Raw genomic sequence first — 72,089 nt, 5'->3', positions numbered from 1 at the left:
ACTATGACATCGAACTGTGTCAACCGGTTTGCTGAAAGACATTTTGAATCTATATTCAAGATGTACATCATGAGATCATACACCCGAAGGGAGAACGTCGTTTTTGGAAGGCGCTATTAAAGGACTATTCTCAACACCTTGTGTTTCTAAGCTAATGCCTAAAATATTCATATGTGTCTCACCTTATCAAAAAATACCTGAATTATAGAAAGTTTTAATGATCTTTCTGTAGTAGGCATGCCGATCTCCACATTGCACCGCCGAATATTTTGCCACATTTGAATGTGAGATGCCACTCTAAAATTAGAGCGGCTACTCTCTTCAAGAATCGTTTCGAACTAACGGTGATTGTCTGAGATGCTTCAACTAAGTATATCCAAAATATTGTCACAATGCGTACTATATCGCTGCTTCATCAGTTTCAATGTATTATTTATGTTAGTTTTACATGTGCGTATATATATGTGTATATATACATTTATACATATACAAATGGCCAAATATATTATAGTTACAGTAATTTCCTCTGTTCCAAAGTTCTATCGCCACCACCCAGTAGGTAGCACCAAGATCGACTGTCCACCAGTTGTCCGTGTACTGATATTCGGCTGTGCAGGCGCAGAATCGGAGGTTCCCATTCGTATTGCCATCGTTCGCCAGGCCCGCTACGTGTTTACGCTTCCACAGTGAGGAGATCCGTGATGGTTTCTTCAGGGCGAGGTTAGGCCAATTTCTGATACATGTATCTGCCAAATGAACAATCCAATAGATCCTTAGAGAACTAGGGAAATCAAACGCATTCTACCTTAATCACCTTTATCCAATTAACATTGTAAGGGCCTTCTTCGAATCCGTATCAAATTGCAGTCTATTGGTCGATCGCAACAACCACAATGAAATATTGAGCAATACAATGTGTGCTTCCCGGTTGCCTCATCGGTGCCATTCTCTTGCCAAAGAATGAATATTTTTAGCAGAGATTGTCTATTCTTTGCCTCATCCCGTGGCCAGACCTTGCCGGGTTGAGGAAACGAAACGCCAGGCATGCGCATAATTTCAATTTGGAATTTGCCATTATATTTGGAATTTGCCATTATAATCGCCAATGAAAGATAGCTGCATTGAACATCTCCGTGCATATTGCCTTTTTTTACTTTTACATTACCTTTGCTTTTCCTAAGTGTTGCTTTTCTTGATACATGTAGTGCCCGTTAATTGCCTCTCGTTGCCTTGTGATTACTTCCTGGCAGTAGGCGGCCTCGTGTTGTACTTACCTTTTAAAGATGTGGCCGTATCCAGTGTATACTTCGTTGATGTACCCTGGGGCAGGTACGATCCTAACAGAAGTCCTAAAAAGAGAACGCAGGAAACTCTCTCCAGGAAAACACTCATATCTGAAATGAATTGTTCAAACTTTACACGAGGTAACTCGTCACTCATCTGATCTGCGGTGCGTTGTTAGTCAACCATATATCTGGATCTAGAAAGAAAAAAAATGTCAGTCCTCGAGACTGGTGTAATCAATGTTTCTCTGCAGATGAGGCACTTAGCTACTTGTACTTGGTGGTACTATGATCACGTGTCTCGCAATGGAGCCATAAATAATGCAGATCTAACTCAATGATAGCATACCGTCTTGCCCACCAAAGCTCTCTTTCCTAAAAGATGACTGAATAACAAGCCTATAATCAGATTTAATTGAAGGCAAACATTGATTCCTCGCTCCTCATCCTCATCACATCTTTATCCCAGGGACCGAGATAAAACTTAGATTTGATGCGTGACAAATCAGCAGAACCTTGGCCGTGTTGAATGCGTTTATTCCGAACTGAATGTGATTAACTACGGGGTGACATATTTTCCCCCAAGGGAAGATCTCGCCTGACAGGGGAACATTGCAGAAGGATCTCGCCGCATGTTGGATCACTGAGGTACTATTTTACTTCCTTGGTTGGATATAAAACTACGGTATTTCCAATCTCGTTGGTTATTACAGACACACGTGATTTAAAGACCGGGGCAATTTACATATTCTACCCCAGGGGTAAATCTTACCCGACAGCTCACGGTTGTAGCGTTGTACCACGGGGCGACATACGCACGCTCATTACTAGGTCCTGGTAAATATAAATCCTGCACCTAGACAGGACTCTAAGTAAAAGAAGCTTCAAATGGTCCATTCATGAGATCGCCTTCTCAGTAAAATGCGCAAGAGAAATTGACATTTCAGGCATATTTAATTGTTGGCTTCAGCAGACAATAAAGATTGAAATATGAAAACAAATCTATATATTTCTATGGCTGCGGTATTTACATTCGATTGTCAATAGTTAAACAAGTAGAAGATATAGTAAATTGTACGCGTATACACAAAAGCATTTATTCCATTAACTACGTTTGTTACTTTATAGATAATCAACACTTTGCAATTGATCCTCTACAGGTACTCTGGTTCCACTCAAAACTTGGAGGTAAGATACCAGCCCGGGGGGTGGGGGGTCACTCCCCATGACATCTGTAGAGCATCCTTGTACCAAAAAAGCGTGATAGTGGGTGTTTTTTCGGAGGACATAGCGTGACCCACGCGTAGCGAATAGACCCCCTTATCTCGCTCAAACCCAAGCAAGAAGCCCCCGGGAATACCGCAAATGCAACACGCCATATGCTAAAGGCCTTCAAGTAGCGGACACGTGCCCGCACCACGCTCTAGGCGACTCTCGTCTCATCACACCACGCGATAGAGGCTCCTTCCCATCAATATTTCGAGTATCAAACTATTTCAATGAAATCGGGAAATGGGAGTGCGTGGCGCGAAGAACCTTTACTTAAGTTTCTCATATCAGACATCATATCCCAACTCCCCAACGTATATTGTACTGTATCACTGTACGTTTTTTCGACATGTTTTGATTCCGATGATTAAAACCACTTAAATAACATCTCTGCGATTCGATCTTCTCTTCAATCAGATCACGAGGCCGTTGACCAGGAGGTCAATACATATATCAGGTGTATTTTAGGCCCATTCAGAGGAACAATGGCGCCCGACCCTGCTACCGGTACATCTTTCTTCAAATTTTCAAAATGAATTTTTCTTCAAAATTCGATATACCATAAACTGACCTGTCAAGTAAGCATCCTCTGAGTTTTTTTTCACTTTTGTTTGATAATGCAGGATCGAGTTGTGTTATGGAATGTTAAGAGTATTGTTCCATGTACATATGTATCAGGTTGATTTGAATAAAATGTTAATAAATAGTCTTGGTAAAAGTATGAAGAATGTATGTTATCATTTGATGAGAGTAGAGAATCCCAATCTCCAAATGCCCTGATGGTCCTGCAATGGTGTTGTTAGACCACGATCTCGGCCCCGCGGGAAGGGGGGTGGAAATGATGACTTACCAGCTGGAGGGGGTGGAAATGAAAAGGTTGCCAGCAAAAGGGAGCTCAGTGGGGATTTCATATGGCGGTGACCAGCTGGAGGGGGTCTATTGAAAAGTCAGAGTACAAGGATACTCTACAGATGTAATGGAGAGTGACCCCCCTGGGGATACCAGTGGCATCTAGAGATTTTCTATCCCGGCGAAAATGATTCTAATCTATTCGTGATATCGCGACTTTGGACTAGTGGCTCGGACTCTGGAGGAGCGGACGAGTGGTCCCTGGTTCGATTCGCACAATCGGCGTCTGAGACCTTATGCAGGTTTTTTTTCAAACTTGCCTGAAACCACGTAATCGGTTGTAAATGATCGAGGACGGTCTGAAATCCTCAGTTTGGAGCGCTGACTGTGCAGCTCATCTGAAAACTACTGGTTCAGAAAGGTTCACCGGGGTTAAAGTCAAGTCGAATGACAACGTCTACTGTAATCAGACCTTTTCCCCAAACTAACACCAAACAGTCACAACAGTCACAGTACTTTTATGATGTCATATTCTATTGACCAATCGAAAGCCCCAAATAATGCTTCTGCACCAATCACAGCAGAGCAGTGCTCGAATATAATGATGGTGATATAAAAGAATATCAAATATTCACTGATAGACGGCCTAAGGTTTCGAATTCCAATGGTATTCCTCAAACTCTGACGCAGAACAAAAAACCTGCCCGTCCTTGGGCGCTTCAAATCGACAAAGTCCGGTCCCCTCGTTGTAATCGTACTCTATACATGGCGAAGCGATCTCCAAGCACCGAACTGAGCACCCGAGCAGGCTCCGGACATGAATTTCTATGGTGGACTTGCTGCCATTGACTGCAAAGGGAGATAATATTGCATGACATCATCAATGAAAAGCCGTCACCGATATGAAATGACTCTGGCATTCGCCACTTTCCCCAATTGTATGCCAATCATAGAACTTTATGATGTGTTGCATTCTTCAAAGCAGCGGAACCACGTGGATAAATAGTTCCGGTCATGCGCAAGAAGGTTGCGTGCAGGGAGGTTGGATGTGTCGTTGTGCACATTCTTAGTCTCTATTAAATCGTGGCACTACTTACCAGCTTGGCTTTGTTTTACAAGCCCGAACACTCGAACCTCACACAGCGTAAGATATTCCGTGGACGGGATCTTCTTGCTGATGGTGAGATGATTCCCAGCGATGGGTTTTCTGCATTTCCTGAAGAACCCAATATTCGCAGGGATTGTTGTGCTACCGTGGTGATAGCAGAGAGTGACATCATTAATGACCGCAGGGGGAGGCGCTACATCGGTCACTACGACATCGAACTGTGTCAACCGGTTTGCTGAAAGACATTTTGAATCTATTATGTACATTTTTAACACCCTGTGTTTCTAAACTAATGCCTAAAATATTCCTATGTGTCTCACCTTATAAATAAATACCTGAATTTTAGAAAGTTTTAATAATCTTTCTGTAGTAGGCATGCCTATTTCCACATTGCACTGCCGAACATTTTGCCCCATTTGAATGTGAGATGCACTCTAAAATTAGAGCGGCTACTCTCTTCAAGAATCGTTTCGAAGTTACGGTGAGTGTGTGAGATGCTTCAACTACTATATCCAAAATGTTGTCACAATGTGTACTATATCGCCGCTTAATCAGTTTCCAATGTATTATTTATATAAGTTTTACATGTAAATATACATGTATATACGTATATATATATATACTATATTAGATTTACTAATGGCCAATTATATAATAGTTAAGTTACTCACGACAGCAATCTGCTCTGTTCCAAAGTTCTATCGCCACCACCCAGTAGGTAGCACCAAGATCGACAGTCCACCAGCTGTCCGTGTACTGATCTTTGGCTGTGCAGGCGCAGAATTGGAGGCTCCCATTCGTATTGCCATCGTTCGCCAGGCCCGCTACGTGTTCACTCTTATACAGTGAGGAGATCCGTGAAGGTTTCTTCAGTGCGAGGTCAGGCCAGTTTTTTATACACGTGTCTGCCAAATGAACAATCAAATAGATGAAAAGATAACTGCATTAAACATCGCCGTGCATATTACCTTTTCTTTACTTTTACATTACCTTTGCTTTTCTTGATCCTAAGTGTTGCTTTTCTTGATACATGTAGTGCCCGTTAATTGCCTCTCGTTGCCTTGTGATTACTTCCTTACGCTAGGCTGCTTCGTGTTGTACTTACCTTTCAAAGATGTGGCCGTATCCAGTGTATACTTCGTTGATGTACCCTGGGGCAGGTATGATCCTAACAGAAGTCTTAAAAAGAGAACGCAGGAAACTCTCTCCAGGAAAACACTCATATCTGAAATGAATTGTTCAAACTTTACACGAGGTAACTCGTCACTCATCTGATCTGCGGTGCGTTGTTAGTCAACCATATATCTGGATCTACAAAGAAAAAAAATCTTCGAGTCTGCGAGACTGGTGTAATCAATGCTGCTCTGCAGATCACTTAGCTACTTGTACTTGGTGGTACTAGGATCACGTGACTCGCAATCGAGCCATAAATAATGCAGATCTAACTCAATGATAGCATAACGTCTTGCCCGCCAAAGCTCTCTTTCCTTAAGGGTAACTGAATAACAAGCCTATAATCAGATTTAATTGGAGGGCAAACATTGATTCCTCGCTCCTCATCCTCATCACATCTTTATCCCTGGGACCGAGATAAAACTTAGATTTGATGTGTGACAGATCAGCAGAACCTTGGCCGTGTTGAATGCGTTTATTCCGAACTGAAGGTGATTAACTACGGGGCGCCATATTTTACCACCAAGGGAAGATCTCACCTGACAGGGGAACACTGTAGAAGGATCTCCCCGCATGTTGGATCACTGAGGTACAATTTTACTTCCTTGGTTGGATATAGAACTACGATATTTCCAACGTCGTTGGTTAGTACAGACACACGTGATTTAAAGACCGGGGCAATTTACATATTCTACCGCAGGGGTAAATCTGACCCGACAGCTCACGGTTGTAGCGTTGTACCACGGGGCGACATACGCACGCTTATTACTAGGTCCTGGTAAATATAAATCCTGCACCAAGAAAGGACTGTAATTAAAGGAAGCTTCAAATGGTTCATTCATGAGATCGCCTTCTCAGTAAAATGTGCAAGAGAAATTGACATTTCAGGCATTGTTAATTACTGAGTTCAGCAGACAATAAAGATTGAAATATAAAAACAAATCTATATTGTTTCTGGCTGCGGTGATTACATTCGATTGTCATTAGTGAAACAAGTAGAAGATAATGGTAAAATGTACCGTATCGGTACACAAAAGCATTTATTCTTTATTGTTAACGACGTTTATTAATTTATAGATAATCAACACTTTGCAATTGATCCTCTACAGGTAGTCTGCGTACACTCAAAACTTGGAGGTAAGATACCAGCCCGGGTGGGTCACTCCCCATGACATCTGCAGAGCCTGCTTGTACCAAAAAAAGCGTGATAGGGGGCGTTTTTTCGGAGGACAGAGCGTGACCCCCGCGTAGCGGCGAATAGACCCCCCTATCTCGCTAAAATCCACGCAATAAGCCCCCGGGAATACCGCAAATGCAACACGCCATATGCTAAACGCATTCAAGTAGCGGACACGTGCCCGCACCACGCTCTATAGGCGCCTCTCGTCTCATCACACCACGCGATAGAGGCTCTTTCCCATCAATATTTCGAGTATCAAACTATTTCAATGAAAACGGGAAATGAGAGCGCTTGGCGCGAAGAACTTTTACTTAAGTTTCTCTCATGAGATATCATATCCCAACTCCCCAACGTATATGATGTGTATTTTAGGCCCATTCAGAGGAACAATGGCGCCCGACCCTGCTACCGGTACATCTTTTTTCAAATTTTCAAAATGAATTTTTCTTCAAAAATTTGATAAACCATAAACTGACCTGTCAGGCGAGCTTCCTCTGAGTTGGTTCTTACTTTTGTTTGATAATTCAGGATCAAGTTGTGTTATGGAATGTCAAGAGGATTGTTCCATGTACATATGTATCAGGTTGATTTGAATAAAATGTTAATAAATAGTCCTGGTAAAAAGTATGAAGAATGTATGTTATTGTTTGGTGAGAGTAGAGAATCCCAATCTCTAAATGCCCTGATGGTCCTGCAATTGAGTTGTTAGACAACGAACTCGGGCCCCGCTGGAAGGGGGTGGAAATGATGACTTACCAGTTGGAGGGGGTGGAAATGAAAAGGTTGCCAGCAAAAGGGAGCTCAGTGGGGATTTCATATGGCGGTGACCAGCTGGAGGGGGTCTATTGAAAAGTCAGAGTACAAGGATACTCTACAGATGTAATGGAGAGTGACCCCCCTGGGGATACCAGTGGCATCTAGAGATTTTCTATCCCGGCGAAAATGATTCTAATCTATTCGTGATATCGCGACTTTGGACTAGTGGCTCGGACTCTGGAGGAGCGGACGAGTGGTCCCTGGTTCGATTCACACAATCGGCGTCGGAGACCTTATGCAGGGTTTTTTTCAAACTTGCCTGAAACCACGTAATCGGTTGTAAATGATCGAGGACGGTCTGAAATCCTCAGTTTGGAGCGCTGACTGTGCAGCTCATCTGAAAACTACTGGTTCAGAAAGGTTCACCGGGGTTAAAGTCAAGTCGCATCTCAACGTCTACTGTAATCAGACCTTTTCCCCAAACTAACACCAAACAGTCACAACAGTCACAGTACTTTTATGATGTCATATTCTATTGACCAATCGAAAGCCCCAAATAATGCTTCTGCACCAATCACAGCAGAGCATTGCTCAAATATAATGATGGTGATATAAAAGAATATCAAATATTCACTGATAGACGGCCTAAGGTTTCGAATTCCAATGGTATTCCTCAAACTCTGACGCAGAACAAGAAACCTGCCCGTCCTTAGGCGCTTCAAATCGACAAAGTCCTGTCCCCTCGTTGTAATCGTACTCTATACATGGCGAAGCGATCTCCAAGCACCAAACTGAGCACCTGAGCAGGTTCCGGACATGGATTTCTATGGTCGACTTGCTGCCATTGACTGCAAAGGGAGATAATATTGCATGACATCATCAATGAAAAGCCGTCACCGATATGAAATGACTCTGGCATTCGCCACTTTCCCCAATTGTTAGCCAATCATAGAACTTGATGATGTGTTGCATTCTTCAAAGCAGCGGAACGACGTCGATAAATAGTTCCGGTCATGCGCAAGGAGGTTGCGTGCAGGGAGGTTGCACATTTTCAGTCTCTGTTAAATCGCGGCACTACTTACCAGCTTGGCTTTGTTTTACAAGCCCGGACACTCGAACCTCACACAGCGTAAGGTGTTGCGTCGACGGGACCTTCTTGCTGATGGTCACATGCCTCCCAGCGATGGGTCTTCTGCATTTCCCGAAGAACCCAATATTCCCAGGGATTGTTGTGCTACCGTGGTGATAGCAGAGAGTGACATCATTAATGACCGCAGGGGGAGGCGCTTCATTGGTCACTATGACATCGAACTGTGCCAACCGGTATGCTGAAAGACATTTTGAATCTATTATGTACATGTATATACATGATGTACATTATGAGATCATACACCCGAAGGGAGAACGTTATTTTTGGGAGGCGCTATTAAAGGGCTATTTTCAACACCTTGTGTTTCTAAGCTAATGCCTAAAATATTCATATGTGTCTCACCTTATCAAAAAATACCTGAATTATAGAAAGTTTTAATGATCTTTCTGTAGTAGGCATGCCGATCTCCACATTGCAGCGCCAAACATTTTGCCCCATTTGAATGTGAGATGCCACTCTAAAATTAAAGCGGCGGCTCTCTTCAAGAATCGTTTCGAACTGACGGTGATTGTGTGAGATGCTTCAACTAAGTATATCCAAATTGTTGTCACAATGCGTACTATATCGCTGCTTAATCAGTTTCCAATGTATTATTTATGTTAGTTTTACATGAATATGAATATATATATACTAGTATTCATATACAAATGGCCAAATATATTATAGTTACAGTAATTTCCTCTGTTCCAAAGTTCTATCGCCACCACCCAGTAGGTGGCGCCAAGATCGACAGTCCACCAGCTGTCCGTGTACTGATTATCGGCTGTGCAGGCGCAGAATTGGAGGTTCCCATTCGTATTGCCATCGTTCGCCAGGCCCGCTACGTGTTTACTCGTCCACAGTGAGGAGATCCGTGATGGTTTTGTAACAGAGGAAAAACATCAAGGTCCAACCGGGGATTGAACCCGGGACCTCTCGCTTATAAGGCCATCACTCTACCGACTGAGCTAAAGGGAATTTCCCCCTAGCCTGGGCTAGTAGGAATGATGCCACTACTACATACTCCCCCTGTTCGGGAAAGTTGTGTCCTCACAACCGGGTTCTTCCGTGATACAAAGGGTTAATTCATATTCCAAAGACACACCAGCATCTAAACAAATTATTAGTACCCTTTTACCCCGTTGGGCGCCAAATGTAACAGAGGAAAAACATCAAGGTCCAACCGGGGATTGAACCCGGGACCTATCGCTTATAAGGCCATCACTCTACCGACTGAGCTAAAGGGAATTTCCCTCTTGCCTGGGCTAGTAGGAATGATGCCACCACTACATACTCCCCCTGTTCGGGAAAGTTGTGTCCTCACAACCGGGTTCTTCCGTGATACAAAGGGTTAATTCATTATGTTTTGATGTTTTTCCTCTGTTACAGTTTCTTCAGGGCGAGGTTAGGCCAATTTCTTAAACATGTATCTGCCAAATGAAAGGGAAATCAAGCGCATTCTACCTTGATCATCTTTATCCAATTAACACTGTAAGGGCCTTCTTCGAATCCGTATCAAATTGCAGCCTATTGGTCGATCTCAACAACCATAATGAAATATTGAGCAATACAATGCGTGCTTCCAGGGTGCCTCATTGGTGCCATTCTCTTGCCAAAGTGTGAATATTTTTAGCAGAGAGTGTCTATTCTTTGCCTCATCCCGTGGCCAGACCTTGCGGGGTTGAGGAAACGAAACGCCAGGCATGCGCATAATTTCAATTTGGAATTTGCCATTACGTTTGGAATTTGCCATTATAATCGCCAATGAAAGATAGCTGCATTGAACATCTCCGTGCAAATTGCCTTTTTTTTAACTTTTACATTACCTTTGCTTTTCCTAAGTGTTGCTTTTCTTGATACATGTAGTGCCCGTTAATTGCCTCTCGTTGCCTTGTGATTACTTCCTGGCAGTAGGCGGCCTCGTGTTGTACTTACCTTTTAAAGATGTGGCCAAATCCAGTGTATGCTTCGTTGATGTACCCTGGGGCAGGTACGATCCTAACAAAAGTCCTAAAAAGAGAACGCAGGAAACTCTCTCCAGGAAAACACTCATATCTGAAATGAATTGTTCAAACTTTACACGAGGTAACTCGTCACTCATCTGATCTGCGGTGCGTTGTTAGTCAACCATATATCTAGTCAGTCCTCGAGACTGGTGTAATCAATGCTTCTCTGCAGATGAGGCACAAGCTGCTTGTACTTGGTGGTATAACATATTGATGAAAACGTTGAATGGCTATGAAATAAATCAGGTTCGTTCGGTCATTCCTATATCACCTGAAGAACTCCGAAAGCGTCTGGAGGACACGCAGGAATTTGGCGAACGCGGAGAGTTACTCGGGTTATTGGACCTCATCAACGACTTTCAAGTCGTAGCCTCATCTGCGCTTCGTTCTCCGCCAAATGACCGAATAACACCTCCTGTTTATCAAGTCAAACATAATGTATAACATACTCGCTTTATAAAAAGGTTTGCCTCCCGCGACGGCTCTTTCCCGGAGATTGGTTCACTTTGAGCATTGGCAGTCTTGACTAATCTTGCGGTGGTAATGACAAGACTGATATGTCCCCTCTGGGCGACGCAGATGACTGTGGCAGATGGTGCTGACAGTGAGGTGAAAAAAAAATCGCGAAGGCAAAATCAGTATTTTAAAATCAATAGCAGCCTTGTTTTCTCTCTTCATTGCCTTCTGTAACTCTTCCTGAGCCCTATTATGTCTTTTAATTTCAGCTGCGTAGCCGTTCTTGTCTAGTGCTTTGAAAAGGTAACCAGATCCTGTGAATGTTACTGCGTTTATCACTGCAGATCCAAGCATCCTAACGATACCTGCCATTTAATTTTAGTGAATTTAATGATAAATAATCACTTGGTACTGTACGTCAAAACAATTAAGATCGATAATGTCACCTTTTTCATCAGCTCAGCGGATATTCAGCTTATTGAATCTTGGATTACATGGTATTTCTATTGGTTTGTCAAAGGAATATGCTATTAAAGCTCCAAAATTAGCTTCCTTTATTGGTCTCGTGGCTAGCACATCTGATGTTTCACCGTTACTGAATACATTAGTAGAATTTGTTATGTCACAGTGAAACACAAAATAGTTCATGGGTCTAAAATAGATGGGACTCTCACTTACAACTTCATCCTGCTCTTCATTGCCTAAAGGAAAAGGCCATTCTGATTTTAAGCCAAATAAATCACTACTTTTACCCATGAACATAATCTGATAATACTGCTCATTTTTTCTCTTCAGGAAGTGTGAGATGGCCTTACTAGTAGGTACTTCTACATTCGATTTAACAGCACTTCTACTTAAATTATTTTCTTTAAAATTATCTGCAAACATTTTTGAAAAACTTTCTAAATCATAGAGACCATCGGGTATCATAATCTCTGTCAACCCCCCCCCCCCCCCCAATCTTTATTTCTTATTCTTCCTTGGTTCACTGATATTGTAGAATGTACAAGGTATTACTGCAAAAGTCAAGGTGATGCATCCTGAATTTCAGTGTTAAGATTGACTGTTAAATCACTAGAACTCTGTTCTGGGTAATCACTAGATTCTATGTTGATTACAGTTTTCATTTAGTTAAGTAGATATTTACTTCATTATGTTTCTGGGTAATATTCATTGACTGTAAAGGTACTCTAATGTGCCATTACTAACAGCTACAGTTCCACCCAATTTGAATATTTCCTCTAAGCTAGCATTACTTGGTGAACCTATGTTAATTCTCAAGAACCACTTGGTATCATAGAGTAACCAATTGTTGTTGTTGCCAATAGTGAACTTTGATACAGTGTGTTGAAAATATCTTTCTTTCCTGGTGTTTCCATGTAATTACAGTACAACCTCTCTATTGCGGACACCCATGGGACTGGGCCCAGGTGTCCGCAATAGAGAGGTGTCCGCAATAGAGAGGTTATGCCAAATCGTCCGATAGGTGGATTTGAAGTTCCCGCCTTGCAGGTCTTGGTTTTCTCTGTGTCGACATCTAGCGTAGAAACTTTAAACCTGTTGGCTGATCGGTATTTGCTTGTGATCGGTAGTTGCGTTGAATGATGTGAGCTACTTTGGAACTCAGAGCGGGAATAATCTCTCTAGTAAAAGGAGCCCCTTTTATTGCAAAATCTCGCCATAATTTCTGTCCATCAGCCACCTTTGATTAATAATTGATTTTTTCTGATTTCTCTACTAACGCATATTCGCCGCAACACTGACAAAACCGCGTGGATTTATGAGTGTCCGTTGACACAATAGGCTTATGTGATCAGTTGAAAAGATGAGTAAACAAATGCTGCGGCTTAATTAGGATACAAAAACACAATGCCATGGGGTAATTACGTTGATTAATTACGCAAATATCACACCTGTCGGGCCTAGGCCAACTTGACTCTCCAAGCGCACGCGGGAAACCATTGCTTTTGCCTACTGTCCCGCCGTAATTGGGAGGGAATTGGACCAAAAATTGGCTATCGCCCTGTCCGCAATTCGGAATAGAGAAGTGTCCGCCGTACAGAGGTTTTTGTTATTGGAAATGACTTAGAAAAAACAATGAACAAATAACCAATTGTTGTTGTTGCCAATAGTAAACTTTGATATAGTGTGTTGAAAATATCTTTCTTTCCTGGTGTTTCCATGTAATTACTTAGAAAATCACTAGTAAACTTCGAATCTAATACAACTTTGTTGCTAAGAGCGTATCTCTAATGCTGTAAAGATGCTATTTGTAGTTACTGATATTCACCTGAGCATCAGAAACCACGAATATGTGCATTTTGTATGGTCCCTTACCAGATTTCTTTGTAAGATACAACTGGATTCCATCCTTTGTGTTCTGAAGTCTCTCACCAGAACCATGTAGACGATTGTCTTCTGTGGTTCTCAGGTCCAACCACAACCCGTAGTGATTCGAGTCGCCGTAATACTTCTCCATTGTCATGTAACAGTCATTAGTTTTCTTCAAATCCTCAGACATGAAATGCTTCTTGATCTCCTCCCATTGATCCATCATTCTCATTCCTTCTGGAACACTTGATTAGAAACACCCTCTATTGTTATCTGTACTTTAGTGATATCGGAGTTTTCGAACATCTCAGAAATTCTAGATCCATCGACATAATCAGACACGAATAGAAGCAATATGCCTTTAATTGACATTCTTGGAAAATTTATGTTCTCGTTGATTAACGTTTCATTGAAAGTAACATTGACTGTCTTGAAATGGTCTACCCAATCGTAAAAGATTGAGAAGCCAGAGTTGTACCTGATACTCAGTTGACTGGCTATCATCTTGTGAGTTACTGTGTCGTATTCAAAACAGATGTTTTCAAGTTTGTAGTTCATGTTAGCTGTAGTCGTAGTGACAATGATCTCCTCCTTTGGTGCTAGTGTGATTTCAATGATAACGTCCTCTTGAATCGGAAACTTGTAAAATGGAGCATGGTTATGGAATAGCTCGAACTCTAGTGGTACCTTGTATTTGCTACCAAACACTTTCTTAAGTGTCTTTTCATCACTAGTTTCACCAGTGACATTAGCTTCAGCTACTCCTGATCTTAAATTCCTGAGGTTCTCTGACTGGATACCTTGAAACACCCTGTCGTCTCTTTCCTCCTCTGTTAACCACAAGTCCTTGAATGTAGAATAATGACTGTATTCGTCGAGGTCAAATATCTGTTCTGTTCCCCACTTAATTATCATTTTGGAGTTGAGGTTGAGGTTTCTACCGAGATTGTTGACCAAACTGTTTTTGGAATCACCCTGAAACACCCTGTCGTCTCTTTCCCCCTCTGTTAACCATAGGTCCTTGAATGTAGAATAATGACTATATTCGTCGAGGTCAAACTGTTCTGTTCCCCACTTAATCATCATTTTGGAGTCGAGGTTTCTACCGAGGTTGTTGACCACACTGTTTTTGGAATCACCGGAAATGGTGACATCAGCAGACAGATAAAGAGATTTCGGTACAAAGAATGTGTTCTCCCTCAATGCCGGTATCTTAATGCACAGTGTTTCTTTTGGATTAGCAGTTGAGGGATTATGAGTGATAATTTGATGCTGCCTGTCAGCCTTCAATCCAAGTGGAATCCTATGTGCTCTATCAGTGTTTAGTAAATATCCTGTTGCCATTCTATTTATTATTAATGTAAAATTCAATATTTATTGGTAAAATTCAATATTACTTCTTACTAGTACCATTTAAGTGACTAGGACTCGGACTTGGACTTGGACTTTGCCCTGAGAGCTTAGCTCGACTTTGTCCTGAGAGCATGGCTCGACTTTACTGCTTTAACTCCCCCCATTAAACCATAGATTATTGAGCTAACAATAATAATAAGTGCTGTGATCATGTATTCAGCCAGAAAACCAACAACAGCAGCCACTGATTTCAATAGGAATGAGACAATAGAGCCGATTATTCCAGGTAAAGCTGCTACTGATTTCTTGGCCAGGTCTTTCAACCATTCACCAAACTTCTTGAGTCCTTCTTTTACTTTATCTGGTATTGATGGTTCTGGTTTTGGCGGTGTTGGTGGTGTAGGTCCTGGTGGTGTAGGTTTAGTGACAGCTTTCAGAACACTACTAATACTAAGACCTAGAGTTGTGAAAAACATAATTACAGCTGTTACTATTGCACTAATAGTTAGACCATGCATCTTAAAAAGCAACCTTATTCTATCCTTTAGTGGAATCCTTGAGTCTGGTTTCTTCAAAGCATCAGTGATCAAGCGTTTCATCCTACGGGTTTGTGACTCCCTATCATTGTCTATCCTCCAGACCTTTGCCTTTTCCTTATACATTTTGTCTTCTAGTTCATCTATTTCCTTTCTCAACTCGTCCTTTCTCCAACATCTTCTTCGACCGAGTTTACATAGTCTCTTTGTAGATTTTCAAGCTTTTTCTCTAGTTCCTCAATCTGCCTGTCCTTTTGCATTTTTACTGTAGCAAGATCATCACCAGCCTTTCTTAACCCTCTAAGTTCCCTAAATGCACATTCTGTGAAACCTAGTGATTTGATTTCATCATCAGTTGCGTCTATCAACCTATCTATGGGTTTTGGTGAAATGTTTACCTCATCAATGAGTGTCTGTGTTTCACTTGCTACTAACTGAGGTTGGTTACACTTCTACTACCTTCCATAGGTGCTGATGTAGTGGGTGCCGCTGGATCAGGTTCAATTAGTCCTTTAATCGTTCTTATCGCTCTAATCGTTCTTTTGAATATCTTTAACATTTGATAGTCAGCATGAAACCTGTAAATTGACCTAATCAAATGATCACTGTGGTTCAAATGGTTGTCTATTGAACTCCCACAACCAGTGGTAGCAAACCATTGACCAATGGTTTCCTGGGGTTGAACTTTAGGCATGATTCAAGGCAAAACGCATTGTTTTCCCTGGATTCTGGCTTCTGCCATTCCTGGATTGCATCATTGTATTACTGTGATGCCCGCCAAATATATCGTATCTAAAGGGTTAATAGTGTGGATGGGTTCTGCGTGTAGAGTTTTTTGGACGTCTTTCAGTGGGCTCACATACGATATGGCCATCTTTGGTCAACATTGCGACAAGTTGTAACTCAATAACAAGCCTAATCAGATCTAACTCGAGGGCAAACATTGATTGCCCGCTGCTCATCTTCATCACGTTTTTATCACTGGGCCCGAGATGGTACGCAGATTTGATGCGTGACAGATCAGAAAGAAACATGAAATTCTCAGGTTTAAGCGCTGACTGTGCAGCTCATCTGAAAACTACTGGAAGGTTCACCGGGGTCAAAGTCAAGTTGAATGACAACGTCTACTGAAATCAGACCTTTTCCCCAAACTAACACCAAACAGTCACAACAGTCACAGTACTTTTATGATGTCATATTCTATTGACCAATCAAATGACACAAATAATGCTTCTGCACCAATCACAGCAGAGCAGTGCTCGAAGATAATGATGGTGAATTGCCAGAAAGAATCTTAGATATTCACTGATCGACTGCCTACGGTTTCGGATTCCAATGGTATTCCTCAGACTCTGACGCAGAACAAGAAACCTGCCCGTTCATTGGCGCTTCAAATCGACAAAGTCCTGTCCCCTCGTTGTAATCGTACTCTATACATGGCGAAGCGATCTCCAAGCAACGAACCGAGCACCCAAGCAGGCTCCGGACATGGATTTCTATGGTCAACTTGTTGTCATTGACTGCAAAGGGAGATAATATTGCATGATGTCATCAATGAATAGCCGTCACCGATATGAAATGACTCTGGCATTCGCCACTTTCCTAAATTGTTAGCCAATCATAGAACTTGAAGGGTGTTGGATTCTTCAAAGCAGCGGGACGACGTCGATAAATAGTTCCGGTCATGTGCAAGGAGGTTGCGTGCAGGGAGGTTGGATGTGTCGTTGTGCACATTCTTAGACTCTATTAAATCGCGGTACTACTCACCAGCTTTGCTTTGTGTTTCAAACCCGAACACTCGAACCTCACACAGCGCAAGGTGTTCCGTCGACGGGACCTTCTTGCTGATGGTCACATGCCTCCCAGCGATGAGTTTTCTGCATTTCCTGAAGAACCCAATATTCCCAGGGATTGTTGTGCTACCGTGGTGATAGCAGAGAGTGACATCACTAATGACCGCAGGGGGAGGCGCTACATCGGTCACTATGACATCGAACTGTGCCAACCGGTATGCTGAAAGACATTTTGAATCTATTATGTACATGTATATACATGATGTACATCATGAGATCATACACCCGAAGGGAGAACGTTATTTTTGGGAGGCGCTATTAAAGGGCTATTTTCAACACCTTGTGTTTCTAAGCTAATGCCTAAAATATTCATATGTGTCTCACCTTATCAAAAAATACCTGAATTATAGAAAGTTTTAATGATCTTTCTGTAGTAGGCATGCCGATCTCCACATTGCAGCGCCAAACATTTTGCCCCATTTGAATGTGAGATGCCACTCTAAAATTAGAGCGGCTACTCTCTTCAAGAATCGTTTCGAACTGACGGTGATTGTGTGAGATGCTTCAACTAAGTATATCCAAATTGTTGTCACAATGCGTACTATATCGCCGCTTAATCAGTTTCCAATGTATTATTTATGTTAGTTTTACATGAATATGAATATATATATACTAGTATTCATATACAAATGGCCAAATATATTATAGTTACAGTAATTTCCTCTGTTCCAAAGTTCTATCGCCACCACCCAGTAGGTGGCGCCAAGATCGACAGTCCACCAGCTGCCCGTGTACTGATTATCGGCTGTGCAGGCGCAGAATTGGAGGTTCCCATTCGTATTGCCATCGTTCGCCAGGCCCGCTACGTGTTCACTCGTCCACAGTGAGGAGATCCGTGATGGTTTCTTCAGTGCGAGGTCAGGCCAGTTTCTTATACACGTGTCTGCCAAATGAACAATCAAATAGATGAAAAGATAACTGCATTAAACATCGCCGTGCATATTGCCTTTTCTTTACTTTTACATTACCTTTGCTTTTCTTGATCCTAAGTGTTGCTTTTCTTGATACATGTAGTGCCCGTTGATTGCCTCTCGTTGCCTTGTGATTACTTCCCGGCGGTAGGCTGCTTCGTGTTGTACTTACCTTTCAAAGATGTGGCCGTATCCAGTGTATACTTCGTTGATGTACCCTGGCGCAGGTATGATCCTAACAGAAGTCCTAAAAAAATGTCAGTCTTCGAGACTGGTGTAATCAATGCTGCTCTGCAGATCACTTCTGGGTGCCATTCTCCTGCCAAGCAGTTAATATTTTTAGCACAGATTGTCTATTCTTTGCCTCATCCCGTGGCCAGACATTGCGGGGTTGAGGAAACGAAACGCCAGGCATGCGCATACATGTAATTTCAATTTGGAATTTTCCATTATATTTGGAATTTGCCATTATAATTGCAAATGAAAAGATAGCTGCATTAAACATATCCATGCATATTGCCTGTTCTTTACTTTTACATTACCTTTGCTTTTCCAAAATGTTGCTTTTCTTGATACATGTAGTGCCCGTTAGCTGCCTCTCGTTGCCTTGTGATTACTTCCTGGCGGTAGGCTGCTACGTGTTGTACTTACCTTTCAAAGATGTGGCCATATCCAGTGTATACTTCGTTGATGTACCCTGGGGCAGGTATGATCGTAACAGAAGTCCTAAAAAGAGAACGCAGGAAACTCTCTCCAGGAAAACACTCATATCTGAAATGAATTGTTCAAACTTTACACGAGGTAACTCGTCACTCATCTGATCTGCGGTGCGTTGTTAGTCAACCATATATCTGGATCTACAAAGAAAAAAAATGTCAGTCTTCGAGACTGGTGTAATCAATGCTTCTCTGCAGATCACTTAGCTACTTGTACTTGGTGGTACTAGGATCACGTGACTCGCAATCGAGCCGTAAATAATGCAGATCTAACTCAATGATAGCATAACGTCTTGCCCGCCAAAGCTCTCTTTCCTTAAGGGTAACTGAATAACAAGCCTATAATCAGATTTAATTGAAGGGCAAACATTGATTCCTCGCTCCTCATCCTCATCACATCTTTATCCCTGGGACCGAGATAAAACTTAGATTTGATGTGTGACAGATCAGCAGAACCTTGGCCGTGTTGAATGCGTTTATTCCGAACTGAAGGTGATTAACTACGGGGCGCCATATTGTACCCGCAAGGGAAGATCTCACCTGACAGGGGAACATTGCAGAAGGATCTCGCCGCATGTTGGATCACTGAGGTACTATTTTACTTCCTTGTTTGGATATAGAACTACGGCATTTCCAAGATCGTTGGTTATTACAGACACACGTGATTTAAAGACCGGGACAACTTACATATTCTACCCCAGGGGTAAATCTTACCTGACAGCTCACGGTTGTAGCGTTGTACCACGGGGCGACATACGCACGCTTATTACTAGGTCCTTGTAAATATAAATCCTGCACCAAGAAAGGACTGTAATTAAAGGAAGCTTCAAATGGTTCATTCAGGAGATCGCCCTTCACAGTAAAATGTGCAAGAGAAATTGACATTTCAGGCATTGTTAATTGTTGGCTTCAGCAGACAATAAAGATTGAAATATAAAAACAAATCTATATTGTCTGTGGCTGCGGTGATTACATTCGATTATCAATAGTGAAACAAGTAGAAGATAATAGTAAAATGTACGGTATCGGTACACAAAAGCATTTATTCCATTTACTACGTTTATTGATTTATAGATAATCAACACTTTGCAATTGATCCTCTACAGGTAGTCTGGCTACACTCAAAACTTGGAGGTAAGATACCAGCCCGGGTGGGTCACTCCCCATGACATCTGCAGAGCATCCTTGTCCCAAAAAAAGCGTGATAGGGGGCGTTTCTTCGGAGGTTAGAGCGTGACCTCCGCGTAGCGAATAGACCCCCTTATCTCGCCAAAATCCACGCAATAAGCCCCCGGGAATACCGCAAATGCAACACGCCATATGCTAAACGCATTCAAGTAGCGGACACGTGCCCGCACCACGCTCTAGGCGCCTCTCGTCTCATCACATCACGCGATAGAGGCTCTTTCCCATCAATATTTCGAGAATCAAAGCTCTCTTTCCTAAAAGGTGACTGAATAACAAGCCTATAATCAGATTTAATTGAAGGCAAACATTGATTCCTCGCTCCTCATCCTCATCACATCTTTATCCCTGGGACCGAGATAAAACTTAGATTTGATGGCCGTGTTGAATGCGTTTATTCCGAACTGAAGGTGATTAACTACGGGGCGACATATTTTCCCCCATGGGAAGATCTCACCTGACAGGGGAACATTGCAGAAGGATCTCGCCGCATGTTGGATCATTGAAGTACTATTTTACTTCCTTGGTTGGATATAGAACTACGGTATTTCCAATATCGTTCGTTGTTACAGACGCGCGTGATTTAAAGACCGGGGCAATTTATATATTCTACTCCAGGGGTAAATCTTACCCAACAGCTCACGGTTGTAGCGTTGTACCATTGGGGCGACATGCGCACGCTTATTACTAGGTCCTGGTAAATATAAATCCTGCACCAAGACAGGACTCTAAGTAAAAGAAGCTTCAAATGGTTCATTCATGAGATCGCCTTCTCAGTAAAATGTGCAAGAGAAATTGACATTTCAGGCATTGTTAATGTTGTCTTCAGCAGGCAATAAAGATTGAAATATAAAAACTAATATATATTGTCTTTGGCTACGGTAATTACATTCGATTGTCAGTAGTGAAACAATTAGAAGATATAGTAAAATGTACCGTATTGGTTCACAAAAGCATTTATTCTTTATTATCAACGACGTTTGTTAGTCTAAAGATAATCAACACTTTGCAATTGGTCCTCTTCAGGTAGTCTGGCTACACTCAAAACATGGAGGTAAGATACCAGTGGCATCTAGAGTTTTTCTATCCCGGCGAAAATGCTTCTAATCTATTCGTGATATCGCGGCTTTGGACTAGTGGCTCAGACTCTGGAGGAGCGGTCGAGTGGTCCCTGGTTCGATTCCCACAATCGGCGTCGGATACCTTATACAGGTTTTTTTTCCAACTTGCCATAAACCGCGTACTCGGTAGTAAATGATCGAGGACGGTCAGAAATCCTCAGTTTGGAGCGCTGACTGTGCAGCTCGTCTGAAAACTACTGGTTCAGAAAGGTTCTCCGGGGTTAAAGTCAAGTCGAATGACAACGTCTACTGTAATCAGACTCTTTCCCCAAACTTATACCAAACATTCACAACAGTCACAGTACTTTTATGACGTCATATTGTATTGACCAATCGAAAAATCCAAATAATGCTTCGGCACCAATCACAGCAGAGCATTGCTCGGAGATAATGATGGTGAAGTGCCGGAAAGAATCTTAGATATTCACTGATCGACTGCCTAAGGTTTCGAATTCCAATGGTATTCCTCAAACTCTGACGCAGAACAAGAAATCTGCCCGTCCTTGGGCGCTTCAAATCGGCAAAATCCTGTCGCCTCGTTGTAATCGTACTCTATACACGGCGAAGCGATCTCCAAGCACCGAACTGAGCACCCGAGCAGGCTCCGGACTTGGATTTCCTTTGTCAACTTGTGTCCATCGACTGGAAATTGTAAGGGAGATAATGTTGCATGTCATCATCAATGAATAGCCGTCACCGATATGAAATGACTCTTGCATTCGCCACTTTCCCTAATTGTTAGCCAATCATAGAACTTGATGATGTGTTCCATACTTCAAAGCACCTGAACCACGTCGATAAATAGTTCCGGTCATGTGCAAGGAGGTTTCCTGCAGGGACGTTGGCCGTTGTGCACATTTTTCAGTCTCTATTAAATCGCGGCACTACTTACCAGCTTGGCTTTGTTTTACAAGCCCGAACACACGAACCTCACACAGCGTAAGGTATTCCGTCGACGGGACCTTTTTGCTGATGGTGAGATGATTCCCAGCGATGGGTTTTCTGCATTTCCTGAAGAACCCAATATTCCCAGGGATTGGTGTGCTACCGTGGTGATAGCAGAAAGTGCAATCATTAATGACCGCAGGGGGAGGCGCTTCATCTGTCACTATGACATCGAACTGTGTCAACCGGTATGCTGAAAGACATTTTGAATCTATTATGTACATGTATATACATGATGTACATCATAAGACCACACACCCGAAGGGAGAATGTCATTTTTGGGGGCGCTTTAAAGGGCTGTTTTCAACACCTTGTGTTTCTTAGCAAATGCCTGAAATATTCATATGTGTCTCACCTTATAAAAAATTACCTGAAGTTTAGAAAGTTTAAATGATCTTTCTGTAGTAGACATGCCAATCTCCACACAGCACCGCCGAACATTTTGCCCCATTTGAATGTGAGATGCCACTCTAAAATTAGAGCGGCTACTCTTCAAGAATCGTTTCGAAGTTACGGTGAGTGTGTGAGATGCTTCAACTAAGTATATCCAAAATGTTGTCAATGCGTACTATATCGCTGCTTCATCAGTTTCAATGTATTATTTATGTTAGTTTTACATGTATATATATATGCATATATACATTTATACATATACAAATGGCCAAATATATTATAGGGGTTGAGGAAACGAAACGCCAGGCATGCGCATAATTTCAATTTGGAATTTGCCATTATATTTGGAATTTGCCATTATAATCGCCAATGAAAGATAGCTGCATTGAACATCTCCATGCATATTGCCTTTTTTTACTTTTACATTACCTTTGCTTTTCCTAAGTGTTGCTTTTCTTGATACATGTAGTGCCCGTTAATTGCCTCTCGTTGCCTTGTGATTACTTCCTGGCAGTAGGCGGCCTCGTGTTGTACTTACCTTTCAAAGATGTGGCCATATCCAGTGTATACTTCGTTGATGTACCCTGGGGCAGGTACGATCCTAACAGAAGTCCTAAAAAGAGAACGCAGGAAACTCTCTCCAGGAAAACACTCATATCTGAAATGAATTGTTCAAACTTTACACGAGGTAACTCGTCACTCATCTGATCTGAGGTGTCTTGTTAGTCAACCGTATATCTAGTCAGTCCTCGAGACTGGTGTAATCAATGCTTCTCTGCAGATGAGGCACAAGCTGCTTGTACTTGGTGGTATAACATATTGATGAACACGTTGAATGGCTATGAAATAAATCAGGTTCGTTCGGTCATTCCTATATCACCTGAAGAACTCCGAAAGCGTCTGGAGGACACGCAGGAATTTGGCGAACGCGGAGAGTTACTCGGGTTATTGGACCTCATCAACGACTTTCAAGTCGTAGCCTCATCTGCGCTTCGTTCTCCGCCAAATGACCGAATAACACCTCCTGTTTATCAAGTCAAACATAATGTATAACATACTCGCTTTATAAAAAGGTTTGCCTCCCGCGACGGCTCTTTCCTGGAGATTGGTTCACTTTGAGCATTGGTAGTCTTGACTAATCTTGCGGTGGTAATGACAAGACTGATATGTCCCCTCTGGGCGACGCAGATGACTGTGGCAGATGGTGCTGACAGTGAGGTGAAAAAAAAAATCGCGAAGGCAAAATCAGTATTTTTAAAATCAATAGCAGCCTTGTTTTCTCTCTTCATTGCCTTCTGTAACTCTTCCTGAGCCCTATGATGTCTTTTAATTTCAGCTGCGTAGCCGTTCTTATCTAGTGCTTTGAAAAGGTAACCAGATCCTGTGAATGTTACTGCGTTTATTACTGCAGATCCAAGCATCCTAACGATACCTGCAATTTAATTTTAGTGAATTTAATGATAAATAATCACTTGGTACTGTACGTCAAAACAATTAAGATCGATAATGTCACCTTTTTCATCAGCTCAGCGGATATTCAGCTTATTGAATCTTGGATTACATGGTATTTCTATTGGTTTGTCAAAGGAATATGCTATTAAAGCTCCAAAATTAGCTTCCTTTATTGGTCTCGTGGCTAGCACTTCTGATGTTTCACCGTTACTGAATACATTTGTAGAATTTGTTATGTCACAGTGAAACACAAAATAGTTCATGGGTCTAAAATAGATGGGACTCTCACTTTCAACTTCATCCTGCTCTTCATTGCCTAAAGGAAAAGGCCATTCTGATTTCAAGCCAAATAAATCACTACTTTTACCCATGAACATAATCTGATAATACTGCTCATTTTTTCTCTTCAGGAAGCGTGAGATGGCCTTACTAGTAGGTACTTCTACATTCGATTTAACAGCACTCCTACTTAAATTATTTTCTTTAAAATTATCTGCAAACATTTTTGAAAAACTTTCTAGATCATATAGACCATCGGGTATCGTAATCTCTGTCAACCCCCCCCCCCCCCTAATCTTTATTTCTTATTCTTCCTTGGTTCACTGATATTGTAGAATGTACAAGGTATTACTGCAAAAGTCAAGGTGATGCATCCTGAATTTCAGTGTTAAGATTGACTGTTAAATCACTAGAACTCTGTTCTGGGTAATCACTAGATTCTATGTTGATTACAGTTTTCATTTAGTTAAGTAGATATTTACTTCATTATGTTTCTGGGTAATATTCATTGACTGTAAAGGTACTCTAATGTGCCATTACTAACAGCTACAGTTCCACCCAATTTGAATATTTCCTCTAAGCTAGCATTACTTGGTGAACCTATGTTAATTCTCAAGAACCACTTGGTATCATAGAGTAACCAATTGTTGTTGTTGCCAATAGTGAACTTTGATACAGTGTGTTGAAAATATCTTTCTTTCCTGGTGTTTCCATGTAATTACAGTACAACCTCTCTATTGCGGACACCCATGGGACTGGGCCCAGGTGTCCGCAATAGAGAGGTGTCCGCAATAGAGAGGTTATGCCAAATCGTCCGATAGGTGGATTTGAAGTTCCCGCCTTGCAGGTCTTGGTTTTCTCTGTGTCGACATCTAGCGTAGAAACTTTAAACCTGTTGGCTGATCGGTATTTGCTTGTGATCGGTAGTTGCGTTGAATGATGTGAGCTACTTTGGAACTCAGAGCGGGAATAATCTCTCTAGTAAAAGGAGCCCCTTTTATTGCAAAATCTCGCCATAATTTCTGTCCATCAGCCACCTTTGATTAATAATTGATTTTTTCTGATTTCTCTACTAACGCATATTCGCCGCAACACTGACAAAACCGCGTGGATTTATGAGTGTCCGTTGACACAATAGGCCTATGTGATCAGTTGAAAAGATGAGTAAACAAATGCTGCGGCTTAATTAGGATACAAAAACACAATGCCATGGGGTAATTACGTTGATTAATTACGCAAATATCACACCTGTCGGGCCTAGGCCAACTTGACTCTCCAAGCGCACGCGGGAAACCATTGCTTTTGCCTACTGTCCCGCCGTAATTGGGAGGGAATTGGACCAAAAATTGGCTATCGCCCTGTCCGCAATTCGGAATAGAGAAGTGTCCGCCGTACAGAGGTTTTTGTTATTGGAAATGACTTAGAAAAAACAATGAACAAATAACCAATGTGTTGAAAATATCTTTCTTTCCTGGTGTTTCCATGTAATTACTTAGAAAATCACTAGTAAACTTCGAATCTAATACAACTTTGTTGCTAAGAGCGTATCTCTAATGCTGTAAAGATGCTATTTGTAGTTACTGATATTCACCTGAGCATCAGAAACCACGAATATGTGCATTTTGTATGGTCCCTTACCAGATTTCTTTGTAAGATACAACTGGATTCCATCCTTTGTGTTCTGAAGTCTCTCACCAGAACCATGTAGACGATTGTCTTCTGTGGTTCTCAGGTCCAACCACAACCCGTAGTGATTCGAGTCACCGTAATACTTCTCCATTGTCATGTAACAGTCATTAGTTTTCTTCAAATCCTCAGACATGAAATGCTTCTTGATCTCCTCCCATTGATCCATCATTCTCATTCCTTCTGGAACACTTGATTAGAAACACCCTCTATTGTTATCTGCACTTTAGTGATATTGGAGTTTTCGAACATCTCAGAAATTCTAGATCCATCGACATAATCAGACACGAATAGAAGCAATATGCCTTTAATTGACATTCTTGGAAAATTTATGTTCTCGTTGATTAACGTTTCATTGAAAGTAACATTGACTGTCTTGAAATGGTCTACCCAATCGTAAAAGATTGAGAAGCCAGAGTTGTACCTGATACTCAGTTGACTGGCTATCATCTTGTGAGTTACTGTGTCGTATTCAAAACAGATGTTTTCAAGTTTGTAGTTCATGTTAGCTGTAGTCGTAGTGACAATGATCTCCTCCTTTGGTGCTAGTGTGATTTCAATGATAACGTCCTCTTGAATCGGAAACTTGTAAAATGGAGCATGGTTATGGAATAGCTCGAACTCTAGTGGTACCTTGTATTTGCTACCAAACACTTTCTTAAGTGTCTTTTCATCACTAGTTTCACCAGTGACATTAGCTTCAGCTACTCCTGATCTTAAATTCCTGAGGTTCTCTGACTGGATACCTTGAAACACCCTGTCGTCTCTTTCCTCCTCTGTTAACCACAAGTCCTTGAATGTAGAATAATGACTGTATTCGTCGAGGTCAAATATCTGTTCTGTTCCCCACTTAATTATCATTTTGGAGTTGAGGTTGAGGTTTCTACCGAGATTGTTGACCACACTGTTTTTGGAATCACCCTGAAACACCCTGTCGTCTCTTTCCCCCTCTGTTAACCATAGGTCCTTGAATGTAGAATAATGACTATATTCGTCGAGGTCAAATATCTGTTCTGTTCCCCACTTAATCATCATTTTGGAGTCGAGGTTTCTACCGAGGTTGTTGACCACACTGTTTTTGGAATCACCGGAAATGGTGACATCAGCAGACAGATAAAGAGATTTCGGTACAAAGAATGTGTTCTCCCTCAATGCCGGTATCTTAATGCACAGTGTTTCTTTTGGATTAGCAGTTGAGGGATTATGAGTGATAATTTGATGCTGCCTGTCAGCCTTCAATCCAAGTGGAATCCTATGTGCTCTATCAGTGTTTAGTAAATATCCTGGTGCCATTCTATTTATTATTAATGTAAAATTCAATATTTATTGGTAAAATTCAATATTACTTCTTACTAGTACCATTTAAGTGACTAGGACTCGGACTTGGACTTGGACTTTGCCCTGAGAGCTAAGACCTAGAGTTGTGAAAAACATAATTACAGCTGTTACTATTGCACTAATAGTTAGACCATGCATCTTAAAAAGCAACCTTATTCTATCCTTTAGTGGAATCCTTGAGTCTGGTTTCTTCAAAGCATCAGTGATCAAGCGTTTCATCCTGCGGGTTTGTGACTCCCTATCATTGTCTATCCTCCAGACCTTTGCCTTTTCTTCATACATTTTGTCTTCTAGTTCATCTATTTCCTTTCTCAACTCGTCCTTTCTCCAACATCTTCTTCGACCGAGTTTACATAGTCTCTTTGTAGATTTTCAAGCTTTTTCTCTAGTTCCTCAATCTGCCTGTCCTTTTGCATTTTTACTGTAGCAAGATCATAACCAGCCTTTCTTAACCCTCTAAGTTCCCTAAATGCACATTCTGTGAAACCTAGTGATTTGATTTCATCATCAGTTGCGTCTATCAACCTATCTATGGGTTTTGTGAAATGTTTACCTCATCAATGAGTGTCTGTGTTTCACTTGCTACTAACTGAGGTTGTGTTACACTTCTACTACCTTCCATAGGTGCTGATGTAGTGGGTGTCGCTGGATCAGGTTCAATTAGTCCTTTAATCGTTCTTACCGCTCTAATCGTTCTTTTAAATATCTTTAACATTTGATAGTCAGCATGAAACCTGTAAATTGACCTAATCAAATGATCACTGTGGTTCAAATGGTTGTCTATTGAACTCCCACAACCAGTGGTAGCAAACCATTGACCAATGGTTTCCTGGGGTTTAACTTTAGGCATGATTCAAGGCAAAACGCATTGTTTTCCCTGGATTCTTGCTTCTGCCATTCCTGGATTGCATCATTGTATTACTGTGATGCCCGCCAAATATATCGTATCTAAAGGGTTAATAGTGTGGATGGGTTCTGCGTGTAGAGTTTTTTGGACGTCTTTCAGTGGGCTCACATACGATATGGCCATCTTTGGTAAACATTGCGACAAGTTGTAACTCAATAACAAGCCTAATCAGATCTAACTCGAGGGCAAACATTGATTGCCCGCTGCTCATCTTCATCACGTTTTTATCACTGGGCCCGAGATGGTACGCAGATTTGATGCGTGACAGATCAGAAAGAAACATGAAATTCTCAAGTTTAAGCCCTGACTGTGCAGCTCATCTGAAAACTACTGGAAGGTTCACCGGGGTCAAAGTCAAGTTGAATGGCAACGTCTACTGTAATCAGACCTTTTCCCCAAACTAACACCAAACAGTCACAACAGTCACAGTACTTTTATGATGTCATATTCTATTGACCAATCAAATGACACAAATAATGCTTCTCCACCAATCACAGCAGAGCAGTGCTCGAAGATAATGATGGTGAAGTGCCAGAAAGAATCTTAGATATTGACTGATCGACTGCCTACGGTTTCGGATTCCAATGGTATTCCTCAAACTCTGACGCAGAACTGCCCGTTCATTGGCGCTTCAAATCGACAAAGTCCTGTCCCCTCGTTGTAATCGTACTCTATACATGGCGAAGCGATCTCCAAGCAACGAACCGAGCACCCAAGCAGGCTCCGGACATGGATTTCTATGGTCAACTTGTTGTCATTGACTGCAAAGGGAAATAATATTGCATGACGTCATCAATGAATAGCCGTCACCGATATGAAATGACTCTGGCATTCGCCACTTTCCTAAATTGTTAGCCAATCATAGAACTTGAAGGGTGTTGCATTCTTCAAAGCAGCGGGACGACGTCGATAAATAGTTCCGCTCATGTGCAAGGAGGTTGCGTGCAGGGAGGTTGGATGTGTCGTTGTGCACATTCTTAGACTCTATTAAATCGCGGTACTACTCACCAGCTTTGCTTTGTGTTTCAAACCCGAACACTCGAACCTCACACAGCGCAAGGTGTTCCGTCGACGGGACCTTCTTGCTGATGGTCACATGCCTCCCAGCGATGGGTTTTCTGCATTTCCTGAAGAACCCAATATTCGCAGGGATTGGTGTGCTACCGTGGTGATAGCAGAAAGTGACATCATTAATGACCGCAAGGGGAGGCGCTTCATCGGTCACTATGACATCGAACTGTGCGAACCGGTATGCTGAAAGACATTTTGAATCTATTATGTACATGTATATACATGATGTACATCATGAGATCATACACCCGAAGGGAGAACGTTATTTTTGGGAGGCGCTATTAAAGGGCTATTTTCAACACCTTGTGTTTCTAAGCTAATGCCTAAAATGTTCATATGTGTCTCACCTTATCAAAAAATACCTGAATTATAGAAAGTTTTAATGATCTTTCTGTAGTAGGCATGCCGATGTCCACATTGCAGCGCCAAACATTTTGCCCCATTTGAATGTGAGATGCCACTCTAAAATAAGAGCGGCTACTCTCTTCAAGAATCGTTTCGAACTGACGGTGATTGTGTGAGATGCTTCAACTAAGTATATCCAAATTGTTGTCACAATGCGTACTATATCGCCGCTTAATCAGTTTCCAATGTATTATTTATTTATTTAGTTTTACATGAATATGAATATATATATACATACTAGTATTCATATACAAATGGCCAAATATATTATAGTTACAGTAATTTCCTCTGTTCCAAAGTTCTATCGCCACCGCCCAGTAGGTGGCGCCAAGATCGACAGTCCACCAGTTGTCCGTGTACTGATATTCGGCTGTGCAGGCGCAGAATTGGAGGTTCCCATTCGTATTGCCATCGTTCGCCAGGCCCGCTACGTGTTCACTCGTCCACAGTGAGGAGATCCGTGATGGTTTCTTCAGGGCGAGGTTAGGCCAATTTCTTATACACGTGTCTTCCAAATGAACAATCAAATAGATGAAAAGATAGCTGCATTAAACATCGCCGTGCATATTGCCTTTTCTTTACTTTTACATTACCTTTGCTTTTCTTGATCCTAAGTGTTGCTTTTATTGATACATGTTGTGCCCGTTAATTGCCTCTCGTTGCCTTGTGATTACTTCCTTACGCTAGGCTGCTTCGTGTTGTACTTACCTTTCAAAGATGTGGCCATATCGAGTGTATACTTCGTTGATGTAACCTGGGGCAGGTACGATCCTAACAGAAGTCCTAAAAAGAGAACGCAGGAAACTCTCTCCAGGAAAACACTCATATCTGAAATGAATTGTTCAAACTTTACACGAGGTAACTCGTCACTCATCTGATCTGCGGTGCGTTGTTAGTCAACCATATATCTGGATCTACAAAGAAAAAAAATGTCAGTCTTCGAGACTGGTGTAATCAATGCTGCTCTGCAGATCACTTAGCTACTTGTACTTGGTGGTACTAGGATCACGTGACTCGCAATCGAGCCGTAAATAATGCAGATCTAACTCAATGATAGCATAACGTCTTGCCCGCCAAAGCTCTCTTTCCTTAAGGGTAACTGAATAACAAGCCTATAATCAGATTTAATTGAAGGGCAAACATTGATTCCGCGCTCCTCATCCTCATCACATCTTTATCCCTGGGACCGAGATAAAACTTAGATTTGATGCGTGACAGATCAGCAGAACCTTGGCCGTGTTGAATGCGTTTATTCCGAACTGAAGGTGATTAACTACGGGGCGCCATATTTTACCACCAAGGGAAGATCTCACCTGACAGGGGAACACTGTAGAAGGATCTCCCCTCATGTTGGATCACTGAGGTACAATTTTACTTCCTTGGTTGGATATAGAACTACGGTATTTCCAACGTCGTTGGTTATTACAGACACACGTGATTTAAAGACCGGGGCAATTTACATATTCTACCCCAGGGGTAAATCTTACCCGACAGCTCACGGTTGTAGCGTTGTACCACGGGGCGACATACGCACGCTTATTACTAGGTCCTGGTAAATATAAATCCTGCACCAAGAAAGGACTGTAATTAAAGGAAGCTTCAAATGGTTCATTCATGAGATCGCCTTCTCAGTCAAATGTGCAAGTGAAATTGACATTTCAGGCATTGTTAATTGTTGGCTTCAGCAGACAATAAAGATTGAAATAGAAAAACAAATCTATATTGTTTCTGGCTGCGGTGATTACATTCGATTGTCAATAGTGAAACAAGTAGACGATATAGTAAAATGTACGGTATCGGTACACAAAAGCATTTATTCCATTTACTACGTTTATTGATTTATAGATAATCAACACTTTGCAATTGATCCTCTACAGGTAGTCTGCGTACACTCAAAACTTGGAGGTAAGATACCAGCCCGGGTCGGTCACTCCCCATGACATCTGCAGAGCCTCCTTGTACCAAAAAAAGTGTGATAGGGGGCGTTTCTTCGGAGGACAGAGCGTGACCCCCGCGTAGCGAATAGACCCCCTTATCTCGCCAAAATCCACGCAATAAGCCCCCGGGAATACCGCAAATGCAACACGCCGTATACTAAAGGCCTTCAAGTAGCGGACACGTGCCCGCACCACGCTCTATAGGCGCCTCTCGTCTCATCACACCACGCGATAGAGGCTCTTTCCCATCAATATTTCGCGTATCAAACTATTTCAATGAAATCGGGAAATGAGAGCGCTTGGCGCGAAGAACCTTTACTTAAGTTTCTCTTATCAGATGTCATATCCCAACTCCCCAACGTATATGAGGTGTATTTTAGGCCCATTCAGAGGAACAATGGCGCCCGACCCTGCTACCGGTACATCTTTTTTCAAATTTAAAAATGAATTAGATATACCATAAACTGACCTGTCAAGTGAGCTTCCTCTGAGTTGGTTCTAACTTTTATTTGATAATTCAGGATCAAGTTGTGTTATGGAATGTTAAGAGTATTGTTCCATGTACATATGTATCAGGTTGATTTGAATAAAATTTTAATAAATAGTCCTGGTAAAAAGTATGAAGAATGTATGTTATTATTTGGTGAGAGTAGAGAATCCCAATCTCTAAATGCCCTGATGGTCCTGCAATTGAGTTGTTAGACAACGAACTCGGGCCCCGCTGGAAGGGGGTGGAAATGATGACTTACCAGCTGGAGGGGGTGGAAATGAAAAGCTTGCCAGCAAAAGGGGGTGGGGATTGGAGCTGGAGGGGGTATATTGAAAAGTCAGAGTACAAGGATACTCTACAGATGTAATGGAGAGTGACCCCCCTGGGGATACCAGTGGCATCTAGAGATTTTCTATCCCGGCGAAAATGATTCTAATCTATTCGTGATATCGCGACTTTGGACTAGTGGCTCGGACTCTGGAGGAGCGGACGAGTGGTCCCTGGTTCGATTCACACAATCGGCGTCGGAGACCTTATGCAGGTTTTTTTTCAAACTTGCCTGAAACCACATAATCGGTTGTAAATGATCGAGGACGGTCTGAAATCCTCAGTTTGGAGCGCTGACTGTGCAGCTCATCTGAAAACTACTGGTTCAGAAAGGTTCACCGGGGTTAAAGTCAAGTCGCATCTCAACGTCTACTGTAATCAGACCTTTTCCCCAAACTAACACCAAACAGTCACAACAGTCACAGTACTTTTATGATGTCATATTCTATTGACCAATCGAAAGCCCCAAATAATGCTTCTGCACCAATCATAGCAGAGCAGTGCTCGAATATAATGATGGTGATATAAAAGAATATCAAATATTCACTGATAGACGGCCTAAGGTTTCGAATTCCAATGGTATTCCTCAAACTCTGACGCAGAACAAGAAACCTGCCCGTCCTTAGGCGCTTCAAATCGACAAAGTCCTGTCCCCTCGTTGTAATCGTACTCTATACATGGCGAAGCGATCTCCAAGCACCGAACTGAGCACCCCAGCAGGTTCCGGACATGGATTTCTATGGTCGACTTGCTGCCATTGACTGCAAAGGGAGATAATATTGCATGACGTCATCAATGAAAAGCCGTCACCGATATGAAATGACTCTGGCATTCGCCACTTTCCCCAATTGTTAGCTAATCATAGAACTTGATGATGTGTTGCATTCTTCAAAGCAGCGGAAGGACGTCGATAAGTAGTTCCGGTCATGCGCAAGGAGGTTGCGTGCAGGGAGGTTGCACATTTTCAGTCTCTGTTAAATCGCGGCACTACTTACCAGCTTGGCTTTGTTTTACAAGCCCGGACACTCGAACCTCACACAGCGTAAGGTGTTGCGTCGACGGAACCTTCTTGCTGATGGTCACATGCCTCCCAGCGATGGGTCTTCTGCATTTCCCGAAGAACCCAATATTCCCAGGGATTGTTGTGCTACCGTGGTGATAGCAGAGAGTGACATCATTAATGACCGCAGGGGGAGGCGCTACATCGGTCACTATGACATCGAACTGTGCCAACCGGTATGCTGAAAGACATTTTGAATCTATTATGTACATGTATATACATGATGTACATCATAAGACCATACACCCGAAGGGAGAACGTCATGTTCTTTTGAGGGGGGGGGGGGGGGCTGTTAAAGGACTATTTTCAACACCTTGTGTTTCTAAACTAATGCAAAAAAAAACATTCATATTTGTCTCACCTTATTTAAAAATCACCTGAATTTAGAAACTTTCAATGATCTTACTGAAGTAGGCATGTCGATTTCCACACAACATGGCCAAACATTTGGCCCCATTTGAATGTGAGATTCCACAATAACATTAGCGGAGCTACTCTCTTCAAGAATTGATTCGAAATTGCAAGTGCATGTGAGATGCTTCAACTAAGTATATCCAAAATGTTGTCACAATGTGTACTATATCGCCGCTTGATCAGTTTCCAATGTATTATTTATGTTAGTTTTACATGTATATATATATAAACTATATTAGATTTACTAATGGCCAAATATATAATAGTTACAGGCATCTGCTCTATTCCAAAGTTCTATCGCCACCACCCAGTAGGTAGCACCAAGATCGACAGTCCACCAGCTGTCCGTGTACTGATTTTCGGCTGTGCAGGCGCAGAATTGGAATTTCCCATTCGTATTGCCATCGTTCGCCAGGCCCGCTACGTGTTCACTTGTCCACAGTGAGGAGATCCGTGAAGGTTTCTTCAGGGCGAGGTTAGGCCAATTTCTTATACACGTATCTGCCAAATGAACAATCCAATAGATCCTTAGAGAACTAGGGAAATCAAACGCATTCTACCTTAATCACCTTTATCCAATTAACATTGTAAGGGCCTTCTTCAAATCCGTATCAAATTGCAGCCTATTGGTCGATCTCAACAACCACAATGAAATATTGAGCAATACAATGTGTGCTTCCCGGTTGCCTCATCGGTGCCATTCTCTTGCCAAAGAGTTAATATTTTAAGCAGAGATTGTCTATTCTTTGCCTCATCCCGTGGCCAGACCTTGCGGGGTTGAGGAAACGAAACGCCAAGCATGCGCATAATTTCAATTTGGAATTTGCCATTATATTTGGAATTTGCCATTATCATCGCCAATGAAAGATAGCTGCATTGAACATCTCCGTGCATATTGCCTTTTTTTACTTTTACATTACCTTTGCTTTTCTTGATCCTAAGTGTTGCTTTTCTTGATACATGTAGTGCCCGTTAATTGCCTCTCGTTGCCTTGCGATTATTTCCTTACGCTAGGCTGCTTCGTGTCGTACTTACCTTTCAAAGATGTGGCCATATCCAGTGTATACTTCGTTGATGTACCCTGGGGCAGGTACGATCCTAACAGAAGTCCTAAAAAGAGAACGAAGGAAACTCTCTCCAGGAAAACACTCATATCTGAAATAAGTTGTTCAAACTTTACACGAGGTAACTCGTCACTCATCTGATCTGCGGTGCGTTGTTAGTCAACCATATATCTGGATCTACAAATTAAAAATGCTCAATCAATGCTCCTCTGCAGATGAGGCACTGCTACTTGTACTTGGTGGAATGAAATATTGATGAACACGTTCGATGTATATTTACCAGGACTTTGTAATGAGCGTGTGCATTGTCATTGGTGTGACTCTGTATCCACGGTTTTTTACTGTCAGGTAAGGTTTGCCCCTCAGTGCAGTGTTTAGAATATATAGCCTCATAGTATCCGAAAGGTGGCCTGGCGATATTCTTCTACACTGGAACTCTCTCTTAATCAAAAGGTTTTGCCCCTTGGGTAGAATATGTCGCCCCGTGGTACTGCAAGCTGTCAGGCAAGATTTACCCCTGCGGTAGAATAATGTTGCCTTGGTCTTTACATCACGCCTTCCGGTAATAACAAACGATCTTGGAAACGCCGTAGTTCTATATCCAACCAAGGAAGTTAAATGGCACCTCAGTGATCCAACATGCGGCGAGATCCTTCTGCAATGTTCCCCTGTCAGGTGAGATCTTCCCATGGGGGAAAATATGTCGCCCTGTAGTTAATCACATTATTTTTGGAATAATCGCAATCAACACTGCAAAGGTTCTGCTGATCTGTCACGCATCAAATCTGCGTACCATCTCGGTCCATGGGATAAAAACGTGATGAAGATGAGCAGCGGGCAATCAATGTTTGCCCTCGAGTTAGATCTGGTTAGGCTTGTTATTGAGTTACAGCGGGTCGCAATGTTGACCATAGATGGCCATATCGTATGTGAGCCCAAAGACGTCCAAAAAACACTACACAGAGAACCCATCCAGGCTCATAACCCTTTAGGAAAGATATCTTCGGCGGGCAAGACGGTATGCTGTCATTGAGTTAGATCTGCATTATTTATAGCTCGATTGCGAGTCACGTGATCTTAAGCTGCGTTCTCATCTATTCCACTTTCAAACCGAATTCCTCATTTCGAATCTGGGAATCCGGTTTGAGTCAAACCGGTTTCAAAACGTCTGTTCACATTACACGTCAAACCGCTTTGAGATTTGGATTCGCTTCGAACATGACTGTTCTCACTACAGTCTCAAGTCGGTTTGATACCGACGCGCCGCCTATCGGCGGTGTCTTGTTCTAATCGTCCCCAACTAGTTTACACACTGGGTGCGAGCTTGTGCGCGGTCAAGGTCACTTCATCTTCCTGCATTTCCTGTTTCAAACTTGTGTGTTTATCTCGGCGTTTCTCTCCTTATATGCGATTGACGTGATGGATATGGAAGTGCGAGTAAACGCTTTCCAACATCAGAGAACTAACTAACAAAATGAAGTTTGCGAATACACACGAGCTGCCCATGCGATAAAAAGGAAGTACGTCATCATAACTCAACTGCGCATGTGCGATCTCGATCCGTTTCCAACTCGAACCGGTTTGAGCAGTTCCGACTACAGTTTCATTCCGAATCGGGTCAATCCGCTTTCTTCGATTCGATAGAACAAGTGGATCGAGTACACCGGTTTGAAAGTGGTTTGAGACGCTTGTAGTGGGAACAGTTGATCCGGATCGAAGGTCTCAAAGCGGATTAAGGGTGTTTCAATCCGCTTTGAGAGGCTAATGCGAACACAGCTATAGTATCAGGAATCGTCCGCGAATCTATAGGGCCAGTTGCATGCCCCTCCTCTCACAATCATCACTCACCCTCAGCTCACAAAAAAGTATCAGTAAAAATAACTAGTCTAGTACATTTAGTTCATATTGCATCAACTATGAAATTATTCAAAATAGTGTAAGCGAAAGTAACCATTGGTTAGTGCCCTAGGTAAAAAAAGGTAGTAAGAGTATTGAATAATTTTAACCCGAGTAACTCTCCGCGTTCGCCCAATTCCTGCGTGTCCTCCAGACGCTTTCGGAGGTCTTCAGGTGACATCAGAATGACCGAACGAACCTGGTTCATAGCAATCCTGCACCAAGACAGGAAGTAGAAGAATTAACTTAGATTTGATGTGTAACAGAAACAAAATTGGCCGTGCTGAATGCGCTTATTCCGAACATAAGGTGATGAACTTCGGGGCGACATATTATCCTCGAAGGGAAGATCTCACCTGACAGGGGAACTTTGCTGAAGGATCTCGCCGCATGTTTGATCATTGAGGTACTATTTAACTTCCTTGGTTGGACATATTCTACCCAAGGGGCAAAACCTTTTGATTAAGAGAGAGTCCCAGTGTAGAAGAATATCGCCAGACCACCTTTCGGGTACTATGAGGCTATATATTCTAACCACTGCACTAAGGGGCAAACCTTACCTGACAGTAAAAAACCGTGGATACAGCAGAGTCACACCAGTGACAATGCACACGCTCATTACAAGATCATGGTAAATATAAATCCTGCACCAAGAAAGGAAGTAGAAGAATTAGCTTCAACTTGTCCATTAACGAGATCGCCTTATCAGTAAAAATGTGCTACAAAAATTGACATTTCATGCACTGTTAATTACAATAAAGATTCAAATAAAATAAATCTATATTGTCTGTAGCTGCGGTAATTACTTTCGATCTGTCAATTGCGAAACAAGTAGAAGATGTAGTGAAATGTTCCGCATCGGTACACAAAAGCATTTATTCCATTAAATACGTTTTATCGATTTAAAGATAATCTACACTTTGCAATTGGTCCATTAGTAGTTCACTTCTATATTTGTGTGGCTATACACCCAAAGGTTGGCGGTAAGATACCAGTGGCATCTAGAGATTTTCTATCCCGGCGAAAATGCTTCTAACTTATTCGTGATATCGCCGCCTCAAGAATGGTCCCTGCTTTGATTCCCACGGTCGGCGTGCGTGTGACATTAGGCAGGTGTTTTTGTCCCGGCAACTTGCCAAGTAGGCCTACTGGGGTGTAATGAGGACGGTCTGAAATTCTCAGGTTGAGTCGGTGACATTGGAGCTCAGCTGAAAACTACTGCTTAAAAGGTTCACCGGATTAAACAGTCAATTTAAAAGACAACGTTACTGTAATCAGACTTTTCCCCTGAACTTATCAACCAAACAGTCACAACAGTGACGGTACTTTTATGACGTCATATTATATTCACCAATCGAAAGACCTAAATAATGCTTCGGCACCAATCACAGCAGAGCATTGCTCGGAGATAATGATGGTGAAGTGCCGGCAAGAATCTTAGATATTGACTGATCGACTGCCTAAGGTTTCGAATTCCAATGGTATTCCTCAAACTCTGACGCAGAACAGGAAATCTGCCCGTCCTTGGGCTCTTCAAATCGACATAGTCCTGTCGCCTCGTTGTAATCGTACTCTATACATGGCGAAGCGATCTCCAAGCACCGAACTGAGCACCCGAGCAGGCTCCGGACAGGGATTTTCTTTGTCAACTTGTTGCCATCGACTGGAAATTGTAAGGGAGATAATGTTGCATGTCATCATCAATGAAAAGCCGTCACCGATATGAAATGACTCTGGCATTCGCCACTTTCCCCAATTGTTAGCCAATCATAGAACTTGATGATGTGTTGCATTCTTCAAAGCAGCGGAACGACGTCGATAAATAGTTCCGCTCATGCGCAAGGAGGTTGCGTGCAGGGAGGTTGGATGTGTCGTTGTGCACATTCTTAGTCTCTATTAAATCGCGGCACTACTTACCAGCTTGGCTTTGTGTTACAAGCCCGAATACTCGAACCTCACACAGTGTAAGGTGTTGCGTCGACGGGACCTTCTTGCTGATGGTGAAATGATTCCCAGCGATGGGTTTTCTGCATTTCCTGAAGAACCCAATATTCGCAGGGATTGTTGTGCTGTCATGGTGATAGCAGAGAGTGGCATCATTAATGACCGCAGGGGGAGGCGCTACATCGGTCACTATGACATCGAACTGTGTCAACCGGTATGCTGAAAGACATTTTGAATCTATTATGTACATTTTCAACACCTTGTGTTTCTAAACTAATGCCTCAAATATTCATATGTGTCTCACCTTGTCAAAAAATACCTAAATTTTAGAAAGTTTTAATGATCTTTCTGTAGTAGGCATGCCGATTTCCACACAGCACCGCCGAACATTTTGCCCCATTTGAATGTGAGATGCCACTCTAAAATTAGAGCGGCTACTCTCTTCAAGAATCGTTTCGAAGTGACGGTGAGTGTGTGAGATGCTTCAACTAAAGTATATCCAAAATGTTGTCACAATGTGTACTTTCTCGCCACTTAATCAGTTTCCAATGTATTATTAATATAAATTTTACATGTATATCTATATAAACTATATTAGATTTACTAATGGCCAATTATATAATAGTTAAGTTACTCACGACAGCAATCTGCTCTGTTCCAAAGTTCTATCGCCACCACCCAGTAGGTGGCGCCAAGATCGACAGTCCACCAGCTGTCCGTGTACTGATTTTCGGCTGTGCAGGCGCAGAATTGGAAGTTCCCATTCGTATTGCCATCGTTCGCCAGGCCCGCCGCTACGTTTTTACTCGACCACAGTGAGGAGATCCGTGAAGGTTTCTTCAGGGCGAGGTTAGGCCAATTTTTTATACACGTATCTGCCAAATGAACAATCCAACAGATCCTTAGATGAACTGGGGAAATCAATCGCATTCTGCCTTGATCATCATTGCCTCATCCCGTGGCCAGGCTATGCGGGGTTGAGGAAACGAAATGCCAGGTGTGAGTATCATTTAAATTTTGACTTTGCCATTATACATATATATGGAATTTGCCATTATATTTGGAATTTGCCATTAAAGGAGGGCTATAGGCAGGAGGAGAGGGGCTAATTTGGCCATCTTCAAGTGACGAGTATACACAGTAAGGGCCCTTGGTCATGTCAGACTTGGCACTAAATATATTCCACGTACAAGCGTGAATCATTTCGACGTACTGTGAGATGTGAGTGTCCCCTATTGGCGACTTTGTGTAACTTTATCTTGCCTGCCTAGCTGCTGCCTACATTGCCCCTTTAAGCTATAGCCGTGCATATTGCCTTCTTTTCAGGCTTTACTTTTACATTAAATTACCTTTTTCTTTGTATTTCTAAGTGTTGCTTTTATTGATACATGTGGTGCCCGTTGATTGCCTCTCGTTGCCTTGTGATTACTTCCTTACGGTAGGCTGCCTCGTGTTGTACTTACCTTTTAAAGATGTGGCAATATCCAGTGTATACTTCGTTGATGTACCCTGGGGCAGGTACGATCCTAACAGAAGTCTTAAAAACAGAACGCAGGAAACTCTCTCCAGGAAAACACTCATATCTGAAATGAATTGTTCAAACTTTACACGAGGTAGCTCGTCACTCATCTGATCTTTGGTACGTTGTTAGTCAACAATATATCTGGATCTACAAATAAAACAAAATGTCCGTCCTTGAGACTGGTTTAATCAATGCTTCTCTGTAGATGAGGCACTAGCTGCCTGTACTTGGTGGCATAAAATATTGATTAACACGTGGGATGCCTATAAGCCAGGTTCGTTCGGTCATTCTGATGTCACCTGAAGACCTCCGAAAGTGTCTGGAGGACACGCAGGAATTGGGCGAACGCGGAGAGTTACTCGGGTACTTATTGGACCTCATCAAAGACTGTCGGGTTGTACCCTCATCTGCTTTCGTTCTCCGCCAAAGCACTGAATAACACCTCCTGTTTATCAAGTCGAACATAATATATAACATACTCGCTTTATAAAAAGGTTTGCCTCCCGCGACGGCTCCTTCCATTGATTGCCCGCTGCTCATCTTCATCACGTTTTTATCCCGTGGACCGAGATGGTACGCAGATTTGATGCGTGACAGATCAGAAAGAACCTAGGGAGTGTTGATTGCGATTATTCCAAAAATAAGGTGATTAACTTCGGGGCGACTTATCATCCTCCAAGTGAAGATCTCACCTGACAGGGGAACATTGCAGAAGGATCTCGCCGCATGTTTGATCATTGAGGTACTATTTAACTTCCTTGGTTGGATAGAACTACGGCGTTTCCAAGATCGTTGGTTATTACCGGAAGGCGTGATGTAAAGACCAAGGCAACATTATTCTACCGCAGGGGTAAATCTTGCCTGATAGCTTGCGGTATCACGGGGCTACATATTCTACCAAAGGGGCAAAACCTTTTAATCAAGAGAGAGTCCCAGTGTGGAAGAATATCGCCAGGCCACCTTTCGGATACTATGACGCTATATATTCTAACCACTGCACTAAGAGGCAAACCTTACCTGACAGTAAAAAACCGTGGATACAGCAGAGTCACACCAATGACAATGCACACGCTCATTACAAGGTCCTGGTAAATATAAATCCTGCACCAAGACAGGAAGTAGAAGAATTAGCTTCAACTTGTCCATTAACGAGATCGCCTTATGAGTAAAAATGTGCAAGAGAAATTGACATTTCATGCACTGCTAATTACAATAAAGATTGAAACAAAATAAATCTATATTGTCTGTGGCTGCGGTAATTACTTTCGATCTGTCGATTGCGAAACAAGTAGAAGATATAGTGAAATGTACCGCACCGGTAGACAAAATCATTCATTCCATTAACTACGTTTTATCAATTTAAAGATAATCAACACTTTGCAATTGGTCCAGCAGTAGTTCACTTCTATATTGTGTGGCTATACACTCAAAAGTTGGCGGTAAGATACCAGTGGCATCTAGAGATTTTCTATCCCGGCGAAAATGCTTCTAACTTATTCGTGATATCGCCGCCTAAAGTCACACGCAGGAGCGGTCGTGTGGTCCCTGCTTCGATTCCCACGGTCGGCGTGTGTGTGACTTTAGGCAGGTGTTTTTGTCCAACTTGCCAAGTACTCGGGTCTAATGAGGACGGTCTGAAATGTTCAGGTTGAGTCAGTGACATTGGAGCTCATCTGAAAACTACTGCTTGAAAGGTTCACCGGATTAAAGAGTCATTTCAAAAGACGACGTTACTGTAATCAGACTTTTCCCCTAAACTTATCAACCAAACAGTCACAACAGTCACGGTACTTTTATGACGTCATATTATATAGACCAATCGAAAGACCTAAATAATGCTTCTGCACCAATCACAGCAGAGCATTGCTCGGAGATAATGATGGTGAAGTGCCGGCAAGAATCTTAGATATTGACTGATCGACTGCCTAAGGTTTCAAATTCCAATGGTATTCCTCAAACTCTGACGCAGAACAGGAAATCTGCCCGTCCTTGGGCTCTTCAAATCGACATAGTCCTGTCGCCTCGTTGTAATCGTACTCTATACATGGCGAAGCGATCTCCAAGCACCGAACTGAGCACCCCGAGCAGGCTCCGGACAGGGATTTTCTTTGTCAACTTGTTGCCATCGACTGGAAATTGTAAGGGAGATAATGTTGCATGTCATCATCAATGAAAAGCCGTCACCGATATGAAATGACTCTGGCATTCGCCACTTTCCCCAATTGTTAGCCAATCATAGAACTTGATGATGTGTTGCATTCTTCAAAGCAGCGGAACGACGTCGATAAATAGTTCCGGTCATGCGCAAGAAGGTTGCGTGCAGGGAGGTTGGATGTGTCGTTGTGCACATTCTTAGTCTCTATTAAATCGCGGCACTAGGCCTACTTACCAGCTTGGCTTTGTTTTACAAGCCCGAACACTCGAACCTCACACAGCGTAAGGTGTTGCGTCGACGGGACCTTTTTGCTGATGGTCACATGCCTCCCAGCGATGGGTTTTCTGCATTTCCTGAAGAACCCAATATTCGCAGGGATTGTTGTGCTACCGTGGTGATAGCAGAGAGTGACATCATTAATGACCGCAGGGGGAGGCGCTACATCGGTCACTATGACATCGAACTGTGTCAACCGGTATGCTGAAAGACATTTTGAATCTATTATGTACATTTTCAACACATTGTGTTTCTAAACTAATGCCTAAAATATTCATATGTGTCTCACCTTGTCAAAAAATACCTAAATTTTAGAAAGTTTGAATGATCTTTCTGTAGTAGGCATGCCGATTTCCACACAGCACCGCCGAACATTTTGCCCCATTTGAATGTGAGATGCCACTCTAAAATTAGAGCGGCTACTCTCTTCAAGAATCGTTTCGAAGTGACGGTGAGTGTGTGAGATGCTTCAACTAAAGTATATCCAAAATGTTGTCACAAAGTGTACTTTCTCGCCACTTAATCAGTTTCCAATGTATTATTAATATAAATTTTACATGTATATCTATATATACTATATTTGATTTATTAATGGCCAAATATATAATAGTTAAGTTACTCACGACAGCAATCTGCTCTGTTCCAAAGTTCTATCGCCACCACCCAGTAGGTGGCGCCAAGATCGACAGTCCACCAGCTGTCCGTGTACTGATTTTCGGCTGTGCAGGCGCAGAATTGGAAGTTCCCATTCGTATTGCCATCGTTCGCCAGGCCCGCCGCTACGTTTTTACTCGACCACAGTGAGGAGATCCGTGAAGGTTTCTTCAGGGCGAGGTTAGGCCAATTTCTTATACACGTATCTGCCAAATGAACAATCCAATAGATCCTTAGATGAACTGGGGAAATCAATCGCATTCTGCCTTGATCATCATTGCCTCATCCCGTGGCCAGGCTATGCGGGGTTGAGGAAACGAAACGCCAGGTGTGAGTATCATTTAAATTTTGACTTTGCCATTATACATATATATGGAATTTGCCATTATATTTGGAATTTGCCATTAAAGGAGGACTATAGGAAGGAGGAGAGGGGCTAATTTGGCAATCTTCAAGTGACTATAGTATACACAGTAAGGGCCCTTGGTCATGTCAGACTTAGCACTAAATATATCTCTCGCACAAGCGCGAATCATTTCGACCTACTGTGAGATGTGCGAGACCCCTATTGGTGAATTTGTGTAACTTTATCTTGCCTGCCTAGCTGCTGCCTACATTGCCCCTTTAAGCTATAGCCGTGCATATTGCCTTCTTTTCAGGCTTTACTTTTACATTAAATTACCTTTTTCTTTGTATTTCTAAGTGTTGCTTTTATTGATACATGTAGTGCCCGTTGATTGCCTCTCGTTGCCTTGTGATTACTTCCTTACGGTAGGCTGCCTCGTGTTGTACTTACCTTTTAAAGATGTGGCAATATCCAGTGTATACTTCGTTGATGTACCCTGGGGCAGGTACGATCCTAACAGAAGTCTTAAAAACAGAACGCAGGAAACTCTCTCCAGGAAAACACTCATATCTGAAATGAATTGTTCACACTATACACGAGGTAGCTCGTCACTCATCTGATCTTTGGTACGTTGTTAGTCAACAATATATCTGGATCTACAAATAAAACAAAATGTCCGTCCTTGAGACTGGTTTAATCAATGCTTCTCTGTAGATGAGGCACTAGCTGCCTGTACTTGGTGGCATAAAATATTGATTAACACGTGGGATGCCTATAAGCCAGGTTCGTTCGGTCATTCTGATGTCACCTGAAGAACTCCGAAAGTGTCTGGAGGACACGCAGGAATTGGGCAAATGCGGAGAGTTACTCGGGTACTTATTGGACCTCATCAAGGACTGTCGGGTTGTACCCTCATCTGCCCTTCTTTCTCCGCCAAAGCACTGAATAACACCTCCTGTTTATCAAGTCGAACATAATATAATACTCGCTTTATAAAAAGGTTTGCCTCCCGCGACGGCTCCTTCCATTGATTGCCCGCTGCTCATCTTCATCACGTTTTTATCCCGTGGACCGAGATGGTACGCAGATTTGATGCGTGACAGATCAGAAAGAACCTAGGGAGTGTTGATTGCGATTATTCCAAAAATAAGGTGATTAACTTCAGGGCGACTTATCATCCTCCAAGTGAAGATCTCACCTGACAGGGGAACATTGCAGAAGGATCTCGCCGCATGTTTGATCATTGAGGTACTATTTAACTTCCTTGGTTGGATATAGAACTTCGGCGTTTCCAAGATCGTTAGTTATTACCGAACTGGTGTGATGTAAAGACCAAGGCAACAATATTCTACCGCAGGGGTAAATCTTGCCTGATAGCTTGCGGTACCACGGGGCTACATATTCTACCCAAGGGGCAAAACCTTTTAATCAAGAGAGAGTCCCAGTGTAGAAGAATATCGCCAGGCCACCTTTCGGATACTATGACGCTATATATTCTAACCACTGCACTAAGGGGCAAACCTTACCTGACAGTAAAAAACCGTGGATACAGAGTCACACCAATGACAATGCACACGCCCATTACAAGGTCCTGGTAAATCCTGCACCAAGACAGGAAGTAGAAGAATAAGCTTCAACTTGTCCATTAACGAGATCGCCTTATCAGTAAAAATGTGCAAGAGAAATTGACATTTCATGCACTGCTAATTACAATAAAGATTGAAATAAAATAAATCTATATTGTCTGTGGCTGCGGTAATTACTTTCGATCTGTCGATTGCGAAACAAGGAGAAGATATAGTGAAATGTACCGCACCGGTAGACAAAATCATTCATTCCATTAACTACGTTTTATCAATTTAAAGATAATCAACACTTTGCAATTGGTCCATCAGTAGTTCACTTCTATATTGTGTGGCTATCCACTCAAAAGTTGGCGGTAAGATACCAGTGGCATCTAGAGATTTTCTATCCCGGCGAAAATGCTTCTAACTTATTCGTGATATCGCTGCCTAAAGTCACACGCAGGAGCGGTCGTGTGGTCCCTGCTTCGATTCCCACGGTCGGCGTGCGTGTGACTTTAGGCAGGTGTTTTTGTCCAACTTGCCATGTACTCGGGTCTAATGAGGACGGTCTGAAATTTTCAGGTTGAGTCAGTGACATTGGAGCTCATCTGAAAACTACTGCTTGAAAGGTTCACCGGATTAAAGAGTCAATTCAAAAGACGACGTTACTGTAATCAGACTTTTCCCCTAAACTTATCAACCAAACAGTCACAACAGTCACGGTACTTTTATGACGTCATATTATATAGACCAATCGAAAGACCTAAATAATGCTTCGGCACAAATCACAGCAGAGCATTGCTCGGAGATAATGATGGTGAAGTGCCGGCAAGAATCTTAGATATTCACTGATCGACTGCCTAAGGTTTCGAATTCCAATGGTATTCCTCAAACTCTGACGGAGAACAGGAAATCTGCCCATCCTTGGGCTCTTCAAATCGACATAGTCCTGTCGCCTCGTTGTAATCGTACTCTATACATGGCGAAGCGATCTCCAAGCACCGAACTGAGCACCCGAGCAGGCTCCGGACAGGGATTTTCTTTGTCAACTTGTTGCCATCGACTGGAAATTGTAAGGGAGATAATGTTGCATGTCATCATCAATGAAAAGCCGTCACCGATATGAAATGACTCTGGCATTCGCCACTTTCCCCAATTGTTAGCCAATCATAGAACTTGATGATGTGTTGCATTCTTCAAAGCAGCGGAACGACGTCGATAAATAGTTCCGGTCATGCGCAAGAAGGTTGCGTGCAGGGAGGTTGGATGTGTCGTTGTGCACATTCTTAGTCTCTATTAAATTGCGGCACTAGGCCTACTTACCAGCTTGGCTTTGTTTTACAAGCCCGAACACTCGAACCTCACACAGCGTAAGGTGTTGCGTCGACGGGACCTTCTTGCTGATGGTCACATGCCTCCCAGCGATGGGTTTTCTGCATTTCCTGAAGAACCCAATATTCGCAGGAATTGTTGTGCTACCGTGGTGATAGCAGAGAGTGACATCATTAATGACCGCAGGGGGAGGCGCTACATCGGTCACTATGACATCGAACTGTGTCAACCGGTATGCTGAAAGACATTTTGAATCTATTATGTACATTTTCAACACCTTGTGTTTCTAAACTAATGCCTAAAATATTCATATGTGTCTCACCTTGTCAAAAAATACCTAAATTTTAGAAAGTTTTAATGATCTTTCTGTAGTAGGCATGCCGATTTCAACATAGCACCGCCGAACATTTTGCCCCATTTGAATGTGAGATGCCACTCTAAAATTAGAGCGGCTACTCTCTTCAAGAATCGTTTCGAAGTTACGGTGAGTGTGTGAGATGCTTCAACTAAAGTATATCCAAAATGTTGTCACAATGTGTACTTTCTCGCCACTTAATCAGTTTCCAATGTATTATTAATATAAATTTTACATGTATATCTACATATACTATATGAATGAATGAATTGAAAAACTTATATTGGGCGCCTTTCCGTGGTCCACCACGCTCAAGGCGCCACCCCCCCTAAATAGTCCTCAAACAAGGTAGTTTTGAGTTGCCTCTTAAATGATGTTTCTGGTAGAGCCCTGACGGAAACAGGAAGTTTGTTCCACAGGTATGGGCCACAGCATGAGAAGCTGCGGTCACCATACCTGGACTTACTTCTTTTGATTTTAAGCGCCTTGAACGTGGTGGACCTCGTACAGCCGCTTGTCGCCACCAGCAAATCTGACAGGTACATCGGACCCCCACTGCTCACTACTGTCTTGTGTACAAGAGTCAGAATTTTGTAAACGACTCTTGCCTTGACAGGAAGCCAATTTGATTTATTAATGGCCAAATATAATTATAATAGTTAAGTTACTCACGACAGCAATCTGCTCTGTTCCAAAGTTCTATCGCCACCACCCAGTAGGTGGCGCCAAGATCGACAGTCCACCAGTTGTCCGTGAACTGATTTTCGGCTGTGCAGGCGCAGAATTGGATGTTCCCATTCGTATTGCCATCGTTCGCCAGGCCCGCTACGTTTTCATTCGTCCACAGTGAGGATATCCGTGAAGGTTTCTTCAGGGCGAGGTTAGGCCAATTTCTTATACACGTATCTGCCAAATGAACAATCCAATAGATCCTTAGAGAACTGGGGAAATCAAACGCATTCTACCTTGATCATCCCGTGGCCAGGCCATGCGGGTTTGAGGAAACGAAACGACAGGCGTGAGCATAATTCAAATTTTGACTTTGTCATTATACATGTATATGGATTTTGCCATTTTATTTGGAATCTGCCCTTTAATGGGGACTATAGGCAGGAGGAGAGGGGCTAATTTGGCCATCTTCAAGTGACTAGTATACACAGTAAGGGCCCTTGGTCATGTCAGACTTGGCACTAAATATATCTCTCGCACAAGCGCGAATCATTTCGACCTACTGTGAGATGTGCGAGACTCCTATTGGTGAATTTGTGTAACTTTATCTTGCCTGCCTAGCTGCTGCCTACATTGCCCCTTTAAGCTATTGCCTTCTTTTCAGGCTTTACTTTTACATTAAATTACCTTTTTCTTTGTATTTCTAAGTGTTGCTTTTATTGATACATGTAGTGCCCGTTGATTGCCTCTCGTTGCCTTGTGATTATTTCCTTACGCTAGGCTGCTTCGTGTTGTACTTACCTTTCAAAGATGTGGCCATATCCAGTGTATACTTCGTTGATGTACCCTGGGGCAGGTACGATCCTAATAGAAGTCCTAAAAACAGAACGCAGGAAACTCTCTCCAGGAAAACACTCATATCTGAAATGAATTGTTCACACTATACACGAGGTAACTCATCACTCATCTGATCTGCTGTGCGTTGTTGGTGAACCATATCTGGATCTACGAATCGAAATGTTTTTTTAAATTGTCAGTCCGCGGCACTAAGTGTAATCTTTGCTTCCTGCGGATTATACGCTAGTTGCATGTACATTTGTACATGTATTCGGTGCTATGAAATATTGATGAACCCTGCCATGGGATGGCTATAAACCAGGTTCGTTCGGTCATTCTGATGTCACCTGTATACGTCATAAAGACCCCCGAAAGAATATGGAGGACACACAGGATCGAATTGGGCAAACGCGGAGAGTTTAATACTCGGGTTTGCAAACAACATATGAGAGGGTTTTTCTTTTTTAAGTTGTAAATCATTCCAAGATATTGGACCTCAAGCGAGAAATCGTGAATCTAATTACATGTGTATATTTGATCCATTTCACGTGATGAGCGGGCAAAATGTTTGTTTTCATTTTCCTCGGCCCCATAAATGCACTGTTTACACCTTTGGCTGCCTTTATATACACGTGAGAGGTTATCCTTAATTTTTTAGCGGGCACCATTGCACAATGATGTTTATCTTGTCACCGCAATATGCCTTTGAGAAGAATTGTAACTCGGATAGTTTCGGCAGTTTCGCATTTCTAACTTGGCGTTAAACTGAAGGAGATAACGCTATATGTAACGCCAGCGTTAGTGATAAAATTCTTTTTTTTCAGTAACCGGGCCATCGCCTCATTCCTGCTGCAAGTGAGAACGCATTAACAGAGCCACATCTATATTTATTGATTTATTTAACATTATTTCATTCCTGCTGCCAGAGAGAAGGCATTAACTGGTCTATTTGATTTATCAAACATTATTTTATTCATGCTGAAACTGTGTGCGTATACATAATTAAGTAGGTTATCACCGATATCCTTTCATTTCTGATGAATGTGTGAGAATAACGATGATGAGTGTCCTCAATCAAATAATATGAAAATAAAATTTTACTACACAATATAATTGCGATTTAAACTGTGGCATGAAAAACAAGAGACTCGGCTCTTCGGTGACCGGGGCTAGTTCGCCCTCGGGGCACATTCGCCATTTGTTTTTTTTCTCGAAAAACCACGTATCCTGGCGTGATTTTCGGTCATTATTATCATATAAAGAAATCCACAACGCATCTTCTAACCAAGTATGGGGGGGGGGCACGTTCGCCTTCTCCGCAAAGAGCCATTAGAACGGCAGTGCTCGTTCTGTCCTGTCTATAGAACTACCCGTGCGTCATCCACCAAGAGCCATTACAATGGCAGTGCCCGTTCTGTCCTGTCTTGAACTACCAGTGCTCCATCCGCTAAGAACCATTACAATGGTAGTGCCCGTACTGTCCTGTGTTGAACTACCAGTGCATCATCCACCAAGAGCCATTCTGGCCCTGCCTTGACTAACCAGGTAACCTCGACTCTATCCGCCGCGTAGCGGAGGGTCGAAGACGCCTATTTGATTCACCCAAGACGAACCGTAGTATACATTTTCAGTACATACAGTGGATGCACTGTCATACCGAGCGCTCTGGTATCGCAGATTATACTTGGATCGAGGTTACCCATTCTACAGAAAACACGTGACCGGTCACCGGATGATTACGCCCCCAAATCGAGTTCATGACGAGTGAAGTGCCGTGAAGTACCAGTCTCTGTAATGAGTGAATGGAGAAGACTGGTGAAAGAGTCTATTTGACTCCCAGTGTATCATCCGCCAAGAGCCATTAGTGACAATGCCCGTTCTGTCCTGTCTTCAAATACCAGTGCATCATCCACCAAGAGCCATTACGATGGCAGTGCCTGTCTTGTCTTCCAAGTGTGTCATCCACCAAGAGCCATTACAGTGGCAGTGCCTGTTCTGTCTTGTCTTCCAAGTGTGTCATCCACCAAGAGCCATTATAGTGACAGTGCCTGTTCTGTCTTGTCTTCCAAGTGTGTCATCCACCAAGAGCCATTACAGTGGCAGTGCCTGGTCTGTCTTGTCTTCCAAGTGCGTCATCCACCAAGAGCCATTACAGTGGCAGTGCCTGGTCTGTCTTGTCTTCCAAGTGTGTCATCCACCAAGAGCCATTACAGTGGCAGTGCCTGGTCTTGTCTTCCAAGTGTGTCATCCAACAAGAGCCATTACAGTGGCAGTGCCTGTTCTGTCTTGTCTTCCAAGTGTGTCATCCAACAAGAGCCATTACGATGGCAGTGCCTGTTCTGTCTTGTCTTCCAAGTGTGTCATCCAACAAGAGCCATTACAGTGGCAGTGCCTGTTCTGTCTTGTCTTCCAAGTGTGTCATCCACCAAGAGCCATTACAGTGGCAGTGCCTGGTCTGTCTTGTCTTCCAAGTGTGTCATCCACCAAGAGCCATTACAGTGGCAGTGCCTGTTCTGTCTTGTCTTCCAAGTGTGTCATCCAACAAGAGCCATTACAGTGGCAGTGCCTGTTCTGTCTTGTCTTCCAAGTGTGTCATCCACCAAGAGCCATTACAGTGGCAGTGCCTGGTCTGTCTTGTCTTCCAAGTGTGTCATCCACCAAGAGCCATTCAGTGGCAGTGCCTGGTCTGTCTTGTCTTCCAAGTGTGTCATCCACCAAGAGCCATTACAGTGGCAGTGCCTGGTCTGTCTTGTCTTCCAAGTGTGTCATCCACCAAGAGCCATTCAGTGGCAGTGCCTGGTCTGTCTTGTCTTCCAAGTGCGTCATCCACCAAGAGCCATTACAGTGGCAGTGCCTGTTCTGTCTTGTCTTCCAAGTGCATCATCCACCAAGAGCCATTACGATGGCAGTGCCTGGTCTGTCTTGTCTTCCAAGTGTGTCATAAGAGCCATTACAGTGGCAGTGTCTGGTCTGTCTTGTCTTCCAAGAGTGTCATCCACCAAGAGCCATTACAGTGGCAGTGCCTGTTCTGTCTTGTCTTCCAAGTGTGTCATCCACCAAGAGCCATTACGATGGCAGTGCCTGGTCTGTCTTGTCTTCCAAGAGTGTCATCCACCAAGAGCCATTACAGTGGCAGTGCCTGGTCTGTCTTGTCTTCCAAGTGTGTCATCCACCAAGAGCCATTACAGTGGCAGTGCCTGGTCTGTCTTGTCTTCCAAGTGTGTCATCCACCAAGAGCCATTACAGTGGCAGTGCCTGGTCTGTCTTGTCTTCCAAGAGTGTCATCCACCAAGAGCCATTACGATGGCAGTGCCTGGTCTGTCTTGTCTTCCAAGTGCGTCATCCACCAAGAGCCATTACGATGGCAGTGCCTGGTCTGTCTTGTCTTCCAAGTGTGTCATCCACCAAGAGCCATTACAGTGGCAGTGCCTGGTCTGTCTTGTCTTCCAAGTGTGTCATCCACCAAGAGCCATTACAGTGGCAGTGCCTGGTCTGTCTTGTCTTCCAAGTGTGTCATCCACCAAGAGCCATTACAGTGGCAGTGCCTGTTCTGTCTTGTCTTCCAAGTGTGTCATCCACCAAGAGCCATTACAGTGGCAGTGCCTGGTCTGTCTTGTCTTCCAAGTGTGTCATCCACCAAGAGCCATTACAGTGACAGTGCCTGTTCTGTCTTGTCTTCAAAGTGTGTCATCCACTAAGAGCCATTACAGTGGCAGTGCCTGGTCTGTCTTGTCTTCCAAGTGTGTCATCCACTAAGAGCCATTACAGTGGCAGTGCCTGTTCTGTCTTGTCTTCCAAGTGTGTCATAAGAGCCATTACAGTGGCAGTGTCTGTTCTGTCTTGTCTTCCAAGTGTGTCATCCACCAAGAGCCATTACAGTGGCAGTGCCTATTCTGTCTTGTCTTCCAAGTGTGTCATCCAACAAGAGCCATTACAGCGGCAGTGCCTGTTCTGTCTTGTCTTCCAAGTGTGTCATCCACCAAGAGCCATTACAGTGGCAGTGCCTATTCTGTCTTGTCTTCCAAGTGTGTCATCCACCAAGAGCCATTACAGTGGCAGTGCCAGTTCTGTCTTGTATTCCAAGTGTGTCATAAGAGCCATTACAGTGGCAGTGCCTGGTCTGTCTTGTCTTCCAAGTGTGTCATCCAACAAGAGCCATTACAGTGGCAGTGTCTGTTCTGTCTTGTCTTCCAAGTGTGTCATCCACCAAGAGCCATTACAGTGGCAGTGCCTGGTCTGTCTTGTCTTCCAAGTGTGTCATCCACCAAGAGCCATTACAGTGGCAGTGCCTGTTCTGTCTTGTCTTCCAAGTGTGTCATCCACCAAGAGCCATTACAGTGGCAGTGCCTGTTCTGTCTTGTCTTCCAAGTGTGTCATCCAACAAGAGCCATTACAGTGACAACAGTGCCTATTCTGTCTTGTCTTCCAAGTGTGTCATCCACCAAGAGTCATTACAGTGGCAGTGCCTGTTCTGTCTTGTCTTCCAAGTGCGTCATCCACCAAGAGCCATTACAGTGGCAGTGTCTGTTTTGTCTTGTCTTGAACTACCATTGTCACCAAATTAGTAGTGGAAGATGGTAGTCACATCTGACAGTCTATATAGAAAAGACCAAGGTCACAATTCATATTGATACGATTTATATCAAACAGAAGTACAATACAAAAGGATTTAAATAGATACAACCCCCCCAGAACGAAATTTTCCCAGCATTACCTAGATACCTAGTTGTACCACACGGCCTGGTTTACATACAACTCACGCTGTCACTTGTCACAAAATGACATGAGGGTGAAAAGTGAGATGGTGAATCCTATGTAGCCTGCCTTTGGAAATGACTTGTTTGTTCTCAAAGAGAAACATACATGTAAGTGACAACATGAAATCTATGTAAACCCCTGTAAAGAACAAGGGCAAGCTCAGGTATTTACACAGCTTAAATCGGTTACAAGAGAGGCTGAATTTTCACCCAATAATGACAAATAGTTCTGCTTCTGATCCCCAGGCCCTTCTTTCCCAAAATAAAATGAACACGAAATGTTCAACTGAGTCCGAGTGCTTTGAGTCTATTTAGTATTTTTCCTTCTCTAACTGTTTGATAATAATTCCAAACAAAAGGCTATATCACACATTCTCAGCTCGCTATCATCCTTAGTGACCATACCTGAAAAGAAAATTTTTAACAAATTAGAGAAAACCAGAACTGAGATTGAGAAAATACCTCTTCTAGGCCTACACCAAGATCTTTATGAAACACAGCGGTCGGGAGCAGAAATTTTAACTGATTGAAACTCGGCCCCAGTAGCACACAATTCCAGGTTTCTTTTACCAATGTTCAGATATTAAAATGTGTGTTTGCTAGCCCACCAAAAGCATGTTGAGCACGTACAAAGTATTGTTGTAACTTGGCTTTGGACAAAATCTTTGGGCAAAAGGGGCACTGTACTGCAAAAGGAAATTATCATTGACCTCCTAAACATGATGAATATTATAAAAATGAATCTGTGTTTTACTCACTTTTGGAATTCCCATTCCCTATTGTCGAGTGGACAGACCTGACGTGTTTTCAGCCATCTTGAGATGCAGTGAAAATGGAATGCATGCTGCAAAGGAAGGAATGAGGAAATAAGAACCGGCATCTTAAAGGAGAAGGCTGCTTCTGCATGGCCCAGGGCAAGGCAATTAGATTACCACATCAAGCTCTAACACACAGTTGTTTTCCAAATATTAGTTATTCCTTAGGCCAAAAAAAGTTAATGTTATGTTTCTGGTTGCTGCTCACCAATATCTTTTTATTTTCCCATTCAGTAGCCAAGCAGACAATATCCTGCACCCAAGCGCCAAGTGGCGTTTATTTGAACTATCGATCATACGCATTATTCATCGTTGGAATTTCCCTCTAGGCGGGCATTGATTTGTACACATTGTTCAGCATTGTTTGGCCACAAACAGATATTGCAGACAGATGTTGCAGATATTCATTTTCTTTTCATTCTTTCTGAATCTGTGCTGTCTTTACCTCTGTGTAAGTAGATTTGATATCGCCAAAAAAGATTACTAAAGCAACAAAAATTATCATCACAGAAAAAAAAACCCGCATGACCGCATCCATTTTCAGTTGACCATGAAACCAGAAACATAACGTTAACTTTTTTTGGCCTTACCTCAAATCATACAGCCACGGACCAAGGTTTGTCTTCATTGCAGTGCTGATGCATTTTAAACTACCAGTACCAGACCAAGAATCATGCAACTTTGACCATCATAAACAATATACAGAAGGTAGGGAGGCCTAATTATTGTGATCACCTGAGGTCAGGTCAGGCTAGCTACCTGCCACTGGTAGCCCTGTAATCCAGTGCCACCTGTCTCAGGTGGGTGACTAGAAATCAAGGTTACTAGTCACTCAGGGCGGATGAGCTCGTCATAGGGTCAACGGCCGACAAGTTTTCCCCTAGCATTGCCTAGCGGAAACTATGTCTCCCAGGTAACTAGACACACATGTGACTGGTCGCCTAGGGGTAACCGGGTAGTCTGGGCTCTTCAGCCGGGTTATGGCAACCAGACTAGGAGACAGAAACTCCGATATAAAACCTGACCGAAGACGGAGCGCACCGGCCATACTGGCGTCTAACCGGGTACGCACGCATTCACAACCTAAACAAAAAAAAACAAAAACAAAAATTGTGATCACCAAATGACCAATATGCACCTGTCCGGTGTCGCTTTATTAGTGATCATGAAAAGTTCCCATGTATAGTGTGAAAGAGTGGCGACACCTTTTGAAAAAAACATAGTGAAACTTATTCCAGCCAACATGGCCCCAGCCTGTAGTCTCTCGTCAACTCGGTACAATCTTGGATACAGTCTTACTCCCAGAAGTATGTTTTGTACCGACTTGATATAATCTGTTGACTTACATTGCATACTCCCCAGGCAACTGTACACTCTTCACTAGTGGCTGATGCTTGGTTCGCCTGACATTCAATACCTGAAGAAAAACGATCAAAAAGGATTGAAAAAAATCAAAATGTTATCTTACATGCCCGAGCTCACAATTCACTTTCAATTTAACTCAATTGAAATGGCTATCAGATCAAAATCAGATGGAGGATAATGCACAAAGCCCAGTCCACCATTTACCATCTGCCTGGTAGACAGTACTAATAGGGTTACGCGCCTTGCTCAAGGACACAAAGACGATACAGTGGCGATTCTTTCAAGAGTCGAACCCGTGTCCTCCTGATTATGAGCCAGGCGCTCCAAGCACTAAGGCACCAGTCCGATCTCCACCCTTGTTGATATTTGTCAGTACGTATGTGTACTTACAATGGTCCATGATGTGATTTCTACAGATGGCGCAGTTATCTACCACAATATCTGAAATGAGGAGAGATTCGAATCAATGACGGGACTTGTCTCAATGTCCGTTTACTTTGCTTGGTTTCAAGTTATACTCCCAATAACGATTCATGTAACTTCCTATACTTAAATTCATGAGAAAATGGCATCCATACGAGTCTTAAGTATCTTAAAATGATCAACACGTCAGAGAGAACACGCTAAATGGCTTGGAAACTCTTTCAGCGACAAATTTCTCCAGCGGAGAAGATTCCACACACATTAATGTCCACTTACCCCAAGCCCAGAGAGCAACAGCATTCCACTGAAAGGAAGAAAAAAAGGAAGTCAATTTTTGAGCGGCTTCAAATATTACCGTACTTGTAGGCTGCCTTTTTTATCACTTAGGCCTACATTGCTCCGACGTCAGATGATTGACATGGCACATAAATATATGATAAATGCCACATCGTTTTGCTCATTATTATCAGTTTTATTGGTATTAATTAACGGCATGACATAAATGGCGATAGCACACCTGTTGTGAAAAAAAAAGTGTATCATCCAAGTTGCGACGTGGGTCGCAAATTATGACAAATGAGAGTCGATGGGCAATAGTCAATACTCTACTGGATGGGCAATTTCAAGGGACGGGTGCTGGTTTTGGAGTCCCTGCCTCAGATGTTCAGTTGCCGAGTGAAAGCGTCATCATCATCGTAGCCGAACTCATCTCCTCATGTGGAACCGACGTCATGAGACTCAAAGGCAAAGAATCAGTACACTATCACTACGTATGTACAACACTGTGCACACTGCACTGACCACCGACTGTACAAAAGCAAAAATATTCTGGAGTTTCATCCCACTGTATCAGCGTTGAATATCGTCCCAACCATGATTTATGTAGTTCATAACAAAGCACAATACTTAGTCCATAAATCGTTACACACTTTTTTCACTTCAAAGCGCTTCTTGGCACCTTTATCGTTGCCTGAAGCGAGCTGTTCATCATCAACCTCCATCGCTGCAGCCATTTCGTTTATATTCATGATGCGCATGCGTGACCATTTTTTGACAGGTCTCGCGCAAGTCATATATTTCTTCTGTACATTTTTGTACTTCACACAATTTTGGTATGCTTGAGACTACGTTCGCAAAATTCCCAAAATGGCAACAGCCGGGCTTGGTTTTATGCCGCAAAACCCCGCTGATTCTGCGAGTTCCAGGTCAACCGACGAATGCTGCCAAGGTCATCATGATCATGGTGGCAAGAACAAACAAATAACGATATTTGATATTGTAAAAGCTGGGTAAGAATAGCATTTAATCGGCCAATCCCAAATATCCGACAATCGACTATTTTAGGAGGTGTTAATCTGACGTACATTTGGTACTTCTACTGTTCTCTTTTCGGACACTGCAACAAGCCCAAGTTACCATGGTGTTCCTCTTTCCAACAGGTACCGAAGATGATGAAAGTGCTTATTGATTATGCTAATTTTAAGGCCAACCTCGTATCCACCGGATTATGCATGATTTGTCGACTCTTGAAAAATCTTTAGTTTAGAGCCGCTGATGCTACTGCAGTACTGGCCCTACTTGCTGTGTAATTTTTCTGATTTCTCTTTTCAGTGCATTAATTCCACTGCAGACGTTGGTCGAGGCCTATGGATTGGAGGTGCTGAAGCAGCGAGACGAGAAGGGTCATACACCAGCTCACTGGGCCGCACTTGGTGGCCACACAAATCTCTTACGCTACCTGATCGAAATCAAGGGGCCAGTTGATGAACCCAGTGACAATGAATTAGGACAGCGGCCAATTCATTGGGCGTGCGTCAACGGTCATGTGGCTGCGGTGGACATTCTCTGCCAAGCTGGAGTGGAGTTGGATGTTATGGACAATAAAGGGTGCACACCTCTGATTGTTGCGTGTCAGTACGGGAAAACCATGCTGGCTGGTTATCTGATGGGAAAAGGTGCTCGCTTACAGATCGTTGATCGAGACGGTGATAATGCTTTGCACTGGGCTTCATTTAAGGGTAAGTTTTTCAAGAGAAAAACACATTGGGAACATCGTATTCATCATAATATGATGTTTCCATCCCAGTGACAATATCTTATCAAAGATGAAGTGATCAGGTGAAGTTATTTCTCTCAATATCAATGGATCATTTTCATCTGTAATGTCAACAGTTCGGGAGATTTTGGGAGAAGCGTATTCCCAGTCCCTTACTACCCATCATTGCTGTTTTTGATGCATTTGTATATATTTATTTCGCACATGTTGCCTACTGTTTTGTATTTTTCACAAATTGTCTATTTTTCCCTGCTCTTTTCCAGGTCATGCCGATTTAATGAGATTACTCATCTATTCTGGATTCAACCCGAAACAGCTTGATAATTTTGGTCAAACTCCTCTGCATTTAGCGACTATAAATGGAAACTTGGCCGCAATTAAAGAACTAGTTGAAAAGGTAAGACAGAAAATTGATAAATTCATTCGTTTCTCAACAGAATGCACAGGAAGCGAGTCAAAGATACTATGACAGGCAGTCCCATATCATGTTCAATTTTATCACCTAAAATTGCAACTCCCAGTTTCGACTTTGGGCACTGCAATATACAAAAATTCAGAAAATTAGTCAAACATTGGTTTCAGACCATTGTTTTCAGACGTTGTTGATAAAACTAGCAATCACCGAGTACAACATTTTAGCAATGTGCTATTCACTGGAGAGCTAAGGACAAAATGTTTGTGCTCTTTATTTCCAGGATAATGTCAGCATAGATTTGAAGGATAAGAACGGAAAGACTCCGTTGATACTAGCGAAGGGCAGGAAACATCATGAGATTGTGGGCTATCTGAATGGACGTTTGAAGGCCAAGACAAGTTTGCTGCCCGAGTTTAACTTTTGGTATGTACTCACTTTTAGTGATATTGGGCAACAATTGTGGCTGCACTGCAGTACCCTTCTATGCTATTTGAAGATAATCTAAAAGAATACAGTGGAACCTCCCTTAGCGGATACCTCTCTATTAAGTACAACATCTCTATCAAGGACACTAGTTTTGATCCCAAATTAGTTGTTTCCATTCGATTTCACCTCTCTCATCAGGACACCTCTCTATTATGGACAGCACTTGTCAGTCCCAAGGGTGTCTTTGATAGAGAGGTTCTACTATCAAAAAGACATTCAAGAGTTTTCCAAGTCCAACCAATGGTCTCAACAAAAGAAGGATGTGACATTTCATATTACAGTAGAACCTCTCTATTAAGGACACCCTCTGGACTGACCAGTGTCCTTAATAGAGAGGTGTCCGCTAAGGGAGGTTCTACTGTATTGTCATGGCACTCGTCAAGAGGTTTCCAATAGGCCTCGAGGAGTTAAACTTATGATACACGGCTGTTGGGAGATTCTCAATTTGATAAGTTGCAAATTTATTTGGAGAGCTCTCAACATATTGATTTTTTTCCATGTGTGTATCATTGAAAATAAAACGAACCTTCATGTGCTGTTTGCTATTGCAAACACTTGTTTTCGAGGCAATATATGGGTATGATATTTTCAGTTATTCTCAGAATTTAATGCTCTTTGACTCTGTCAGCTATTGTGTTCACGGGTCTTACTCTTTGGCAGTTGTAGCTGTCTGTCTATCCATGTAGTGTGTGTTCTCTGCGGTTTCTCTCACAAGCAACTTTGAAGCTGTACTCTCACCTCATATGAGATGTGCATTGTACTTTTGATATCTTGTAAATCACTCCTTTGTGATGTAATGTAAACAGTGAAATGTCTGTGAGCGTTTTATTCTCACAGATGCGCTGGTCAAGCACAACCGCAAAAGCACAAAAAGTTCAATTCTGATGCGAGTATCTACCTTGAAATTTTGGCAGCAAAGGTGATATTCAGTCTACCGCCAATTAAAAATCAGCTCATTTGCAAATTTTTTTGATTTGCGTACATTTCACAGATTCGAAGAGTTAATGAAAATTAGACACTCATAAATCCATCTCAGCAGGTACTTGTATTATGCCATCTGTTCCTACTATCAAGATTGTTGACTGTCTTGTGGATCCTAGCGATTGCGCAAGGAACCTTGGTGTCATTTTTGACAAGCATCTGTCTCTTAGACAGCACATTTCATCAACTGTTCGTTGCGCAAACAATGGAATCCGCAATATTGGTCGGATTAGGAAATACTTATCCACAGACACTGCCAGACTTTATACCCAGTTGCTCATTACATCCAGACTAGACTTTTGCAACTCAAGCGGTAACCATCTATCCTCTGCAGAGAGTACAAACCTCGGCAGCCCGTTTGGTCACAAGAACCAGGAAGTCAGTGCATATTACCCCATTCCTCAGGGAGTTGCACTGGCTCCCTATTCTCCAGCGTATCCAATTCAAAGTTCTTGTAATTACTTTCATGGCACTTCATCATATTGCACCGGAATACTTGTGTGGACTTGTCAGTGGAAGATGCCAGTCTCGGGTGCTCCGGTCATCAGAAAGTGTCAGACTACTGGTTCCCAAGACAAGCATACCAACCTATGGTGACCGGGCATTTTCGGTGGCTGGACCAATGTTGTGGAACCAGCTACCTACGGAACTGACATCTTGTACTAGCCTAACTACATTCAAGGCCCTCCTGAAGACTCATCTGTTTTGGAGGGTCTTTGGTCTCTGATCTTTGATCAGTTTCTCTATTATTGTAAAGCGCTTTGAGCGGAGATCGCATCTCTGGATACAGCGCTATATAAATTTCATTATGTATGTATGTATGACCAGTGTCTTGTTTGTTTTGTTTCAGGAGTTTAGTATTCGGACCCCCAGGCCAGAGCAAGGGGCCACTCATCTTCTTTCTTGTCAATGTGATATGCTGGGGCTACCCCATGTATCTTTGGAAGGTTAGTGGGAAATGTTTAAAGGGTTACAGTACACCGTTCCTAATTACTTATGGTCCAGTCAAATAGAAATCCACTAATACACAATGCCGTAGTGCAGTTATTATGAATACGAATTTGTTTAAACTTTTTATTCATAGTATTTGTATATCAGTCTACACAACGGCAATGTTGAAATTTATATTTAGTATGTATTTTCGCAATTGGACATTTTTAAATTCAATTACAAATTCAAAATTTTTAACGAACAATGTAGGCCTTTAAATTTATTTAACATAGATGCATTGCCCTTTTGCGCATCGTTTGCTTGGCGATCAGAATAACAAAACTTGCCCTAGATTTAAAGTAACCATCAGCGTCCAATATTAAAAACCACGATTTTGAGATTGTGAGCCTGAATCCTTATCTAAAGCACCAAGCAAATGAGCGATTTTCATTGCGGTGACCTGCTCGCAACATAAATCGCATGCGACATTTTGTAGTGTTCATTGCAGATCGCGGCCATCTGCGAGTCAATATCAAATCCAGTGATAACCAATTTCACCTGCAGACAAGAGATCCTTCGTCACACAGAGCAGTGATTATAATCACAAGTAGCGGTGATTAAAATTGCTCCTCTGCGTCGCTCTTTAGACTCGCCCCCTGATTTGTTTTGTTATTCCGTTTCAGGCTATTCCACTGACATGGTATGACCTCCAAGTCTTCCATATCATCTTCATGTTACTCAACGTAGTGATGTGGTTCTGCCTCTACCATGCCAACAGCGTCGACCCAGGATTCCTACCGAGAAATATACCCGAATATGACTTGGCCATCAGACAGGTTTGTAGCATGAGTGACAATACAAGATTGGTTCCTTATTGCCCAGGTTCCATCACTTAAAATACTAGTCCACTGTACCCGTGGCCGCCATCATCAGAGTTTTCCTTTCACAATTTGATTCCGAACAAAAATTGATCACCAAGCTCTGTGTGAACACGCAAAAGCTTTTGACTGAAGTGACAGGGCTCGAGACGTCGCATTGTGACGTCATGACGTCAGCAGACCCATCCTGACGTCGGAGCCGTGACGCGATCAGGCTGTGTCGGGAGTGACGTTGCGCATGACGCGAAGGTAAAACGCCGCGCTGGCCAGCTGAATAACGTTAGATAAAACCAATAAACGGCGTTATATCGGATGTTAGTTGGAAATTCAAAAATCGGGCTTCGTAAGGACATTTTCGGGACCCGTTAAATGCTACATGCAAAATCTGGGGTCGCTCAGCCATTCGGTCTGGGGGATATGAGCGCACAAACACACAAACTTTTCTCGAATTTAGTAAGGATGTTACTTTGTGGGATTTACCAACAATTTAATCATCGGTAAATACCACAAATTAACAGTTAAAGTGATTTGGTAACTGAAAAGATATTTGAATTCATTATTTGAAATTGTATTTGAGCCAATATTTGGTGAATATGTATTCGTCAACAGTATGAGTGCTGCAATGTCATGTTTCAGAACAGCCGGCAAACTGCTTGAAGCCAATCGGTTTTCTCATAAGCTTGGTTACTGCTTAGTGAAAGGCCCTGAATCCCAGGATGAGGTTACTGTGATATTAAAAAAACTACTGTGAGTGTGAGTAGTGATTGGCAAGCTCACCCGAATGTCCTTCTCTTGATTTCTAGGTTGCCCATTTTGATGAGTGGAAGCAGGGGAAGAATCCCCTCAGTCGTCTCTGTCATACTTGTCGAACTATTCGTCCCATCCGAGCCAAACATTGTAAGATTTGTAACCGATGTGTGAAGTTGATGGATCATCACTGTCCATATATATATAACTGTGTAGGATATAATAATAGGTACGTATGTTGGGCCTCGAGCCGGGCGCAGTGTGTCCAGTTTTGACTGTCATTTCTCAGATGTGACTCGCTCTACCAAAACTAGGCGCTTGTCGCATCTGAACTCGACAGGTTGACACGGACTTGTTGTTCATTTCCCTATTGTAGACCTTTTGTGAAATCTATTACAAACTGATTTGGTCACATTTTACAAAAGGTCTACAATAGGGAAATGAACAACAAGTCCGTATCAACCTGTCAAGTTCAGATGCGACAAGCGCCTAGTTTTGGTAGAGCGAGTCACAGATGGTATTTGATACAAAAATTGTGGAAGTTTTAAAAAAGCCTCTAAATGAAAATTTTGAAGTAGGATCGCTTTGGTACTAAACAAATTGGGTATACACTTTGCCCAGTGTGCTTTGATGCCCTATCTTGGGCCAAGATACTAAATGGTTGATGATGATAAGGTTTCGGCATCAGGTTGGATTTCTTTGTATCTGTGTTCCCTTTGTGAGTGCCACACCTGTAACCGCAAGCACTTTGAGGGGTTACTTCGAGGGTCCAGAAGATGAGACCAGAAGGCGTGGCCCCTTTGTACCTTGGTGTCTATGCCAGGGCAGGTCAAAGATTCCACAAAGGTGGACAGTAGACTGTAGTGGTTTCAATACCTCCGTCAATTTAAAAGTCCAATAGGGTTACAACGCTGCTGATATCGGTGATGATGATGACTTCTTCTGTCCATAACCGCAAGCATTGAAAGACAGAGGTCAAAGACAATGAGTTTTGACTACCGGTAATTCAATTCAGGGCTGTTATGAGAGTTGGTCTTTGGACAGAACTTGCCTTGGCGGGTGTTGAGCAATCTTGTTGAAGATATCAGACTACCTTGGCGGGTGTTGAGCAATCTTGTTGAAGATATCAGACTACCTTGGTGGGTGTTGAGCACTCTTGTTGAAAATATCTGACTACCTTGGCGGGTGTTGAGCACTCTTGTTGAAGATATCTGACTACCTTGACGGGTGTTGAGCACTCTTGTTGAAGATATCAGACTACCTTGGCGGGTGTTGAGCACTCTTGTTGAAGATATCAGACTACCTTGACGGGTGTTGAGCACTCTTGTTGAAGATATCAGACTACCTTGGCGGGTGTTGAACACTCGTTGAAGATATCAGACTACCTTGGCGGGTGTTGAACACTCGTTGAAGATATCAGACTACCTTGACGGGTGTTGAGCACTCTTGTTGAAGATATCAGACTACCTTGACGGGTGTTGAACACTCGTTGAAGATATCAGACTACCTTGACTGGTGTTGAGCACTCTTGTTGAAGATATCAGACTACCTTGACGGGTGTTGAACACTCGTTGAAGATATCAGACTACCTTGGCGGGTGTTGAACACTCGTTGAAGATATCAGACTACCTTGACGGGTGTTGAGCACTCTTGTTGAAGATATCAGACTACCTTGACGGGTGTTGAACACTCGTTGAAGATATCAGACTACCTTGACTGGTGTTGAGCACTCTTGTTGAAGATATCAGACTACCTTGACGGGTGTTGAACACTCGTTGAAGATATCAGACTACCTTGGCGGGTGTTGAACACTCGTTGAAGATATCTGACTACCTTGGCGGGTGTTGAGCACTCTTGTTGAAGATATCTGACTACCTTGGCGGGTGTTGAGCACTTGTTGAAGATATCAGACTACCTTGGCGGGTGTTGAACACTCGTTGAAGATATCAGACTACCTTGGCGGGTGTTGAACACTCGTTGAAGATATCAGACTACCTTGGCGGGTGTTGAGCAATCTTGTTGAAGATATCAGACTACCTTGGCGGGTGTTGAGCACTCGTGTTGAAGATACCAGACTACTTCAATACAATCTGATACATGCACTCATTTTCCTCCGTAGGATATCATTTTCAATCTTCATAGTCTGTTTCACAATCGCTTTCTACCTCGTCCTGTTGTTTTGCCACCAAGTCCTAACGATCGGAGGGTGGGACTGGGCAGTTATAACGGGCACGTGTGAAGCGGTCTTTGCTAGCGTTGTGGGAACGGTAGTCTCGTATTATACGGTAAGGAAATCGAGAATAGTTTCATGGTATTTCTGCTTGCTGCTTTGGAAGTATGTCGACAAGGAGCCGTCCCTATGCCCTCTCCTTCCCAATGTTTTTGCATTTACTATCAGAAACGGATAAACAAGACCTGGGGGCACCAATATTTGTGACCCACCACGACAAAATGAGTCGCATGTCGCACAGAAGATGAGCCTAAAATGACACCAGGACATAATAGAAGAAATTGATATGCTCCGATTTTACAAAAGGCAGACAATGGTGAAATGAACAACCAGTCTGTCTCAACCTGTCAAGCTCAGTCAGAGTGACATGCGACCTGTTTTGTCATGGCGGGTCACATTTCTGATCTCAGGCATGCTATTTAAGGCAGGAGAATCTATTCAAAAATGTTCCGGGTGAAAATACTCCCCCGGCCCTCTTTGGTCAACTTGGCTGCATACTTCCATATTGTCTGCTTTTTGGCATGCTTGCCTGTTTATGTGTATAAATTGCCTGCTTACATGTAGATTCATAATCTTGCACAAAGACGGCAGCACATTCGTATCTGCACACCCAGAATAACATTTAGACGTGTTCACCAGTCTCCTCCATTCACTCGTCACAGAGACTGGTACCTGACGGCAATTGACTCGTCATGAACTCAATTTGGGGGCGTAATCTTCCGGTGACTGGTCACATGTTTTTCTGTATGATGGGTAACCTCGATCAAAGTGAATGATCTGCAATACCAGAGCGCTCGGTATGACAGTACATCCACTGTATGCACAGAAAACGTATGGCTCGCCTCGGGTAAATCAACGAGGCTTCCTCGACCCACTGCTGCACTGCAGGTAGGGTCAAGGTTACCTGGACTAAGTATAATTTTGCAGGCACATGTAAAGCCAAAAGTAAGGGCGATCGCGATATTCATTTTCCGCTTGCTTATATTTTTGGTAATGGTGTACTTTGAAACTTGGTTGGGGTCGAGGAATACTTGGTCACTCAGGAAATTTAGAGTTGTGCAAGATTGTGAGACTTGCTCCGTCCTAGGACAGCACCTGATGGGTTAATATATGAACATGGATAAATAAGGGATGTCTCTAAGGCCGAAGTTACATAGACCTCATTCGTTCATTTACCACGAGTCACTTTCCGGGTTTTTCTTTCATTCCTCGGTGAATGCACGCCACAATGCCGTGCTTTTAGAGGGGAACGAAAGCAAAAGGGGAAAATGAGTCCTAGGAAATGAACGAATGAGGTCTATGTAACTTCGGCCTAAGAGATGTTTCTTTGTGACATCCTTGGTACAAATCATCGCTATTTTGGACACAGCTATGGAATGATGACGCCAGATTGTTCATTTTGGCCTTAACTGATTTAAGTCCTCAGTTGAAAGCTGTAACAATGAACTAGTCTATTTCACAAGAAAATGGCACTCATTCATTATTGGCACAGCAAACATTGAAGTCGAACTTAATCCCCCAGTTTAGGCCATACCCTTCTTGATAAACAAATTCTTGTCTCCAGGTAAACATTCAATCTATTCTAATGTACTGTGCCTGCTATGGACACAATGCCTGGATACTTGGTCAATTTCCAACAGGCCTTGCGTCCAGGCCATGAAGTGAAATTCGACCATGCCAATCAATGTACATTTCATTCCACTTCCACCTGGAACCAAGAATTTGTTTATCAACAAGGGTATGGCCTAAACTGGGGAATATAGTGTATTTTATTTGTAACTTCAATGTCTGAAATATAAAAGACATACTCACTTTGCAAGGCTTATATACGTGTTATGCCATTTTGCTTGTGAAATGGACTATAAATGTGCTTCTGGTGCTTGCTCCACTAACAAGTGATTTCTATTACTGCGTCCTGCGATGATAATTGCTGCAGTGTGCGACAAAAAGATTTCTCCTCTGGGGATAGAACCTGTAATCACTGAGTTGATATTGATATTGGTATTGATTGCTATTGATATTGATAGCGTTTGATATTGATTCGTCCCTGCAAACACTGAATAGATTCATGTCGTATGCACCTGCGATGACCACCAGAAAAAGTTGCATGCAATCATCATCGTACATTAGGTCGCGGTGACAAAAATCGCTTGTCTGCTGGGCAGTTTATTGCAGCGGAGCATCCCGTTGTGCATGTTTCAGCTAAAAAGCTTTTTGTGCATGATCCACCCATGTATTTGTACAGCACTGTGGTGTGAGGGCTTCCCCACTGTGGTGTGGGGGCTACCCCACTGTGGTGTGGGGGCTACCCCACTGTGGTGTGGGGGCTTCCCCACTGTGGTGTGGGGGCTACCCCACTGTGGTGTGGGGGCTTCCCCACTGTGGTGTGGGGGCTACCCCACTGTGGTGCGGGGGCTACCCCACTGTGGTGTGGGGGCTTCCCCACTGTGGTGTGGGGGCTACCCCACTGTGGTGTGGGGGCTACCCAAACCGCTCCCTCCCTTGCTTAGCTTGCCTCTGTTTATTTCAGTTTCTTCTCCTTCGTGTATTTCAGGGTGTCATTTGTGGGTTTTGTCACCGCGTCCTCAGGTCTCATGCTCCTGACCGTCGTCTTTGCCTTAGGTGTCTGGAGAGCTGAACAATGGCAGTTCAGCTTTCTCTACACTGTCGGCATTATTCAGGCGGTGGTGTTCTCTGGGATTTGTTGTTTTGTTGCCATGGTCACGGTAAGCAGCGTGGCTTTGGTTGAAGTGATCGCACCGTTTAACCCCCTATTGCACTAAAGCCACTTCATAACGATAATTATCATCAAATGATTAAAACTTCATCATAATAGTTTGCAAGTTAATGTTATGATGGCGATCTTCTCTATCTTCTTCTTCTTTCAATACTTGATTAATATCATTAAGAGGTTATAATAACCAATGGTGTTATTGGTAGATTATTATAAATAATGCTAATAATCATAAACTAGACTTGATTAAACATTAAAATTTAACACGGTACTTTTTTCATGAATTGGGTCGCTGAGAAGATTTCTGTTGTACTACAATGTAGCAGGGGTGAATGTTTTTTTCCATTTTAGTTGTCTTGAGACAATTCAAACTCTTTTGTAAGCATGCATGCATTACATGTACTGAGTACTATGTAGCATGCATTATGACTGACTATTGATGTCACCTAGTGTAAGAAATAGGAAATAGATATAGTTGAACCAACAGTGAATACAGTGGAACCTCTGTTAGCCTCTGGTAACCTCTCTATTCAGGACAATCTCTCTATTAGGGACAATAGTTTTAGGCCCAAATGAGTGGTTTCCATTCACTTTGACCTCTCTAATCAGGACACCTCTCTATTAAGGACACTTGTCAGTCCCGAGGGTGTCCCTAATAGAGAGGTTCTACTGTACAAAATGTATATGTTAACAACGCAACCCTTTAAAGTGTCAAGGCATGCTGCAATCTCTTTCTTCTTATTCAACCCTTAGTTGCATACCTTTGTTGTCATTTATCACTAACCGTATATTTGGGCATATTTGTGCTTCTGCATATTTGATTATGACTCTTGCTAATCCTAACCCGCTCCTCTCCTGCTGCAGTGGTGTTCTCCACTTGGCCATTTGTCAGGGCAGATCACCCTACCTTGACACCCTACCACCCTACCTTGGAAGCAGCCACTCTACCTTACTGACTTTTAAAGGGTTACTATAGTGCCGCCCTACCTTAAAGGGACACTATAGGCAGCTTCTAGGTAGGCAAGATAAAGTTACACAAAGTTGCCAATAGGAGTCTCTCCCATTTCACAGTACGTCAAATCTATTCTTGCTTGCACAATGAATATATTTAGTGCTGAATCTAACATGACCCTGTGCCCTTACTGTGCCTATGAGTCACCCAAAAATGGCCCATTTAACCCCACTGTTCCTGTCTATAATGGCTGGCCACACTACCTTGTGTTGCACACTGACAAAACTTCTTGAATATCAAGGGTACCAATCTACCTTGAAAAAATCCTGTGGAGAACTCTGCTGTAGATGTCAGTAATGGAGAAAGTAATGGAGATTACGAGAACGGCATTGACTAAACTGCAGATGGCTAATGAGAAGGGAGAGGAGACTTTTTCTTTGAAATCATTAAATTTGACCAAAATTTCCAGATAAACGCCTCGAATAACTTTTATAAACTGACACTATTTGAACATTTAAATAGTTAATTTAATTAGTCTACATGAACCAACGATGTCTATGCTTATTTGAACAACTATAAAACTAAGGTGATTTTTCCACTTCCTTGCAGATTGTCAATGCGCTTGGGAATCTGACAACAAACGAGCGAATCAACCGTAAACGTTACAACTACCTTAAGGACGCCCAGGGAAAGTTCTTCAACCCGTTCGACCGCGGCATCAAGAGCAACCTCAAGGAATTCTTCTATCTAAAACGACATCTGACGGAAGATGAGGTCGAATTCATGAATGTCAAGGTTGTTTGAATGTCAAGGTCACTATTCATGTATGTCAAGGTTGTCAGACTTTGAACTCATGAAGGTCAAGGTCGTATTATGAATGTCAAGTCAAGGTTGTTTGAGGTTGAATTTATGAAGGTCAAGGTCGTATTCATGAATGTCAAGGTTGTCAAGAGTTGGATTTCATGAAGGCAATGGTTTTATTCATGAATGTGTAGGGAGATCAGAGTTTGAATTCATGAATATCAAGATTGTTTTAGGTCAAATTCATGCAGTTGATGTCATTTCAGTCTGGAAAATATCTCATCAGCCACATGGAAAGGCTTAACAGCACCAAGGCTTGATGTCTTCACAATCAAAATTCCAATGACTAGTCAGAGTAGTTTTAAAAACAACTTAAGTGTTCCAAAAGCTAGTCAGACTTTAGAATTAAGCACATGCGTCAGTGAGGGAGTCTCATTTACAGTATTGGGGGACTGAAGGATTAGCCCTTTCTGCTCTTTTGACAAAATGCCTCTTATTTCACCAATCAAACCGAGATTGAGGTCCATTTTTTCACAGTGAATTGTTGAGTTGCTGCTCACGTTGTTCTCATAATGTAAGGTAGAATGGGGTATTTGTAGTCCCTGCCTATGCTATTGATTGATATCCTCATGCATCAAACAATGCAGGGGCTACAAATACCCCATTCTACCTAATATAAATGTCTTTTTCGGACTTCCAAACTAATCTGTCCTAATCATATGGGAAATGTGTGTGAAATTATTCCTTCTTGTAGCTCTTTTAGATACATGTAATTCTATTTCAGTTGCTGTAGTATCGAGCCAATATGCCATATATTAACCCTTTTGCTGAGGCATGTCATATCATGAGTCTTCTTGGCGCATAGCACTCCATGCTGTGATACAATTTCAATTACAGTAGAACCTCTCTAATAAGGACACCCTCGGGACTGAGAAGTGCTGTCCTTAATAGCGAAGTGTCCTGATTAGAGAGGTCGAATTGAATGGCAACACAAAATTTGGGACCAAAACTAGTGTCCTTAGTGGAGAGGTTGTCCTTAATAGAGAGGTGTGCGCTAAGGGAGGTTCTACTGCAATTAGCACTTGGTTGCAGCCTCTCTAAACAGGCCGCACACACTCGGGGAAACATAAGTGTTATCAAAATACTATACATGTAGATTGCGAAACTTTTGTATGGGCGGTTATTACCGCAAATAAAGACAAACCAAAGCAAAGACACTTGTGTAGCATATCTAGGACACGTAGATTGATACTCCTATGTGTGCCACATCAAAGACATCTGGACCATACACCACGTCAAAGATAACGATGCGAAGTCAACAGGCGGCGCCACTGTAGATTGCTGGCGGCCGTATGCCTGTTGACGTTGTCGCATCGTTATCTTTGACGTGGTGTATGGTCCAGATGTCTTTGATGTGGCACACATAGGAGTATCAATCTACGTGTCCTTGATATGCTACACAAGTGTCTTTGCTTTGGTTTGTCTTTATTTGTGGTAATAACCGCCCAGGAGTATCAATCTACGTGTCCTAGATATGCTACACAAGTGTCTTTGCTTTGGTTTGTCTTTATTTGCGGTAATAACCACCCATATTTTTTAATATGATTTGTCCGTTCAGATAAAAGTAAGCATTATTTCTAATGCGAAGTACTCACTGCTTTACACGGGCTTGGGCAGGCCATGTAATCGCTTTCGCGGGAATGGGTTAAGAAAGTTGTGAGCCCAAATATATCTTTGTCTGAGTAGGGCTCGAGCTAGACTGTCTTGATCAGGAGTCAAACTAAAGTCTTGAAAAACTCTCAGGAGTCCTGTAGCAAATCTTTAAGTTGACAGTTGTGACCCGCTCTACCTAAACTAGGCGCTTGTCGCATCTGAACTTGACAGGTTGATACGGACTTGTTGTTCATTTCCCTCTTGTAGACCTTTTGTGAAATGTGACCAAATCAGTTTGTAATAGATTTCACAAAAGGTCTACAATAGGGAAATGAACAACAAGTCCGTATCAACCTGTCGAGTTCAGATGCGACAAGCGCCTAGTTTTGGTAGAGCGAGTCACAGTTTATAAGGTGAGGGTTCTGGCCAAGTTTCATGCTTCAAAAGACACTTTTCGGGGGTTATCTCGAGCCCTGTCCGAGACAAGAAAATTCGGACTCAACTGTTTGTCGGTTTCCATGGTATCCAAACAAAGGCCACCTCCATGAAAAACTGTCCTGTCTTATATATTCTGTCCTTGTGAACAGCTGGTTAAGTAATGGCCATTCTATATTTTTATCTTTATCCAATCTGGATTGAGAAGAGGTGATTCTAATGTTGTTAACTTCTATCAGTTTATTTCTTCTGTCTTTGTATATTTATGTAGTTTTCTATCGGACAAGTTACTAATTGTTTTCACAATGTTTTACTTATAATGTGCACATCTGTGACCCGTCGCAGCAAAACCAGGCGCATGTCGTACAGGAGATGAGCCTAAATGACACCAGGAGGTAATGGTAGAAATTGATGTGCTCATATTTCACAAACGGCAGTTACAGAGAAATGAACAAACAGTCCGTCTCAACCTGCCAAGCTCAGAGCGACATGCGCCTGGTTTTGCTGTGACGGGCCACATCTTAGGTTTTACCTTCGATGCCCTTCGTTATTGGTTGCGTATTTGTAGGACTACGGAACACGTCAAATCATCGCCGTCTTTTAGTGTGAAAGTATTAGTGGTGTCCATTTGGCTGCGAATCCATCAAATGTATAAAGAATTATAATCATATGTGGGCTGTCGAAAATGTTGGGATTTTAAAGTTGACGTCATGCTTTTCAAAGTCAGGAAGCTTCCCAAATTGTAACGTTCTCAACTAATCTCAAAAGAATCTAATGTCATGTTTTGTACCATGTATTCTGATGAGATGATGTCCTGTTTAAAGAAGTTATGAGTTGCAACAGGAAAGCTGTACTTATTTATAATTTTCTAAGGAGTATAATGAAAGTGTCGTTAAA

The 72,089-nt window shown here is 42.6% G+C and overlaps 2 protein-coding genes across 2 annotated transcripts; one reads left to right on the top strand and one right to left on the bottom strand.

The window, feature by feature from the left end:
- Positions 1–53,169: 53,169 nt before the first annotated feature.
- On the bottom strand, positions 53,170–56,917 carry LOC135493363 (RING-box protein 1). The gene is made up of 6 exons (XM_064780673.1): positions 56,824–56,917; positions 56,171–56,198; positions 55,862–55,912; positions 55,453–55,523; positions 54,050–54,135; positions 53,170–53,696 (listed from the first exon to the last, which is right to left on the bottom strand). The coding sequence occupies exons 1-6, from the start codon at positions 56,905–56,907 to the stop codon at positions 53,684–53,686; spliced, it is 333 nt and encodes a 110-aa protein (XP_064636743.1). The 5' UTR covers positions 56,908–56,917; the 3' UTR covers positions 53,170–53,683.
- A 124-nt stretch (positions 56,918–57,041) lies between these two features.
- Positions 57,042–70,551, top strand: LOC135493948 (putative ZDHHC-type palmitoyltransferase 5). Its single transcript, XM_064781635.1, has 9 exons — positions 57,042–57,183; positions 57,506–57,912; positions 58,214–58,347; positions 58,646–58,788; positions 60,683–60,779; positions 61,446–61,598; positions 62,444–62,616; positions 64,507–64,672; positions 68,913–70,551. The coding sequence occupies exons 1-9, from the start codon at positions 57,065–57,067 to the stop codon at positions 69,105–69,107; spliced, it is 1,587 nt and encodes a 528-aa protein (XP_064637705.1). The 5' UTR covers positions 57,042–57,064; the 3' UTR covers positions 69,108–70,551.
- Positions 70,552–72,089: the final 1,538 nt, after the last annotated feature.

This window comes from Lineus longissimus, chromosome 9 (genome assembly GCF_910592395.1).
Source record: "Lineus longissimus chromosome 9, tnLinLong1.2, whole genome shotgun sequence".
Lineage (NCBI taxonomy): Eukaryota > Metazoa > Nemertea > Pilidiophora > Heteronemertea > Lineidae > Lineus > Lineus longissimus.
This window is presented reverse-complemented; position numbering and strand designations above follow the sequence as displayed.

What these genes read in the sequence shown, in the direction of transcription:
- LOC135493948 (XM_064781635.1), top strand. Translation starts at nt 57,065, where the DNA reads ATGCCGCAAAACCCCGCTGATTCTGCGAGTTCCAGGTCAACCGACGAA. An exon ending in CTGCCCGAGTTTAACTTTTG is followed by an intron (nt 58,789 to 60,682) that starts GTATGTACTCAC and finishes GTTTTGTTTCAG; the next exon opens with GAGTTTAGTATTCGGACCCC. An exon ending in ATGACTTGGCCATCAGACAG is followed by an intron (nt 61,599 to 62,443) that starts GTTTGTAGCATG and finishes CTTGATTTCTAG; the next exon opens with GTTGCCCATTTTGATGAGTG.
- LOC135493363 (XM_064780673.1), bottom strand. Translation starts at nt 56,907, where the DNA reads ATGGCTGCAGCGATGGAGGTTGATGATGAACAGCTCGCTTCAGGCAAC. An exon ending in AGCGCTTTGAAGTGAAAAAA is followed by an intron (nt 56,199 to 56,823) that starts GTGTGTAACGAT and finishes TCTTCCTTTCAG; the next exon opens with TGGAATGCTGTTGCTCTCTG. An exon ending in TTGCCTGGGGAGTATGCAAT is followed by an intron (nt 54,136 to 55,452) that starts GTAAGTCAACAG and finishes CTTCCTTTGCAG; the next exon opens with CATGCATTCCATTTTCACTG.